The sequence below is a fragment of the Bidens hawaiensis genome, unplaced genomic scaffold, assembly GCF_021521415.1.
Source record: "Bidens hawaiensis isolate Kalapana, Puna unplaced genomic scaffold, B.hawaiensis_p1.1 tig00006359_1, whole genome shotgun sequence".
Lineage (NCBI taxonomy): Eukaryota > Viridiplantae > Streptophyta > Magnoliopsida > Asterales > Asteraceae > Bidens > Bidens hawaiensis.
In genome coordinates this window covers 821,216-893,304 of record NW_027491424.1, presented here as the reverse complement: position 1 = coordinate 893,304, position 72,089 = coordinate 821,216, and the positions used below count along the sequence as shown (strand labels likewise).

Sequence of the window (72,089 nt, the reverse complement as noted above, 5' to 3'; positions counted from 1 at the left end):
TTGTTCTTCAAGAGAAAGGGTAGCGACTTTCTGCTGGTGCAAGTCTACGTGGACGACATTATCTTTGCTGCATCAAAGGTCTCCATGTGTCAGGAGTTTGAGGCCGTCATGAAGAAGAGATTTGAAATGAGTGCTATGGGTGAACTAACCTTCTTTTTAGGATTGCAGGTTGATCAGAGGAAAGACGGGATGTTCATTCATCAGACGAAGTATGTCCATGATGTTCTCAAACGCTTCAAGATGGAGGACAGCACTCCATATGATACTCCAGTCTGCGTCAATCACAAATTGGGTGCTGATTCAGACAACGATGCAGACGTGGACCCAACCCAATATCGGGCTATTATAGGTTCTTTAATGTACTTAACTGCTTCTAGGCCTGATATAATATTTGCTGTTTGTCTTTGTGCACGCTTTCAGGCAAACCCAAAAGAATCTCATTTGAAGGGTGCGAAGAGGATACTGCGGTATCTCAAAGGCAAGCCGAAGCTGGGGTTGTGGTACTCGAGAGGAGGAGACTTGGAGCTAGTCGCTTACACAGATTCTGATTATGGAGGGTGCAATCAGAGTCGGAAGTTTACAACTGGTGGATGTCAGTTTCTTGGTGGCAGACTAGTGTCGTGGCAATGCAAGAAGCAGACCTCAGTCGCAATTTCAACCTGTGAAGCAGAATACATGGCAGCATCCAACTGCTGCTCCCAGGTTCTTTGGATTCAACAACAGTTGCGCGATTATGGTCTGAATTTCTCACTTACTCCTATTTGCATTGATAACACTGCTGCTATCTCAGTAACTAACAATCCCGTGAAGCACAGTAAAACTAAACATATTGACATACGTCATCATTTTATACGGGATTGTGCTGAGAAGAAGCTGATTGAGCTCGAAAAGGTTGACACGTTAGATAATTTCGCTGACTTGTTCACGAAAGCGTTTGACAAAACTAGATTTCAAAACCTTGTTGAGCTAAATGGGATGATCAATCCCGAGTAACCATGTCATATGTTTGTGTTTAAGAAAAAAAAAAAAAAAAAAAAAAAAACGTCACTATCGCTTAGAATTATGTCGGTTGCTTCAGTTTGAAGGACATGTCTTCGGATATGTTTGGTCCTCATTTCTACGTGTAGAATATGAGGATAGCCATTAACCAGATGACTGAAAGTGACCGGGGCGGTTTATGATGAGTTTTTCATTCTTTCGCTGAAAATTAGTCGATCATACTTAGTTAGAAGGACACATACTAGTATGTGGTCGGTCCAGCTAATCCATTGGATCTTCGGGATAGCCGTTAACCTGAAGACTTTGATTTGGTCGGGGCAATAGAAGTTAAATTTTTCTTTTCGGGAGATGAAATTATTTTTCAAGTCTACTACTTCGTAAGAAGTTACTTTACTATGATTAACAGAAAATTGATCCAACCTTGGAAAATGATAGATATACTGATTCTGTGTGCTTAACTAGTGAAGTTATTAGGCCTAAAAGACTTTAGAACAGTCATTGTATGTCATGGTAGCTTTTTACGGTGCGTAAAAGTAGAAGTGATACTAACTAAATCTACTCGATTTTATGTGGAAACTCCTTAAGAGTTGTGCATGTCTTCATACATATCTTTCCGAATGATAGGCAGAAAAGCGATTACCCAGTCATACACGAGCCCGTGAGTGTTCTGATTCCCGTGAAGATAGAGTGTCAACACGCTGCAGTGATCCAGATTCGGGACTTGCAGTTATTTTCTACTTGAAGTTGTGTATATACATGTTAGATTAAAAAAAAATGTGTGTATTCTAGAGTTAATAATGTTAATGATTATCAATCAAGACACAAGAAGGTGTACGGGAAACAGAGTCTAAGATCGAAGAGTAATTACTACTTAATCAGACACTACGGGTCGAGATCAATTCGGGGTGACTTGAGGAAAGCCAAATACGCCTTGAGAATAGATAGGAGGCATCATAATCTCTGAGTTGTTACCCACTTAAGTTTTGAGCTTAATTGAACCTAACTCATATCACAGAAACGATGAAAACCATTTTAAGTAGATTACCTGCTTACAACCTGTTTCTTTATGTCATAATACAGCTGAACACGGATCTGTGTGACAGTCACGAAATTAGTATGATTCCTGTTCGGATCTTTTCTAAAACATGGTAGTCCCTGTCGAGACTGAAATTTGATCCCGTGTACTTTAATTTTTCAAATTTTTGTTACTTTTGTATTTGTTTGATTTTATACCTGGTTACTTGGTCTTGATCGTATCATTTAACGCTTTAAAGGATGTTTTTAAAACTTTATTGAAAATTGTTAAAAGTGTAGGGGTTTGTTTTGTAAATACAGGCGAACTTGTTGATAACTTCGCCTGGAATAGGCGAAGTTATCGATAACTTCGCCTGTACTAACTTTGACCCTTTATAAAGGAATTTTAAGGTCAAACAGGATCATAATTTCAAAAACCCAGCGAACTTAACTCTCTGTCAACCGGCGAACTTATATTATCGATCTTCTGTGTTTTAACCTTATCTCGATTCAGATCAAATTAAAGGTGTGTAGGGTTAGATTATCATATTATCAATGTTTGTGAGGTTGATCATCGGTCGTTTCGACTCGATTATCGACCTCGTCTTTCGATACCTTAAACACCCGATTTCAAACCTGTTTTTACGTGATAGTAAACTACTTGAACGTCTAAAACTTCATAAAATCATGTATTTCGGAGTCCTCGATCTCCGAAATCATCATCTACACGTCGTTCAAAATCCCTAACTGTTGCCGATTCAAATTCGGCGAAGTTACAGTTTAGGCGAAGTTATCCGTAACTTCGCCTGAGGTTTAACTTCGCCTGATTATTGATTTTGAAACAGTTTATGAGGCGATGTTGTGATTAGGCGAAGTTATCCGTAACTTCGCCTGGACCATTTTACTTAACTATTTTCAGACGAAGTTAAAGTTGAAGGGAAGTTGTTTCCCAACTTCGCCTCACCTTTAACTTCGCCTATACAGAAATGATCACAACTTCGCTCATGGTAACTGGCGAACTTGTGATTCGCTTTGACGTTTATCTAACTTAACATGTTTGTTGCAGATATGGCTGCTGTTTCTGGAGCAGGTGGTGCAGGCGGTGATGACGGAGGTGATCACCAGAGACAGTTCTTCCCGGGTCACAACATGTACATAACATTAGACCCGGAGGCGAGCGGAGTTGATGATTTCCGCGAAATCATCACATTTCTTTTACGCTCGAGGATATTCCACGCCATTACAACAACTCTGCCAATATCCTTACCCAATATTGAGGATTTCTGGCAGACGGTGGAATACGACTGTAGAGTCGAGCCCCCGGTGATGCGCGCAACCGTCAACAATCATATTGTTCAGTTTTCTTCTGAACAAATCCGGGCGGCTTTACGATTTGGGAACGAGACAAGGGATGACCCAACAAAGTTTGTAGCTCCTTTCCGTGATGGAGCGTTTTTGAGAATGGGATACTCTGGTCCCTTGGGGGATACGTAGAGGAGGAAAGGCTTTCTACTTGACCAGTGGCGCTTTCTCATGCATGTTATGATCGTTTGCATGTCAGGGAGAAAGGCGGGCACTGATGGCATGGGCGCGACCATGCAGTTAGCGATGACTGCTCTGACATACAACAAGCGATTCAGCTTTAGTCAGATGGTCTTTTATGAGATTGATCGTCAACGAAGAGCGATGGCGCGTGAGCGATTCATCATGTATCCAAGATTCCTACAAATGATCTTGAATCATGTTGCTCCAACGCTTCCTCAGCGCCGTCCGATCCGATATGTTGAGAGTGTGAATAAACGGATCTTCGCCCAATGTAGATCCTCCAGTGCGAGGAGCAAACCTGAGCTCCGTCCTCGACATACTCCACTCTTTGGGTACTTGATCAACCCGGGGTATGTGCCTGCTCGAGGGGACGAGTTTAGGGACCCGGCACCACAACAGGCAGGAGCACCTCAAGCTATACCTGCTGCTCCTGTTGTGTCACCGGAGGAGAACGTGGACCTTGATGCAGAATTTGGTGGTCAAGGCTTCTTTGATATGGATCGGGTGGATCCAGAGGAGAACGTTGAGGTTCCGGTTGAACGTACTTCGACTGTGAATGTTACTAGGGCAGCTACAACGGTGGCTGGCTCAGATTCTGACGATGAAGTGGCAGAGGCTAGAAGGATTATGGTGACTAGAGAAAGACTACATGGGAAAAGAAAGAGAACAGATGATGATAGCGAGTCTGATTATGAGGAAGAGGTACAACAGTTAATCCGGAGGTCAAGAAGGGAACGGATAGGTGCAGGATCAGGAGCCGGTGAGAGCTCTAGGGTGGTACGTATCACTCCACCAGCACTATCCGGTATGACAATGGTTCCCTCATCACTACAGGTTACAAAGCCAAGCGCTACGGGTGTTCCCGTGGTGGCTACCTCGTCTACTTTTGGCCTCCCACCCACTACTTTCCAACTTTCGACTCCTGAGATCGTTTCATTGCCGCCTCCGACCGTTACTCCATCGGAGGTCGTGGCATAATTTATAGAGTCGACTGTTGTGGCCACTGCAGGGCTATCGGTGACGATACCACCTGCGGTTACGTCTATCTCTACTTCTGAGGTCCCGGTGACATCGGAAATCCCTCCTCAGTACACTCAAGATATATCGCATATGAGGTTCGATTTCAATGCAACCCTATCAAACTCAGAACGAATAGCAGCACTGGAACGGGTCGTGGCAGAGCAGTCAAGGATTAATCTTATCCAGACCCAGGCTATTCAGCGCCTAGTTACAAAGAATCAGATGCAGTCGTCCCTCCTGGTTCAACATGGAAAAATCATAGATGCTTTCAAGGAGTTCTTGGCATCTCAGGGGGAGACGAGCTGTAAAGGCGACGAGTTGAGGACCAAGAGACGAAATGATAGAGACGATGATCCCAATGCATCGAAAGATGCAGGTGGTGAGTTGCCAAGAACTGATCAAGCTCTTGGAACTTCCACAACTCAGTGGGAGTCGACATCTGCAGCTGGTGGTGATGATGTGGTGGTGGTTGACGTAGAAGAGATGGATGATGTTTTGGTTGGTGATGATGATGATGTACTACCGAGTGATGTGATAGAGAAAATTGGTGAAGAGATTGTGATTGATACAGAGATAGAAGAGGGAGAGATAGTAGAGGAGAATGTGGAGCATGAGATACCGCAAGTCGAGAACGTAGATATGAGTCAACAGATTGGGAATGATGAGTCTGAATGGGAAGAGCAGCCTAGGTGGAAGGAAGGCTATGCTCAGTGGTTTGTCAAAACGAAGAAACCGGCGGTCCCTACAATGTTTAAGAAGAGTTACAACATTAAAGGCTATGCTGAAGCGAAGAAAGGGATTATCTGCTGGATATATGATGAGCAGTTGAGGCTCTTCGTGATTAAAAGGTATGACGGTGTTCAGTACTTTAGAAGGATGTTAAGATCGTTGAATACACTGCCAGAATGTGAAGTGAAAGACTTAGCCAGATTGGGATTGATAAACAGAAGTGACGATAATATGGCTAGAGTCATTGGGAAAATTGTGTGGAAAGAAAGTATAAAAGAGAAGAAATTTGAGCTGTTGAAGCCACAAAAGGGAAAGCTTGTTGAAGACAAGGATAGAGGTTTGAGAGCTGATGGAAAGCCTTGGATGATCATGAAGTATAAACCGATCCGGTGTTTGAAAGAAGTACCGATGAAGCTAATGCCCAAGGATGTGCTTAAAGACCTGAAGTGGTGGTTTGTAGATTGTGAGACAGCTGAGGCAGTGATGGAAGACGAAGATGAACAAGAGGTTCTTAGAGTGTACGATCCGATGCACTTGGTAAACTTATCGCAAGCTGATTTGCAGGTGTTGAATGACAAGAAGATATTTTATATTCCTGCTTGGAAAGACGAAGCGAGGAAATATCAAAGAGTTGTCTCGGTTTGTGTTCGAGAAGGAGTGCATGCTTGAGGATAGAAGATTGAAGATTACAAGACACGTGTTAGAAGCTAAAGAGATGAAGCTACTGCCAAGGGGGAGTCTGTTGGTGCATGATATCAGTAGTTCAGTGTCGAGTGTCTGTAATCGTGTTAGTTAGATTTGAATTTTGTATGTAAGCGAAGTTACTGACAAGTTCGCTTATATGGGCGAACTTGTTAGTCAAGCGAAGTTAGAGACAACTTCGCCTGAACATACCAGGCGAAGTTGTCGTGTCTATATAAGCATTTGTATACGGCTTATTAAACAACATAGTTAATAGATTAACAGTTTGTGTATTCGAGTTAGAGAGTTTTGTATCCGGTGATCATTGTATCACGTGTTTACGGTTGGAATACAACGTGTGTTTGGTTATCGTATCGTGTGTTAGCTCGTATTGTTTTCTATACTCGTAACGTCTTACGTAGGGATTCCGCACCTACATAGTACGCGATATCTCGTGTAGATCCGGCTGGGAACCTACAATTGTTAGAACTTTGGTACTTCATACATGCTTTTGTATTTCAGGTCATTGCTCATTAAAGATGCTAAATTAGAGACCTGTGCGAGCATGGAATGATATCTTGGGAAGACCGAAGCATGATTTGATGTCTTGGGAAGTGTTACAAGGATTCGGGAAGAGTATGGATGAGAAATCATAAGCCGATGATAAAACTGAACAAGATGGGTTGACAAAATGCGACCTTGAAGTAAAACGAGCATATCCTGAGCTAGAAAATGAGTTACGGGAGCCATAATATATGAATTTTGGGTTTCTCAACGAGAGGAATCTGAAAATGAGGTTTTCTTAGGTCGCGATACGCAATGGGAAGGTCATATTGCCATCGCGTATCGCGATGGACATAAAAGACGGGAAAATTAGGTTTTAAGCATGTTATTCATGAAAAAGAACCCTAACTCCGTTTTGACGACCAAGAGGCGATTCCAGCAGCTACAAGAGGCTATTTTCACCACCATAGCTTGTGCCAAGACCCTACATATGATTCATATCATCCGTATTGAAGATCCAATGATGTTAAGGCTCGGCTAATCTCCTAGAATCACACCTGGGATGTATAGTTTGTAATCTTTACAGTTTTTCTCATGTGACTAAGAATATTATTGTATTATTATTGATGATTGATATATGATTATTGATGTTTAGTATTTCTGAGTGTTCGGTCGGTTTAGGTTTATGTTAGTCTGAACGATCTGTTACCAGTTGCTAGATAATTGATCATATGACTGTTTGGTTAGATTGAATACAATAAAATATACAGTTACCCTTAACTGAGTCACACTGGCAAGGACTGTTTGATAACCAGTGTCGTGTGTAAAGTGATTGTTGATGTCTAAGGTTTTGTCAGATTGATCAGTCTTTAGTTAATCGTTAATAATTAATCTGTTAGGTTGCATGAGATAGTTGTAGGTTGCTTACTTGAATTCCCGGGTGTGATTTGTTTGTTAATTTCTTGAACTCGTTTACTTGCGTGTTACTTAGTTCTCTAAATTCACTTTAATTGCTTGTATGATCAGCACTAAAACCAGTTACTTCATAATAGTAAATATGTACACGAATTACATTGACCACATACTCATGGTGGATACGATACCTTACTTATCCTATCTAGGTAGTTTAAATAGGTTTTTGATTGACTCAAACGACGGTCATCAAGCAAGAAAGTTGAATGGAGGCCAGTGAGGAAAGTCAAGCAACATGAATCTTCCTCAAACCTTGAGGAGGAGGTCATAAGGCTACAATGCATTATGAGAGACCAAGTGGAAAGCAACATCCAAACTAAAGCTCGCGTAATCGAGCTGATCAATAAAGTCAAACTACTTCGGTTTGAAAACTTCCAAGTTGTGGATGGCCACCACAAAGATGTGGCTTCCAAGCTCAACTTTCTCAACCGGGAAATCGCAAAGCTCGAAAAAAAGCTTTCCGATCTCTTGGAAGTTAAGCGAGCCCCACCACACATTCAAGATCTGTTCGGGAATGGTGGTCGTTGAAGTCCCGACTTTGTTTTATGTAGTTGCTCCCGCTAGTGTTATGTGTTAAGGTCTAGGATTGTTGTTGTACTTTTCATTTTACTATGTTTAACCATGTTTTATGTTTTAATGAAATTTAGGACTTTTAATTACTGTCTTAATCATAACCTACAAAGAAAAAAAGTTAACAAACGAACCAGCTTGAAAAATAAAATAAAGAAATTGTCTGCATAATGCATCACGGTACCGTGCTTCCAAAAGCACGGGCCGTGTATTTATGTTCAGTACAGTTACAAATTTTTAATCATTAAAACAACTTTTCTAACCATTTTACCCTAAAACCAACTTCGTCCCTGTACAAGAACCGCCGACCACTCCCTCATTTCACTGATTTCTGCATTAAATCATCGATATCAAATCAAAGGTATGTTAATTTAACGATTATATTGTTAAAATTCATCTTTCTAGGTTTAGTTTAACCCTAAAATCTCTCAAACTGATTGAATCGGGTCTAAACCCGAACAATATATGGGTTATTCTACTAGTTTAGGATGATGGATAATTAATAGTTGTTTGTTAAAGATTGGTTGAAAGGAACCATTCAGGTTTGGATCTTGAGTTGAATATCCAAAACAACAATAAACCCAAATGGTGTAACCGATTACAAACGAGGGTTCGAATATAGATAAAGTCGAAATTAGAATTAAAAACACGAATCGTGCCTTGAACAAACACGACTCGTGGTCACCCTGTGGTCACAAAAAGTCAAAATTGGTATAAACTGACAAATAGTAACAGCACGGGCTGTGCTTCTAAAGGCACGGTACCGTGCCCTACTCTCTGTTCCACTAACTGAATAATTTTTTACAATTTTTGACTAATTTGGATACAAATTGCAGATGGCCGACTCTGATGATGATGTTCATGCATTTTGTGGTATTTCCCTAACGTGATGCAATGAATAGACGGTCCAACACAAGATTAACATACCTCAACCGTCGATATCCAGAGGCAAACTTCTATGCATGCAAAGCCACATTGAAACAAATCAACCTATGGAACCAGTACAAGGCCATTGTGAAACGACCGTGGAGACGGATCCTTGGTCAAATAGGAGAGGCTATAACCGAACTTACAAAAGAAATTTTGGCTTCTTTCCAAATAAAAACCAAGAACCCGGATATGTGGGATGAAGACTCATTGAATTCAGATGCGGGGGTATATGGCACACAACTTCTTTCACTCAACTCAGTATCGATCTGGGAATATACACAGAAGAGGAAACAGACCAAGAAATCTGGTTTAGGGCAGGAGCAACATTTGCAGACGAAGACGGTGACGATGATGCTGAAGCTTGAAACACACGTTTAGAGGCATCATCATCATCATCATCATTAAGAAGGAAGATTCATCAACATTTAGTTAGATTGTTCTAGTTTAATCATGTGTTTGTTACTATCATCCATTCTAATGTTCATAATAATGCTCATTATGAGCTAAACTCCATTTACCATCTAATATCTATGAAGAAGCTTTGTTTTACTTGATAATTATATAAAACATGCGGGTTAGTCTAGTAAAGGACATGGTTATCTTACAATTATCTTTTGATGAGAAATGTTTCACCATCTTAAATCAACAATTCAAAGTTGGTGATTGTAAATTCTATTGGCAATCATTCATGATCGATTCATGTTCTTGAAAGATAGAAATACTTTGATAACTTATCGAAACATGAATCCTTATATTGTATTTAGAAATATTGATAACTTATAGAAATATTTCATTATTAGAAATATTTGTGTCCGCGGATCGACACTTGGTTCTTACCAATACTATTCTACATATATGATAGGTACACTTGCTTATTTTGTGTGTGTTTAGTCTTCGTAGAAATCACTTTTATAAATTTAAAACACGATCTTGTGAAAAAACTAAATATTCAATCCGTTATAATTATACTACCACACGCAACACACATCATCCTTCATGGAGAAAAGCAAGGACCCAAGAATTTGAAGCTTTGAAAAACAATCAAACATGGACTCTAGTTCCACCTACATCTGCCCCAAATCTTGTTGGAAGCAAATGGGTATTCCGAACAAAATATAATCCCGACGGGTCAATTGAGCATCTCAAAGCGCGCCTTGTCGCCAAGGGGTTCCATCAAAGGCCAGGCATCGAATTTGCCGAAACCTTTAGTCCCGTTTTCAAACCCGCAACTCTTCGTTTAATTCTATCTCTTGTCGTCTCGCATCATTGGAGCCTTTGCCAACTTGATGTTAACAATGCCTTTCTCCAAGGCACCTTAACAGAAGATGTCTATATGGCACAACCTCCCGGATTCATAGATCCATCTTTTCCATCCCATGTTTGTAAACTGAACAAAGCCATTTATGGATTACGACAAGCATCACGTGCTTGGTATGAAGAACTCAATACATGCCTTCATTCCAACCACTTTAAACCCACAATATCATATCCATCCTTGTTTATCCAAACAAATGGTTCTTCTTCAATTTTTATCCTTGTCTATGTCGATGACATCATTATCACCGGCCCCTCTACTCAAATCATTGATGATTTTATCTCAAATCTATCCACCAAATTCTCTCTAAAAGATCTTGGCAGTTTATCTTACTTTCTTGGAATCGAAGTCTTGCCTCACCCTCAAGGTCTTTTTCTATCTCAAACTAAATACATAAACGATGTCCTCAAATGTGCCAATATGAGTGAATGTAAACCAAATGCCACACCGATTACGTGTTCCGAAACCATCACATTGCATGGAGGAACGCGCCTCTCCACACCCACAGAGTATAGAGCACTTGTTGGTGCGTTACAATACTTATCTTTAACACGACCGGACGTTTCCTTCATGTTAATAAACTTTTACAATTCATGCATGCACCAACTTCAACACATTTGAGTGCTCTCAAACGGTTATTGAGATACCTACATGGTTCAATTCACAAAGGTCTCTTATTAAAAAGGACCTCACCATTACAACTTCATGGCTTTACCGATGCTGATTGGCCAGGTGATAAAGATAACTACCGAAGTACTAAAGGTTATATTGTCTATCTCGCCTGGAATCCTATTGCATGGAGCTCCAAACGACAAAGTACACTAGCACGGTCATCAACCGAAGCTGAATTTCGTGTCGTGGCCTCAATTACTACCGAAATCATGTGGATCAAATCTCTCCTCAAAGAACTCGGTTTTCAATCCACAACAACCCCAACCATCTTTTGTGACAACTTAAGTGCAACACAATACTCCGCAAACCCAGTTTTTCACTCTCGTATGAAGCATCTTGCACTTGATTTTTACTTCTTCGTGAAAAAGTACATGACCGCTCCATAAGGGTTACTCATATATCAGGAAACAATCAAATAGCATATGCTCTCACAAAACCACTATCAAGAACACGCTTTCATCTTCTCATATCCAAAATTGGACTTGCAACAAGACCGTCCATCTTGAGAGAGCATATTAAGAAAAGTGCATAAATCAAGATCTACATTCAAACCATTTTGAATTAGTCTCTACCATAACTTTGGAATATGCATATTTGTAAACTGCATTTATTATGATTGCATAGTTGTAGCCTTAGATCAAGCATTCTCCATTTATTTCCCTCTGTATATATATGTCAATATACAGTAGAACAAGGTATCTTTTACCAAACTATTATCTAATTCAATAGTTTTCACTAGTTGGATCCTTGAACTGAACGGGTTGATCTCACCACACTGTCATGCCTTCGGGTGAGTGTTCACGGGCGTTGGCCTTAGGTAAGGGTTTTTCCCGGATCGAAAGACGAGTGTATCCTGATGTGGTGAATTTAGCCAGTAGCTCATTTGAAGAATTAATTGGCCATTAAAAAAATAGAAAAAAGAAAAAAAAAACTATAGTTTTCTTGGAAAACGTAGGTTCGCATCATTGTAAATGAGTCTATTGACGACCCAATTAGAGCCTGTGGTCTTGTGTTATCATGTAAAAAATATTTTGTTTTTTAATGACGACGATAATTTAGTAATTTAAATATTATGCACCAAAAGTCAGTCATCTAGCTATGTATAGATCGAGGACAGCTGTAAATAACCGATTGTTTTGAAGAATTACCACGATTGTTACTTGGAGAATACGTGACCTGTTAACCAATAAATGAAGGACATCTAGCCAGGTTGTTATAACCGTGCTCATGGCCAGGGATTAACCCGTCCTATCACTGATCAACACGTGTCCAGGTTGTTATACCCTTGCACATGCAACGTATAGCTTAACCTGTCATAAGAAGGCACGTGTCCAGACGGTTACGGGAAGACTTCTAGAATAGGACAGTTGGCCCAATCATATTCTCACATCCTTCGGCTATAAATACACTCTCCATCTGCATGAGGTATTCATTCACTCTCAACTATCTATTCTCAATACTCAAGTACTTTCTCTCTATTAAAACTGTACTTATTCTCACGCCGGATGGTGGTTATGGAAAGACCACCCTCTTGTCCTTCCCGTAACGAGCTCACGGTGTCTGTTTTGCAGGTTCCGGTCACTGGACTTTGGAAAGTTGCACTCATATCGTGTTAGTCGTTATTGTATCCTACCCTGTGGACTCATTGGATTCAGGACCCGTTAAGGCGAGTGGATCCGTGTTTCTTCAACATGCTAAGCATAACTACGTTGTATCAAGTTTCGATGTGTTAGATGTGATGAAGTATGTGATTAACCATGATTTTATCTCATGACCGATTTTATTAACTTAATATCTTTTTAAATTATTAAATTAATTATACCGTTTTTTAAAATTCAGCCTAACCGATCCAACATGACCTACCAATGAACCGGTCTAGTGTTCGATTACTAACTTATTCTAGTTATTTTGTTAATGTTTATTTTCAAATATTACTATCAATTTTTCTACGGAACTATTAAATTAGTTTTTTACCTAATTGTTTCTTGATTTGCTACAAATCATGATACGGATTTTACTAAAAAATTAAATATTTGATCTCACGAATTAGCTACGAAGTTTGCTACGGATATCACCAAATTAGTTTTGAAATTTTATTTTCTTGATTTTGCTAAGGATTTTGCGACGAATTTTATTTAAATACATTTTAATTTTTTTTTTCTCAAGTTTGCTACGGGCTTTGCTACAGCTTTTACTAAACATTTGTATAAGAATTTCTCAATATATATTTTCATAATTTTGCTACGGATTTTACTACCGATTTTATGAAATCATATTTATTATATTTATTTTTTCTTCTTTGCTATGGATTTTGCTACTAACTTTTTTTTGCAACGGAACATGCGTAGCTAATCCATGTCCATAGCTAATCCATAGCTACTTTATAGCAAAATTGCAACAGATTGTTTTCGTAGCAAAAAATCCGTAGCTAATACTTGTTTGTGTAATAGTGTTTAGTAAATTAAACATTACGCACCAAAAGTCAGTCATCTAGCTATGTATAGATCAAATTCATTCAATTACAGGCCCGGTTTTAGGGCTGTGCAAACCGTGCATAGGCACGAGGCCCATGGAGCCATTGGAGCCATTGGAGCTCTGTTCTTTTTGCTTTGTGGTTGTGTTGGGGAGAAGAAAAAAGCAGATAAAGGATTAGGTTTTGGTTGCTTTTTGTTATAGGCCCCTATTATATCTAATATATTAAAATAAGTTACCAAAAGTAAAAAAGTTATCTTCATATTAATATTATATTTACTGTTTTTCTGCAGCACTTTTTAAGAAAGTATATATTCAAGTTAAAGTACACTAATATTTTTGAAAGTTTTAAAATAATATAATTTTATAAATATTTTTTTAAATGACTGACTAGGTAACGCCGACTATTCCGTACGCGACCCCCATTGGCTAAACCGCTTAAGGTAAACATAAAACTTAAAAAATTAGAATTAATTGTATTCGTATTGTGATTTTTTGATATATAATTGACGAGTTTATATTTTAAGGAGGAGGCCCAAAATTTTTCTTCACATGAGACCTATATTTTTATTATCATTCTCGGAGACTGCCCTGTTCAATTATTTAGTTGTTTGCACTCCACAAACTAAAGCCTCATTAGATGGAAACAGTTAAATATTCCAACATTCATTGGTTGACCGAGTCAGATCTGATTCCATTTCTGTTGCCTTAAACCCTGTCCACTAGAAATTAAGAGCTGACTTTGACTTTTGCTACACCTCATTGAACATGAAACTGCCAGGAGAACCGGTTTATCCTATTCCTCAGCATGTGGCCTTTGTTTCCGTTCAAATTACTAGCTAGTACTAATAACCCAAATACTATGATACTCTATATTTTTACCGCAGAACAAAATAAATCAATCATTCATTCATTTTTACAATCTTAAATTTTTTTAATAAATAAAGTAACATAAATGCAATGTTAATTCGTATCTCTTTAAATTAAAGAATATTATGAACAAATTTCATTTATGTATATAACATATGCATCTGTTGTTGGTCATGTGTAGGTTTAATTAGCTACACAAAAATATAGTGGTACGCGTAAGAGTACATACCTACGTTTCGGTTGTTATACTTCTCACACACTAAACTTTACTTTTTTTATGCTTTTTCGTACACACGCGACGCACACATTATGATATATGTTACTTTCTTTTAACCAGGGATGGCTTGTGGGACAGCGAAAACAAGTTAGGGCTTTAGGCCTACGCATAATTAAGGCCCCAAGTCTAAAAAAACATTATATATAGATATATTATAATAGGTAAATTAAACTCAAAGTAATGTATTAGTGTACTGGTAGGCTTGGTTGACTGGTTGTTACTAAAGTGTAAGTTATTAGTTCAAAACTTGTAATAAGCAAAATTTATTATACTAATAGTTGTCATGAAAAGGCCCCAAAATCGTGTTTCGATTTAGGCCTCCACATTCGTTGAGCCGGCCCTGTTTTTAACGTAAGAGACGTGGTTATAAATATTAATCGAAAGTTTATTTGCATTACATAGTCAACTTCTAGATAAGAACTGAAGAATTTCTAAGAGGAAATATTATTCTGACCAATTCATTAGCTACTTGCACAACTACTACTTCTATCTAATTATCTCTATACACTCTCTTTCCATTTCCAGCCAAAAAGCCCACAAACACATTGAGAGAGATGGATCAAGGGTACAAGCATTTCAGTCACTTACACAATCTGCTCTTCCACCAAATGCCAGAAGGCGTTGAAGTCTCGTGCTCGTGTTGCAATTCTTCTGGTACTGGGATCACATATGTTTGCTGGCAATGCAACTTCTTCGTGCACGAGCAATGCTTCAAAGCAGCTCGGTCCTTAAAACACCCGTCACACCCTCCACATCCCCTCACTTTGGTTCCTTACCCGACTTACCCTTCTAATTCCTTTTACTGCAATTCCTGTCAAATCATCGGAACAGGCTTCTCCTATTCCTGTGCTGACTGCGAATTCGACCTTCATGTCCACTGCGCTTATTCCATTTCCGGAGCTACAAGTTGGAACGGATTACAGAATTCTAACATGGCTTCTGTTCCATTCACCCATGCACATAATATTCCTTACACGCATCCGTATTCCATTCCGGATCATGGTCACCAGAATTCAATTCCTACTGCTCAATATCCATCCATGACTCATAATATCCCTTCTGCTTCCATTCCCACGAGTTCTCACAATCATATTCCAATGAGTTTTCCGCACCCGAATGCTCAAAATGGACCGAAAGATGAATCAATCATCCATTTCAGCCATCCACACAATCTATCTGTAGTAAACTTAAAAGCAAATGATGTTGTTTGCTCAGGATGTGAAGATACTCTAGTTGGCAAAGGCTATTCATGTTCTCAACCGAATTGTAACTTTCATCTTCATGAATCATGTTTTGGTTTGAAAAAACAAATCCAACACAAGTCACACCCCGAACACCCTCTAATCCTACTCCCATTCTCACCTTACAACAATGCAAACCACGAGTTTACTTGTAACGCATGTTTTGGCAACGGTAAAGGGTTCACCTATCACTGTTCTATTTGTAAATTTGATCTACACATCCAATGTGTAAACTTGCCTGAAACAATGAAACGTCCTGATCATGAGCATGTTCTTAAGTTGTTTTACTCGTGTCCGGTGAAAGGTACTGAAGACTTTACGGTTTCATGTGATGTTTGTGATGGAGCTATCCAAAAGGACCGTTGGGTGTACTACTGTGAATCATGTAATGATTTTGACGTGCATTTGGGTTGTGTGGACCGTGAAAAGCGTGAAAGGGATAGCGTAATGGATACTCAACTGCAGCTCCAGAGGCTTCAGCTGGAAATGCAAATGAATCAACAGCTTGCGCAGATGATTGCCGGTATGGGTGCAAGCATCGCTAGCTTGGCACCTTGAGATTCCTGTAATTGAGGTCTTTTTGTATTCTCGTGACTATATTTCGGTTATTGTTATTATCAATTTGTGGTTTGGAATGTTACTACATGTCTTTGTAATTGTCTTTGAACGGTGGTGTATATATGTTCACTTTTAGATTAAAGTATTTTGATACAAGCGATACGATGCTTCATGAAAGAGTGTGCCAATCGTTAATCAATTAAAAGGGCTGATGGTTATTCGGTTACCTTAAGCTGAAACTCTGTTAAAACTCGTAAACACTAATGACAGCACTAAATCAAAATCACTCAATATTAAAAAATGGACTTGTAAAACACAAATTTAGCAAGTTAATCTATTGTAAGCTGGAACTAAGGAGCTAATAAACAAAATGGTAACAACTATGCTAAAACTTATTTTTATAAAAAGTTAAGAATTAATCTTGAGTTAATCCGCAACTTGTTAACAAGTTGCAATTTAATATGTTTACTTCATCAATATATTGATAAGTCATAAGTCGTCGGCCACCAAGGAATTATTCATTACATTACAAACTACAAAGTCAACTTTCTCGACATGAAGAATCCTACCAAGAAATAGTTGGCAATCTGTGACCAATTCCATCTATTAATTATCATCATATACCACTCTCTTTCCAATTCCACCCACAAGCACATTCAAAGATGGATCAAGGGTACAAGCATTTCAGCCACTTGCACAACCTCATCATGCACCAGATGCCCGAAGGCGTCGAAGTCCAGTGCTCCGGTTGCCATTCTACCGCAACCGAAACCGTCTACGTTTGCTGGCAATGCAACTTCTTCCTACACGATCAATGCTACCGAGCCACTCGGTCCCTTAAACACCCGTCCCACCCTCGTCATCCCCTCACTTTGGTTCCTTACCCGACTTACCATTCCAATTCCTTTTACTGCAATTCCTGTCAGATCATTGGAACCGGATTCTCCTATTCATGCGCTGACTGTGAATTCGACCTTCATGTCCAATGCGCGTATTCTATTTCTCGAGCTACTAGTTTTAAGAATTCCCATCTGTTTCAAGAACTAGTCCCACAAGCATGGAATTCTGGTCATGAAAGTCTTCCAATTCCGTTCGCTGGTGCCCAGTACAATGATTATATGCACCCAAATTCCGCTTCCAGTCATGATCCAGCATCTGTTTCCATTCCACATAGTAATCAGAATTCAACTACTACTGCCCATGATCCATTTAAGCCTTATAATCTAGCTTCTGTTTCTATTCCGACTAATTATCCACAGAATACGATTCCATTCAGTCATGATCCTTTAATGCCTCAAGGTTGCCCGCCTGATTCCATTCCAACGGGTTCCCAGAATCGGATTTCTAGTTTCCAATATCCAAATTCCATGGCTCAAACGGGACCTTCGGCTTCTATTCCCAGTAATTATCCGCCAAATAAGATTCCTAGCAGTCAAGATCCTTCACTGCATCAAGATCGGCCGTCTGATTCCATTCCAACGAGTTCTCAAAATCGGTTTTCTAGTATCCAGAATCCATCCATCTCGGAAACTGGACCTTCTGTTTCTATTCCCACTAGTTATCCACATAATCCGATTCCTAGCAATCAAGATCCTTCACTGCATCAAGACCGGCCATCTGATTCCATTCCAACGAGTTCTCACGATCGGATTTCTAGTTTCCAGTATCATTCAACATCTCAAACTGGACCTTCTGTTTCTATTCCCGCTAGTTATCCACAGAATCCAATTCCTAACAATCAAGACCGGCCTTCTGATTCCGTTCCAACGAGTTCTCATGATCGGATTTCTAGTTTCCAGCATCCTTCCTTAGCTCAAACTGGACCTTCCGCTTCTATTACCACTAATCATCCGCAGAATCCAACCCCTAGCAATCAGAATCCTACGCCGCCTCAAGACGGCCCTTCTGATTCCAATCCAACGGGCTCTCAGAATCGGTTTTCTAGTGTCCAGTATCCTTCCATCTCTCAAACCAGACCTTCTGTTTTGATTCCCACTAACCATCCACAGATGCCAATTCCTTCAGCACCTCAAGATGTACCTTCCGTTTCCGTTCCAACAAGTTCCCACAATTCTAGTGCTCAATGTCATTCCGTGCCACAAACCGGACCTTCTGTTTCCATTCCCATTAATCAATCAGATTCAACCGCTAACTCTCATGATCATTCAATGCCTCAAAATGAATTCAAAGATAAAGAAATAACACATTTCAGCCACCCCCACAAGTTGTCTAAAGTCACTTTACAAGAAGACGAAGAAAACGAGGTTATTTGTTCAGGATGTGAAGAAACCATAGTCGGAGATGGCTATTCATGCATTGAACCCGATTGTGACTTCCATCTTCATGAATCTTGTTTTCACTTGAAACAAGAGATCCATCACAAATCACACCTGGAACACCCTCTAACCCTCCTCCCAATAGCGCTTTACAATAAAAACGGTGAATTTACTTGCGGTGCTTGTTTCAGCGACGGTACAGGTTTTACCTACCACTGTTCCATTTGTAAATTTGATCTGCACGTCCCGTGTGTAAGCTTACCCGAAACAGTGAAGCGGCCCGATCACAAGCATCCGCTTAAGTTGTTTTACTCGTGTCCGGTGAAAGACGAAGACTACACGTTCTACTGTGATGTTTGTCATGATGAGGCTCAAAAGGACCGATGGGTGTATTACTGTGAACCCTGTGATTACGGCACGCATTTGGGATGTGTGGATTGTGAAGAGTGTGAAAGAGATAGTATTCTTGACACACAAGCTCAGCTTCAAAGGCTGCAGTTGCAAATGGAAATGGCTCGGCAGAATGCGCAGTTTATGGCTAGTATGGGTTCGAGCCTCGCTAGCTTGGCTGGCTAGCTTAGCCTGTGAAAGTGGTGTTTTTTGTTTTATTTTCATGGTTGTTAAGAGTGGCTTTGGTGTATGTTGTGTGTTCTTGTCTTGGTGCATTGTATTGTATTGTCATTGAAACTGTGATTTGGATACTTAACAAAAAAGAGTAACTATAATAGCATGAGCTATAAATTGTAGCTTAATTTTTTGAGACAATTAATCAAACATGCAAAGTTTCTTTTATTACAACTAAATTTTCTAGCAGGACATTTATTAAACAACTTATAGGCATTCACACAAGATATAATATTCCGCTTAAATTGCAATTAAACAACTGTGACTAAAAACAGAGATACTGAGTAGAAGAGCTTACTGGAAGTGTACACTTATATAGGGACAATAATTTGAATGCAGCAATTTATATTTCAACCGAACAGGCGTCCGGTGATTAATGGTTTGATTCAGCGTCATCGATTTCAACCGAACAAGGCAAATTCAAGACCTGCTGGAATTTCAACTGAACAGGGCAATTTCAAATGACAAGCCCTACGATTTTTGTTGGAACCAAACCGAACAGACGATTTGAACTCTGTCTTTGTTTTGGACTGGGTTGTTGAGTAGTGTAACATTTAGTAGTTCAAAAAAAATCATATAGGATTTTGGGTTGGTTTTAAATTCGGATCGATTTAGAGAAAGTCAAAACTACAATGGTATAGAAACCGATTTGTGGAGGAAAACCAAACAAAATAAGATAAACCGAACTGGGACCAGCTTCAACGTATTATATAATTAGGTTTTCTCAAACTGGTTTTCCAACCGGTTTCAACTTTTATGTATCAAAACCAATTTCAAACTAACAGATCGGATCTGAAGGTTAGTGAAGCACCCCGCCACAACCAACATGGCCACTATTGCCACCATTGCCATCTCTACCCATCGTCATCGTCTTTCTGCCACCACCACTTGAAAACTAGAAATGAGATCCGAAATGAATGAAATGTGACATATTTTAAGTATAACATTGTTTCAATATAAAAAAGGAAGGGAGGGGGGATTAAACACTAAAACTACACATTTTCAAATAAACAGTTTGTCATCAAATAGAAATCACCACTCTGTTTATATTTTTAATAAAACACATCACAGATAAAGTACAAAGACAAAACACAATCCAAGTCCAGAATTATTTTTCAAAACCAGCATTCAATAAAAACACGTAAAATACACCATATGAATCTCACAAATATCACATATAAACCCGGGTCGGTCGCATGCTTAACACACAAAAGAAGCCTCAGCATGGTTATCATCACAATAAAGCCCCGGGTTTTGAGTAAACCCTTGTTTCTTCAACAATCTCCTCGCCTCAGTCACGAGCTTATAATTACTAACATCATCACCCGATTCAAGGATCGTTTGAATGGCGTTACTAAGTGCCCCATAAGCCTGATCTGGTTTGCCACCTGGCGTGGCATCAGCCGAGGTCTCGTGTGTCTGACACCCGCTAATCAAAATCCCATTTTCAGGCAAATCCCGTTTCTTTGACCCTGCATATGCATCTTCCTTCCTCCCAACTCCTGCTTCCATTGCAGGCTTTGCGTATTCTGAATCATTTTCGAGTTTTTGCTTTAGAAATTCCTGAGCTAAACTCCCAACCATCCCAAAAAAACCACCACCACCACCATTGCCGCCAGCATCACCGCCTTGCAGCTTGTTTAACAGAACATTCATGAACTTTTTCACTTTGGGACTTGAATCTTCACCAAACATATCAAACAATGTAGGTCTTACTTTCCCAACATCTATATGATCTTTACCAGTTTGTTGTTTAAGTATGTCAATGAGGGTTGAAAGAGGTAATGATTTGTTTTTAACATGAAGACCTCCTTCATATTCTTTTTCTTCTATTTCTTCTTCTTCTTCGCGATGTTTATTATGGCGTAATCCAGAAGGAAGATGAATGCCACGCGACTCTAATGCGTTTTCAGCAGTTTTGTGTAGGAATTTTCTGAATCCAAAACTAGATCCGCTTTCTTTTTCCTCTTCTTCTTCGTTGGTGTCAGTTTTGCAGCTCTCGCCGATTTGTTCTTTGGCTTCATCGATTAGGCCACCACTGTGGCATGAATCTGATACAATGGTGATTCTGCAGCCATGAGGAACTTGATCAACAAGTTCTCTGAAATCATCATCTGTAATCATCATATGAATGAAAAATTCATTAACAAGAAAGTCAATAAATGCACATGTTCATGATCTTAGATGCAAATTATTGGGCTGTAAATGAACCGAACCGAACAAGGCTTTGTCCATGTTCGTTTGTTAAGCTTTTATCGGACAAACGAACGGTTGGCAAACACCTAACCACACAAAATTTCTTGTCCGTGTTTGTTCATTAAGAAAATGAACTTGTTCATAAACGGTTCACGAACAGATACAAATAAGCACAAATGAACACAAACAATCTTTTTTTTTATTTCTCTAACCAAGAATGTTCAGTGTCAACGGTTCAGGTCCAGATACCAAGTTTGTGTTGGTGTTTTCTTTTAACATTCATATTCATATGTTAATTTACATATAAAGCAATCACATGATACTCATATATTATTTTGTTTTATAGTTAATAATTTTGCTAAAATCTTATATGATAAGATTAGAAAAGTCATTAAAAAGCATTAAAAACCTTTAATGAACAAACATCAACAAGCAAACATTAACGAACACATTATCGAGCACAAGTAAACGAACTTGGCCCCTGTTCCTATTCGTTCATTTAGTTAATCAAACAAAACTCTCTGTTCGTGTTCTTTCATTTATTAAACAAATGAACATAAACAAACCTCCCGCCAAGGCGCCAAACATTCAGTTCGATTGCAATCCTAGATGCAAACACAAATGACAATAAGAATCATTGCAAAATCCTAACTGAGGAACAAATCATCATAATTCAACTCCCTCTACCAGAACAGATTATGACTATAACTAAATTACGCAGATGCTAGTAAAACTAAGCAGATCCAATAAATCTACAGTAATCAAGTGTTTCAGATCGCAAAATTCACGGTCAAAACAACCCGATCGCCTCAGATCCGGCAGTTCATCCACTACAAAAACAACCTAAACAACATGTCAGTCTCACAAACCTAACACCTAATCCAAATAACACATTCAATTATCACCAAACCACTTACAACAACTTCAGTCACTAACCTAACAATTCACCAAACTCCTAAATCCAGTAATCAATTATTCAAATAAACTAAAACGAAAGTTCAACTATCCCACACAAGGCTCGTGATCGAGCTCCAAAACTTAACGAACTTTATTTGAAGCTCAAGCTCGATAAGGCTCGGCTCGCTTCGAGTCTTTCATCGATCAGATCTCTAATCGCCCAAGAGCATTTACACGCGTAACAAAATTCTACATATGTTTGCTAAATTATGCAGATCGGATAATGCTAGTATAATAACCTATAGCATATTAACAGCACGATAGCGTCAGATCCGGCAGTCCATCCGCTGCAAAAACGATCTGAACAACATTCAGTCTCATAAACCTAACGCCTAATCCACATACCGCATTCTAGCATCACCGATCCAGTTACAATAACTTAAATCGCGATGATCCGTTCACAATTCAACAGAACTTGAAGTCAAACAGTTAGATCACAAACAGAACTCCTAATTCCTAAATCAACTAAAACCAAAGCTCAAGAACTATCCGTACCGTTAATAAGGTTAAAATCACAGGGCACGATACACTCATCATAACCAGTCTCGGCGGGAAGCCTGGTACCGTGTCCACTATAATGCACAAACAGAAAGTCACCAGCCTCAGCAGAAGTCACCAGATCGGATAAAGCCTTGCGGATATTCTTGCCGGTAGGTTTGGTGTAGGAGTCGTCGGTGTCGATTAAGATATTAATATCCTCGTCTGAGAACCCGTAGCGGTCGACTAGACAGCGGTGCATACGCTTGACGCAGCCGCGGAGCTCCGATTAATACGGCTTTCTTACCCATTTAGAACTTGAATTATTGCAGTGAGGATTGTTTGATTGGGTTTTGATATGTTATGATGATTGATGACAAGTCACCACGACGCTTTTCACTTGGTGTTTCTCCAATTATTTCAAATATGTTATGATGTTTAACACAAACCAAACTAAATCTGGATAATGGGTAAGCGAGCAATAAGCTGCGCCGCTATTCCCTTTTGGATCGCAAAGCTTATTCTACTAAATATAAATCTTTGGTTCCTCAGGCTCTGCGAGTCACTGTGGACCACCTTCTGCACCCCTTCCAAGAAGCGAACCGCCTCGGGAGCTAGAGATCCAAATGTGTCAAAGGCAAATGGAATGAACACGTGCTGATTCTCCAAACACGCTGCCTCATGCTTAGCAACCTTCCTAGATTCCGCCCTCAAACCGTCTGTCTCGGAACGAAACCACTGTCTCTCAGCCCCACCAATGGTGACACCCCAATGAGGTCGACACATGCATGCTTACCCCCTGCCCATCCAAACACAAGAACGTCCCCAGGACGCAGTGTAGATCTTCCCTCTCTCGGATCAGTCAGAAAGTTAACAAGTGCCTCTTTTTTGGCTGAGATCCCGGCACGCCTAAGCACATCCCATAGGACATGTCTAACCCAGTCGTGACGATACTTGAACCCCGGCAATTCCTTACAGTGGAGGGCATGCTCACCAAATTTATCCAAGCAGACTTTTTACAAATGGGGCATGATTCGTCTGGAGGGAAAATAGGAATCATGACCCGATATTTAAGGATGGCCCTGTATTCAACTGTCGACATCCGTTGCCCGAGACCTTCAATTGTAACATCCCAAAATTTTTCAAAATATATGATGAAAAATATAAATAAGAAAATAGGAATATCTTACTTTGAATAAATATAAGAAGGTGGGTTTATTCTCCATTCTTGGAGGAAGAAAATGAAAACATTCCACCTTAATATAAATAAGAAAGTGAATTCTTGTACCACGTCGCTAGATTACAAAACTTGTAAGCTCTTTATAAGAAAGACATCTCATATGATAAATATTCTAGTATGACAAGACACACTCGGTGATCCTAGAAAAGGGTGCGAAGCACTGACGAGCATGGGCTCAGGCGAAGTGCGATTGGCGTTTTGATGGCACACTTTTCACTTCGTACGCTTGAGAGCCGCCATAGTGTCTTTGTGGATAAAAATAAAATATTAAAATATTTTTAGACGGGTAAGTGACGGGTGAAATGACTCATTAATTGTAACATCCGGTTTCAAGACTATAAATAAAATACAAAATTTATATTTTAAAACGACCAACTAACGAGTAGAATAGTTACTAGAATATGAAGCGTCTAACCAAGTGATCATTCGGAAATCTCAATTAATAAATAAATAAAATGACGTAAATTTGTAAGTGCTCGTGTGCATGTGCATCCAAAATTCTAACGTATTGAAAAGAAAATAGTTAAATAATAATAATAATATAGAAACAATTACACGTGTATGTGGTAGACTATATTCTCATCCACAAAACTAATATGTAATAATTGTAGTGCACCTTGCTGTATACGAAAAGTATGAGAATTATCCACAACATAAATTTAAATCTTATTAATAAAGTTGTGACCGACTCTTTTTCCCTTATATAAGAAAGTTAGTTAAGTTCAAATAACAAAGATTCCTTTCAGCCTTCTCGCATAGAAATGGGGCTAAAGGACAATACCTGATATATTTATTGGTATAATACCTTGAGTAGCTACAACGACACCTTGTCCGATTGATCGAGACTTCAGTACACGAATCCAAAGCTCGGCCTGAACAAGGTGAGACTTTGTGCCATCGTGTAAAGTTTTCGATCTCGTGATTATCATTAAAGCTTTTCGGTTTATACTAATACATGTATGTACTACACTAGGTGCTTAATACCAGGAAGCTCATAAACAGTAAACTTACAATGTGAGACATTCGAGTTTTTGTACCACTCACATTTGCGTGAGACAACTATTTTTCTGACACTGTCATGATGATTTCAAAACCTATAAAACTCATGGCATATGGTCTAAATGTTTTTAATTATATTTTAAAAGTATTTTAAATACATTACAGTGATTAAGTCTCTGTAGACTTACGGGATGGTTACTACTGGTATTGTGGGGTTTTGTATACAAGGCTTGCCTACTGGGCTATTACACGTTACTTATTGGACAAGTGTTAGCCAATAAGTAATATGACCACAGTCATAGATACGGTCGAGTGACAAGTACCTTCGGTAATTTGTAAGCAGGCAGATGTAAAAACATCTTAATGCTGTAATTGTATATGTGCCATTATAAATGAATGTACTCACCAGTATTTTCCGTTGATCAAATATTTTAAAACATGTTTCAGGTGAGATGATAAAGATAAAGGGATGGTGCCTGCGTGCCTTCCAGCTTAAATAAGTGGCTTATCACCAGAATAAAGAAACATGTTTTTTCTTTGTAAACTAGGGTTTGTCCCTATAAACCATTTGTAAGGATATAAATGAGTTTTATCCAACCAGATGAAATGAAAATCATGGTGTTTTACACTCTGATAATTTTTCCTAACTACGGTCCTGATGAATTTTTCCGCTGTTAAATAATAAACACCGATACCACCACTCGCGTTCACGGCTCCCCTCCCGGGGTATGGGTTCGGGGGCTGTGACATCAATGGGCAAAATAGTCAAAAAAATCTTGGGCATGAGCCCCACTGAGACAAGCAAAAACTGCCTTTTGTCTCGGAGTCATATCGAATCGCTCCTCCAAATCATGTACGTGTTTACCATAAAGAGCACTCGCCAAGGTTTGTTGAAGTTTCTTGGGGGCGGTCTCCTTATCAGTAAAACCGCCTAGATCAAGGTCCGGGAGAGTTTTTCCAATATTACAAAGTGCAAGGGAGTAGTCAGTATCTACCCCCATAACCCCAGCGCTTCGCAAGATGTGGTCCTGCAATTTCCACGACTGGGCCCTGGAAGCGACAAAGGCATATGCAGAGACATCCTCAGCCGAGAAAATTCCTAAGCCTCCGCAACGCATAGGGAAGGAAGCCAACCTCCACTGGAGGTCCCCAAAATTCGGTCCTCCACACACAACAATATCTTCAATTGCCCCTCGCATGCCCGCATCAAATATGGCCACAGCCTCTTTGACATGTTCAGGTTGACAGGTCCGGAGCCCAAACACTAACTTAGCAACCCCCATGCACGAACGCAACAAAAGGAGTTCACTTTGGGGGTCCCTAAGGTCCGGCAGGCGTTTCATAAGTTCAACCGCCCTCAAAGCTCTTTTATTTTCCAACGACCGAATAAACCTTGCATCACGACTAACCGCTCCCCCCAGGAGTTTAACTCCCCTCACAGGCCTGCTAATCTCCCTAGGGAATAAACCCGACACATTCGAATCATTGCATGATGGCCAAAAAATCTCCGTTTTCTGAATATTAAGCCTAAACCCTAGAGACACCTCCTCTGAACGAATAATTCCCAACACCCTAGCAACCTCCTCAGCCTTACCAATGATAGCAAATAAAGGGGAGTTATTTGCTATCATAATAATATAGTGAAAGAAATATATATATACTAAATAAAGGGGTATTGTCGATGTATGCATATCATTAATTATCAACGTGGCCACTTGATCTCAAATATAATAATTAGGGGTGTAAATGAGTAGAGCGGATCGCAAGTTACTCTTACTCGAGCTCAAAGCAAATTGAGCGTTTTTTAGATTGAACGAAGTCTGAGCTCGAGCGCACACCTTGTATGAGAAGCTCATTGAGCGGTCTAGCATTAGCGAGCCTTGTATGTTTTAAGTTTTATGTCTTGTAGGCTCTATACATTAGTACTACATTACAGGCAAGCTTTGACTCGTTTAAGGTACTACACGAGCTTGTGCTTGTTTAAAGTTTGTTTTTTCAAATTATATTAAAATAATTAAAAACGTATATAAATTAATTAATAAATAAATAATAGATGAGTCGAGTCCGAGCTTGAAAAAACAATTGGCGAGTCAAGCCCAAACCCTCATAAGTCTAAATGAACCGAGCTCAGGCTTACTCGAGCTCTAGCTCTCGGCTCGCATGTTTACACACTTAAATTAATAATATGGTTTCCCCAAGGGGAAAATTATATAATACTAAGACGAATTTTAGATTTTATAGTAAAACTTTAGGTCCTTTATGAACATGTAAAACTGTATCATAGTATAGTAATTATCATATATTGTGACGTGGAGTGGAAACGAAAAATAACAACCTAGAGAAATAATTCCCTAACAAAGTTTGATCAAATTCTGAATGAAATAAACGATTACAAACGGGCCCTTATAGGAGGGGGTTATTACTTAAGACAAATTTGCCAAAAAAAAATTTGAAAATACAAATCAACTATTGAATGCTAAAATTAAAAGTAAACATAAAATATGTAAATTGCATTAATCAATGAAAAAAACATGCAAGGCTAAGGAAATGTTTGAAGATAGCGAACATTGGGAAACAAGTCTTTAGGCTAAGGGGGTATATACCTCTCAACATTATTCTCTTTATTCGTTACGTCAACTCTCCCTCATCATTTAATACCACCCTTCAACCAAGGAAATACATCACTCTTCATCATTTTTAACTATTCTTCGTTTTTATATTTTATTAATTTATATAATATTCAAAATACAGGGTAAAGTTAAAATATAAAGAGAGACAAAAATAAGAAGTGTGAAAAGGATTTGTGACCATATACAAAAAGAACTCTTAAAAATAAATTCAAAAAAAATAATAAAAAAATCATAACTCAAATATAAATAAAAAATGAAAAAAAAATTAAAAACTAAAATGTTTCCTCCATAATTCTCGTTAAAAAAATACAAAAATACAAAAATTTGACGAAAAGATACAATGGTGACATCAAATACACAATGACGAAAATGAACAAAATACACAATTATAACTAAAAAAAGATAATAGATCACAAAATATAATACAATGTCGAACAAAATATAACACAATGTTGAGTAATATAACACAATATAAAGAAAAAACACAATCAATGACGAAAATAAACACAAAACACAATGATAAACAAAAAGACACAACGACTTTTTTCAGTTACCATTGTGTTTTTTTGTTTTATTTTTTTGAGAACAAGAAAGACGGTGAAAACATTTTTTGTGTTTTTATTTTTTCGTTTTTTAATTAAATTTTTAGTTATGATTTCTTTACTTATTTTTTTAAAAAAATTTTAGGGGTTTTTTTGTATGCCTAGAAATCATTCTCAATCTTTCTTATTTTTATTCTCTTTTGTAGAATAAGTTGACCCTCAAAATACATCACTCTCCACCAGTGGGCCCCACATGAAAGCTTTACTGACACGAGTGACCACCCTCAGTGGGCTCAGGTCACGCATGACCAAAAATAGGGGGGTGTTTGCGTGAGGCCGGTGAGGAATGGGTGGCCATGTAGCTGCCACCTAGGACCAGTAAGGGTTGTCCACTGATGTATACCCCTTAACCTTAGTAGCGAAATTAGAACTTCACTTGGTGGAATTTGGGTTTGGTAGTTGAGCCAGCCAACCCACCTATGGCGTTCATCACAAGGTCCGGCTTTTGAGTTAGCCCCTCATCATACTAATACGGAGTAGTATTTAGGAAGATATTACTTTAAGTAAACAAAACTAATTTTACTCAAAAGAAACTCAGAAAAGTTATAAAACTATGTTACATGGAAAGATAAAAGTTATTAAACAGTTTCAATCTTGTTTACAAACATCAAGTTGAAAAACTTGAAGTGTCACTAACTAAAATAATGCGTTTGGATTTTTTAACTGTTTGAACTTCTTCCATTCTAATAAAAAGTTTGCCTAAAGGATGGTTATGAAAGAAATTTTGGTAATCTGATTTTCATGTCTAATTATAAATTATAATGCTATGGCACATAAAAAGTTAGTGTTAAGGATGATTATGAGACACATGAGGAGCTGATTTGAGTGTTAGCAAGCACTTATATGAATTAACTTGATAGGAAAAATATAGACATAAAGAGCCCAAACTTGAAAGTAAAATGCATAACTTGGGCTACGAGTGGAGTTACAGGACCTATTACCAATTGACGTAATGGTCTCGACAACCTGACCATGTGCCAAACCACCGCCCAACTGTTAAGCCCAATTCCACCATTTGGCTTCTACTTCCACCAAGTAATACTTTTCCAACGTTTAAACCTTTCCAAATTTCGCGTAATAAGTTTTCTAGATGTCTTACCTAACTTAAGTTCTTATTTAATATCCTATTTCAGTTTTCCATCAATGTTTCATTAAACATATTAGAAATATCAACTCAAAAACTAATTATTTTCAAGTTGTGTTTCGGGGTGTACTAGGAATTACCATCACTAATTAGCTTGAATAATCGCCTTCTTAGTGGACTAAGAAAATCTAAATGTTCAACAATTCTAGTAAAAGAAATATTACTGGTCCAACAAAATCAAGAATCTGATGACCCAAAATGTCAATAAGGTAGACCTTTTTTGTACAATCAACAAAACTCATCAGCTAGAACAAGCAACTACCCTAACCGCCTCAAACACCATCCACCACCGCTTGCCACCACCAACAACTCCAGGAAAGGTGGAGCAACCATTATTATTTGCCAAAAAGATATAGAATTTTAACTCTGATATGCAAAATCAGACAGACTTGTTGCAGTGTTTTTCAAGCCATTCCGTTGTAACACTCTTCGGCCTTTCTAGTGGCAACCCAATGGCACTGCCCCATATGAGCTGTCAAAACCATAACTCATTAGCACAATAAGAATATAAGATTTTCAAATGAATCACAAGTAAAAAGTATCGATGCTTTAATGCAAACCTGAGAGCAGATTCCAATGGCCCGATATACACCAAATTAAGAGAACCGTGTAATATCTAACAGTAATAAAAAAGCATACTTATGAATGAGTTGTTTCGGCTTAAAAGTAGAGAATTATTAGAAGTTTTGCATACCTTGCTCCAGTTAAACCATAATAATTAAGCAACACCCCACTGTGAGCATCAACATTCGGCCAAGGGTTTTTCACCTGCAAGCACAGAACTACATATTCAATTTATATGTTTAACAGAATAATATCTATGTCATATGTACGACTTTTAAATTTGGTGGTGGCGGTTTAAAGATGAGAAGGACGGGTTATGGCGGAAGGTTATTTGGTCTCTCCACCATTCTTCCAGGTCATGGCAATCTATCCCGACTCCAGTCTCGTTTACGGGTCCATGGAAACATATAGTTGGTATTTCACAAAAATTAATAGAATCAGGTGTGGATTTATGGCGGGCGATAAAACATAATGTTAGGAGCGGGGTTGATACGTTGTTTTGGTTAGATTATTGGATTGGTAGAGAACCTTTGTTTATTTGTTTTCCGCTCCTTTTTTTCTATCGAGGGATTGAAGTTGTGCTCGGTGGTGGATCGGTTGGTGATGGTAGATGGGAGGAACTCAGACAGTTGTTAGTTCTTTGCCATTCAGTTGTCTTGAATCCGGGAGAAGATATATTGACATGGTCTGTTGATGAAGATGAGGCGTTTTCAGTTAAAAGTTTAAGAATAGCTTGGCGGCGGCTGGTGGTTCGGCCCCCGACTACTCGTTCGCGTGGAACAATTGGGTTCCAAAAAAGGTTAATGTAGTAGCGTGGCGTGCAGAGTTGGAGAGGCTGCCAACTTTTGTATCTTTAGCGGCCAAAAATTTGGCGGTTACATCTAACTTTTGTCCTTTCTGCGGTGAAGTCGAGGAAACCGCTGAACATCTTTTGTCTCCTGTAGACTTGCGCAAGAGCTTTGGTAAGTCATCACTCAATGGTGCAAGCTTCCGGTGTTCTTTGCGTTCGGGTTCCGAGATATAGTTGAGATGCATAAATTCTCTATATTTCCAAAGAAGAAGGCAAAAGCTCTCCATGCTGTTGTATTGGTTACGGTTTGGAGGTTGTGGAAGGCCCGTAACGCTCGGGTGCATGAAGGGAGTCAAGTTCGGTTAGATATATTGGTATAGGACATACAAGTTTTGGGTTATCTTTGGGTGAAGAGTAGAGCAAGATTGGCTCATTTGAGTTGGGAGAATTGGAAGAATTTTAGTTTTTGATCTGCACTTGGTTATGGATGGTTGTTTTTGTTTGGTAGGTCATGTTTGTATTTCTTAGTCTAGTCTCTTACTAGACAGTTGCTCTGATTCTTTAATATATTTGTTTACCTTTCAATAAAAAAAAGACATTGTCGGTACAAGTCGTAGGTCCTACTATATGTGTTAAAAAACATTCAATCATACTTTTTTGGTAATGACAAAATTTAAAGGTTTTTTTTTTTGACAATGACTTTTTGATCAAATAAACTAAAATACAAAAGAGTTAATGGTCATTTTCGTCCCTGTAGTTTGCTACTTTCGTCACTTCGGTCCAAAATTTTTAATTTTGTCAATTTAGTCCTCATAGTTTTAAATATTAGCCAATTACGTCCTATCCGTCTAACGGCATCCAGCTATGCCGTTAGTTTAAGAGTATTTTTGTCTTTCTCCTTTTAATTATGAGCTAATGGTCATTTTAGTCCCTGTGGTTTGATATCTTTGCCAATTCAGTCCAAAGTTTGAAAATTTGTCAATTTGATGTTCAGTTTAATTCATTTTTTTTTCTTTTTATGTTTTTTGATTATAACCCTGAAGAGCATAATTCAAGCCCAAAACCATCGAGTAACCTCAAATACTAGTATGCATTTACTCTGTTGACAACAGTAATCATACCCCCCCCCTTATATTTAGTTTTTAGACATTTCCTAAAATCTTCTCCATGATGGAATTCAATGGTAAAGTGATTAAGGTAATTCCCTGAAACCGAATTATACAGAAAAAACTAAAAATTGTTTTGTTGATTAATGTATAATAGTTGATTACGACCCAGATTTCGTTATGATATGTTAATCTCTAAACCCTAAATATTATGCATTCATCAAAGAAATGATTTTTATTTTTTTCCGTACAATTCGGTTTCACGGAATTGCTTTGACCACTTTACCATTGAATTCCACCATGGGGGAGAGTTTAGGAACCGTCTAGAAACTAAATACGAGAGGAGGGGGCATGATTGCTGTTGTCAACAGAGTAAATGCAGACTTGTTTTGGGCTTGGATAACGCTCTCTAGGGTTATAGAAAAAAAACTGACTTAAATTGACAAAATTTCAAACTTTGGACGAATTGGCAAAAGTATCAAACCACAGGGACGAAAATGACCAATAACTCAAAATAAAAAGGCAAAAGACAAAAATACCCTTAAACTAACGGCACAGCTGGATGCCGTTAGACGGATAGGACGTAATTGGCTAATATTTAAAACTATGAGGGCTAAATTGACAAAAATACAAATTTTAGACTGAAGTGGCAAAAGTAGCAAACCACAGGAACGTAAATGACCATTAACACAAAACAAAATAAAGTTGTATGTGTGTGGTCATGATAAAAGTTGTATCTTTTTTTCTTTCCTTACCACCTAAATCACTACAACTAATCAGGTGGACCCGAATAATTTATATCTTGATATTTTTAATGATAATAATGCTAGGTGGCATATCAATTACATTATTAACAGGCAACTTTAACTAAACTACTTGTACATAAATCATTAACAGTGGTTAAGAACTTAAGATGAAGAAATGCAAATATATTATTTTTCTTTGTTGAGGAATCAAAATTAACGAGCAAGCAAAATATATTCATGAAAAATGTAAATAAGAATCAACAAATAGCGGTTACCTTTCCGAGTTCCGTTAGTATTGGAGACCACATCATATAGCTTTGAAACTGAAGAAACACTAATCGACCCCGGCAGACTACGGATAATCTGGGGGTTAAATAGATGTTTCCCACGAGGGTTAGGTCCGGCAAATATGGTTATTCTTCTGATGACCTGAAAACAGACACCGTGAGCTCGTCACTGAGAAGGGGGGGGGGTACCTCCTTGTGACCACCCTCCGGCGTGAGAATCAGACTAGATTGCTCTTGAATATAAGTGTATATTAAGAGAAATAGCTAGAGAGAAGATGATGATACCGTTCCAAGGTGTTGGAGTATTTATAGCCGAAGGTAGGTGTCCAAGAAGGTACAGCCGGCTGTATAATATTCCTTTTCTACCAACTGTGGGCTACGCACGTGCCGTGCTGGTGGTTGGTGGGTAGGCAGCGGCTGATAGTGACATGGCCGGCTGTGTACTATTCCTTTTCCACCAACTGCAGGCTATGTACATGCCACGACAAGGGTTGGTGAGTAGGCAGCGGCTGATAGTGACATTAAGTACTAGAGCGTGCTGCTCGTCGTACTGTTGTCAGTGAGCTGTCGCAGCTTTGGTCAGATCTTTTGTCCATACCTTGGTAGGTATAGTACAAAAGATCCTCCAGTAGCGTACGGACTGGCTCATTTGGGCGGGAGTTTTCCCGGCTTTGGGCGGGAGTATTCCCGGCTTGCTCATTCCTTCTTCAGGTGACATTACTGAATTATTTGAGAGTTAGTGCCTTGTGCGTGTAGCCTTGCTGTGCGGGTAGCCTTCCCTGATGGCTAGTATCCGTAGCTGCGGGAACAGGCGGAGTACGTCACTATTGGGAGGCTTTTCCTGCGGGAACAGCTTGCGTACTGCGCGTAAGGACGTCGCGTCTCTGAGCATGGTTGGTCATGCGGATCCAGTTGGTCTTTGCGCAGACGTCCCTCTTTAAGGTGAGTCTTGCGAGTTCAACTGCGCAGACGTCTCTCTTCGAGGTGAGTCTTGCGAGTTCAACTGCGCAGACGTCTCTCTTCGAGGTGAGTCTTGCGGGTCCAACTGCGCAGACGTCCTTGTTTAAGGTGAGTCTTGCGGGTCCAACCGCGCAGACGTCCCTGTTTAAGGTGAGTCTTGCGGGTCCAACCGCGCAGACGTCCCTGTTCAAGGTGAGTCTTGCGGGTCCAACTGGGCTCTGCTGGGACCTACCTCTTCAAGCCCCCCCAGTCCAATGTTCTTCTCATGAATTGTTAATAAGTGAGGTGAACTTTTGGACTTAAGCAAGGGGTTTTGAAAAGGGTTTAGTTTTAAGGTTTTCCATGGGGATTCTTCCCGCGGAAGTCCTAATGTCACGTGCAGAAATTCCCGACTTTTCTGCTTGATCTTTGGGTATGATGCGGGTAGGTCTGTAACCTTCTCGCAAGTCAGGAGCGTTGAGTTCCACTTGTGTAGATTCTCCATGAGGTTTTGGTAGTTTTAAACATAGTGATCAATTATGTTAAACAACCAATTCCATCTTGGAGCTTCAAACAATCTAGTTCTCAACGTTCCCGCTATGCGGGGATGTTATTTCTGTTTCCGCAAGCATGGCCCAGAAGATCCTTCTTGGTTTCAATTCCCTGCGAGTGCTAAGTATGTGAAGAGTTTTGCCTTGACACTGTACCTGCACTCGTCTTATAGTTACTTTACTTCCAAGGTATTATTGGCTTCAATTCCCTGCAGGTGCTAAGTATGTGAAGGGTTTTGCCTTGACACTGTACCCGCACCTGTCTTATAGTTACTTGGTTGCCAAGGTATTCTTGGCTTCAATTCCCTGCAGGTGCTAAGTATGTGAAGGGTTTTGCCTTGACACTGTACCCGCACCTGTCTTATAGTTACTTGGTTGCCAAGGTAAGGGGGTATAGTCCCGCTTACTTTTGAATCTTTTTGAATTTTTTTGAAATTCGAAAAGTTGGTGAAAGGATAAGAACAGTCAAACCGTTGAAGGGACGTCAGCGTGGTCTGACGGTTTCTTCTGACAGTTTCAGGAGGTGCATGAAGTTATGGTGACGTGACAGTATATGGTCATTCCAGACGCTTTTTCAGGCGCGTGGGCGCGAGTTTTCGGGCGCGTGGGCGCGAAGTTTACGGCGCGCGTCCTGTCAACAGCTGTTGCCAGCTTGCTTTTTCCACGTGTCATAGTTTCATTGCACCTGCGCTTTTCCGTCTCTCCCGCATTAAATTCATCGCATTCATTGCGATGAGTATATAAAGGGAGGAGAGGATGCATCTCAACTCACAGTTTCACTTCATCTTCTAAGCGATTTCCGGCGAATACTCTAACTTTCGTCGAGCATTCTCCTGAAATCGTTCTTTCCATCCTTCGAAACATGTCTTCCATTCGTGATCCTGAGGCTATTGCCGAGGAGTCCGACGTGTACATCGAGAACCCGACGTCTGACAAGGACGATAAGAGTACTGCTGGGGAGTGCCAGTGTGCTCTTTCCGTCGACGTTTATCAGTACATTGTCAGGAAGTTCATGCTCGAGCCCTTCGAGCCTGAGTTTCCTGAGCCTCACCAGACGGTGTACGATGCCCCCAAGGGCAAGATAGGGGTGTATGCTGCATTCTTCATCTATGGGAATCTCAGGTTCCCATTGACGAAGTTTGTGTACCGTGTTTTGGAGAGACACGGTGTACACCTAACGGAGGTGCACCAGATGGCGATCGCAAAGGTTCGCCATTTTGAATGGGTGTGCCATATTCTGGGCGTTGAGCCCCGCGTCGACCGCCTGATGACCTTCTACTCTTGGAGGTGCATCCAGGGCTGGTATACCTTGGTCAATCGGATCAAGGGTTTGAAGATCTGCGCTACCGAGCGCAGTCTTCGTTCTTGGAAGCAGGAGTTTTTCTATGTCTCTGCTCGCGTCGTCCCCATTGCGATGACGTTTAAGAACGGGAGGGCGCTCCCTAGCCTTCACGCCTCCAATTACCAAGAGGCGGAATGGTTCGCCAAGATCTCCCAGATCCAGACTCCGGTTTACCGCTTTGCGGAGTCTGGGATGGTGATGCTTGGGATGAGCCGGGTATGGAAGGATGCTGGGGCAGAGGCGCCACAGATTCCCATCGTCTTCGAATACGGTTTGAACTCTATCCCTTACGGTATGCTTCATATCTTTTTGCTGATTTAGGGTTTTTCTTCTAACTGCTTTTCTGTTTATTTTCAGAGGGGAACAATTTGCAGTCGCTTCTGCAACCGCGTGAGAGCGGTGGTCCCGCTCGGCTGGGTACTCGTGCTCTCGACGAGAACGAGTTGCCCATCTTGGAGCAAACGGCGGATAGGTTCGTGGAGGTCTACCCGCTGGGCCACGAGATTTTGAGCGCCACGCGGCCAGGTAAGGGTTTCTTTAACCCCAGTCCTCTCCATGCTCAAACCTCTGCTGGAATTCCTCTAATTTTGTCATCTTCTGATGAGGAATCCGCAGACGGTCCTTTCTTCGTGAGGAAGAAGAAGGCAGCTGGCGCGAAGGGTAAGGCGAAGGTTGTCTCCACCGCCGATCAGGGGAACCGGTCTGACTCGGAGACCGAAAGTGAGGAGGTGGCGGGGAACCCTGGTGGTGGTGAGACAACTGTCCCGGAGGTTGAGACAGCACGGCACTTGCGTAGCCCACAGTTGGTAGAAAAGGAATATTATACAGCCGGCTGTACCTTCTTGGACACCTACCTTAGGCTATAAATACTCCAACACCTTGGAACGGTATGATCATCTTCTCTCTAGTCATTTCTCTTAATATACAGTTATATTCAAGAGCAATCTAGTCTGATTCTCACGCCGGAGGGTGGTCACAAGGAGGTACCCCCCCCCCCCTTCTCAGTAACGAGCTCACGGTGTCTGTTTTGCAGGTCATCAGAAGAACAACCATCTTTGCCGGACCTAACCCTCGTGGAAAACATCTATTTAACCCCCAGATTATCCGTAGTCTGCAGGGGTCACTTAGTATTTCTCCAGAAACCTAAGAAAATAATAGGGAAGAAAAATGAAATTAAGTCAACAATATATAATGTTGTTTTCATAATCATATTAATATGTTAATTACTTCTATAGTTAAAATAATAGGGAAGAAAAATGAAATTAAGTCACCTGATTAGCCAAAGCATGGAGCGGTCCAGCTAAACCATTTAATGCTGCAGCAAACGAGAGGTATGAATCAGATATTGCACTAGCAACCTGAAGTAACCATTAATCTCAGTCATATTAAACATATATAATATACTATAAGTTTACAAGATGACCGGTATGAGCACTGACATTTCCTCCTTCGTGGCACCTGCAACAGAATATATATTATTCAAAAATACAAAACCACATTGTATTCATAAATCATAACCCGTGTGTAAAAATTTACAATACCTATGAATAGTGACATAAAGCCTCATAAGCTCTTGCATTTCATGACTATCAAATCCAAGCATGTGAGCAAAATTCCCACCATAATCTAACGAGTCATTTGCAGATACAATTTCTCCATTTTTATAAATCCTACTATAAATATACGCAGCAACAGCTGGCACTTGAGCAATCAATGAAAGTGAGTCTTCAAAATTCAAATGTCAGCTCCCACTTGTTCTGAGGATAAAGCGTCCACTTGTTCTTTAAAGGGCACCTTTTATGAATGAAGTCAACAAAGAATGAACAAATACAATTTAAAGTCAACAATATAAGTTTACCTACCCTATCAAAAGAAGCCAAAGAAGGCCCTCAGGTAACGGCTCTCCGCCAGGCTGTACAGCTGGAAGTACCTTCTGCCTTTTGGCATTCGGGTATAGAGAGACCACGAAAACGATTCCCTGAATAATGAAAGCAAAAAGTATCAGTTTCAGTATAAATTGAAGACAATAAGATTCAAGTCTAAACCTTTATTGTATTGATTAATAAGTTGTTGTTATGATTACTTGATTACAAATAACCCTTATTTATAACCATACAATTACTTGTTAGACAAGAATAGGAGGAAAACTAACTCAATAACCCCCTAGGTTTGTAAGTACGACAACTAGGTCCCCGCACTTACGCAAGATTACACTAACAATCACCCCCCTAATCTTGTGACACCGATGAAGCTTCGCATCTCGTTAAACTTCAACCGTGGCAACGCTTTTGTAAGGATGTCTGCTCTTTATAAATCTCCACTGACATGCTCCACCTTGATTTGTTCTCTCTCGATGCACTCCCGAATGAAATGGTAACGTGTGTTGATGTGCTTGCTTCTCCCGTGAAAAACCGGGTTTTTCATCAAGGGAATAGCCGATGAATTATCCACCTTCAACATCACGATTTTCTCCTTTTCTCCGGTCATCTCTGACAACAAACCCCGAAGCCATAAGGCTTGACATGCAGCCGATGTAGCTGCCATAAATTCAGCCTCACATGATGATAACGTCACCGTTCTTTGTTTCTGAGAAACCCATGATATCGGTGATGTACCATAGTAGAAAATCAAACCTGAGGTGCTCCGACCATCATCCATATCCACCGCATGACTACTATCACTATACCCGTGCAACATATTGTTTCCGCCTCTCGAGTAAGTAATACCAAAATCTAGTGAACCTCTTAGATATCAGAGAATATATTTAACCGCTTGAGCATGAGCTTGAGTTGGTGATTGCATGAACCGACTTGCATAACCAACCGAGTAGCTCAAATCGGGTCTCGTATGAGTTAAATACCGCAAGCTTCCGATTATCTTTCTATAACCAGTCAGATCTACCTTCGGATTTTCATCTTCATTTGATAACTTTAAGCCCGGTTCTATAGGAAATTGAGTCGAGTTGCACTCCTAAAGACTTGCTTCTTTTAGGATCTTCGTTGCATAACCGCTTTGCTTTAACGTTATCCCACGATCACTTTGCTTGACTTCGATCCCGAGATAGTAATGCAACAACCCGAGGTCACTCATCTCGAACCTTGACTCCATTTGTCTTTTGAAATTTGCAATTTCTTGCACACTTGTGCCTGTGACTATCAAATCATCAACGTAAACTCCAACGAGTAGTAGCCTTTGACCGGAACACCGTTTGTAAACCGCTTGTTCTTGTTTACATCAAGTTAAACCGAGTTCTTTTAACGACCCGTCTAGTTTAGTATTCCACGCCCTTGGAGCTTGGCGTAGACCGTATAACACTTTAGCCAACTTGTACACTTTTCTTTCTTCACCTTTCTTAACGAACCCATTAGGTTGAAACACGTACACCTCTTCTTTCAAATCACCATGAAGAAACGCGGATTTTACATCCAAGTGATGAACTTCCCAACCTCGGTTTGCTGCTAACGCGAGTAAAAGTCGAACGGTTTCGATTCTCGCCACTGGTGCGAACACCTCTTCGAAATCGATCCCATATTTCTGAACATACCCTTTAGCTACGAGTCGGGCCTTGTACTTGGTTATTTTCCCGGCTTCATCTCTTTTGATTTTAGACCCACTTTAAACCTATCGGTTTTACTCTAGGTGGTGCTTCGACTAACCGCCATGTCTTATTTCTTTCAGTCGAATCGATCTCCGCTTCCATTGCCTTTTTCCAATGTTTTTCGTTATTCGCTTCACGAAAATTTACCGGTTCATCATTGAATAATAATAGGAGATTTACCTCGTCGGTTGTTGGGTCTTGCTCGGCGGGTGTCGGTATACCTTCAACCAGAAAGTCACTAAATTTTTTTGGTAAAACCGTCTTTCGAGTAGTTCGACGCGGCTGAATAACTTGTAACGGTTCTTTGTTTAGGCCTGTGTTGGGCCTAGCCGGGCTTACAGGTGGGCTGCCACTTTCTGAACTTGATGACTCACTTCCGTTTCTGAGACGAACCAACTCACCGGTATCATGTCGGTCTACGGACCCGGTGTCAAACCCGGATGTCACTTGCTCCGGTTCGGGTTCAATGTCGCACATGACAATAAACTCGGTCCATTCATGACCCTTTTGGCCCTCTTGTTTGTCAAGATCAGCCCACGCGTACCTTTTACACTCCTCAAACTTGACATCTCATGTAACGTGTACTCGCCTTTTGATCGGATCAAACATACGGTAGGCTTTTGTTCCAGGTTGAGTACCTAAGTGAATCATCACAACACTTCAGTCGTCTAATTTCTTTTGACCGGTACCAAGAACTTTTACATACCCCGTGCATTCGAACACTTTAACGTGTGAAAGGTTCGGTTTTCTTCCTTTAAAACGCTCGTACGGAGTCGAGTCCTCCAACGATTTTGTTGGTGACCGGTTTAGTAAATAAACCGAGTGATGAACCACTTCTCCCCATAGATCTTGTGGTAGTGAAATCGCCTTTAACAAACTTCGAGTCGTACCAAGTATGGTTCGGTTTCTTCTTTCAACCACCCCATTTTGATGTGGGGTGTACGGGGCCGTAAACTGATGTGCCACACCTATACTTGATAAGTAATCTTCCAACACATGGGATGTAAACTCACCCCCATTGTCGGTGCGTATGGTTTTGAGTTTCTTGCCCGTTTCGTTTTCCACCTTTTTCACGAAATCTATGAGTAAGCCCGCAACTTGGTCTTTCGTCTTTATCGTGAAAACGCACATATAGCGGGTGTAGTCGTCAACAACAAGTAAAAAGTATCGGTTGCTACCATGTGTCTCGGGAGTAATCGCGCCACAAACATCGGCATAAACGAGCTCGAGCGGTTCCTTTGCATGATAATTAGATTCTTTCGGGATATCCGATCTTGTTTGTTTGCCTAGCATACATGCATCACAAATTTGCATCGGGTGTTCGATTCTTGGCACTCCATCCGCGAGTTTCGAGAGACCCCGAAGGGCATCGAAATTCAAATGCCCCAATCGAGCATGCCATATCCATGCAACATTATGCAAATTAACTTGTAAGCAAACCGGAGAAACAACCTTTAAATTTATTTTATAAACCCGGTTAAAGGAACGCGGTACCTTGATTAGAAGTCTTCCATCTTGTTCAAATATCCATAAGATACCGTCTTGGATCGCGATCTTGCATCCTCCTTCATTTAATTGCCCGAGACTTATAATATTATTTTTGAGAGATGGAATAAAATAAACGTCACTCAAGGCTCGTTGTTATCCCCTTTGACCTTCAACTACTATCGTGCCCCGACCTTCGATTTCAACACACGAACCATCACCGAAACTTACTTTACCGGTCTTGTTACGATCGATGTTGGAAAACCATTCCGGATTTCCCGTCATGTTGTTACTCGCCCCGTTATCAAGAATCCATGTGTTTTTATCACATGGGGTTGAAGCATATTGCTTTGGATCAACCCGGCCTTCTTTTAGAAAAACGACATCTTCCTTACTCCGAGCTACCGTCATCATGTTTAGAACCGGTCCGCCATCTTGAGCGAGGTTACTTTGATCGTTCGTCTCCTTGTTTCGGTTAGGACATGACGTGGCAAAGTGCCCTAGTTCATCACACCGATAACATTTAATCTTTGACCGATCTTTCTTAACTCGGGGTTCTTTCTTTTCCCGATCCACAACCTTACCCTTTCCCTTGTTCTTTTGACTTGATTCGGTTCCCATCTTGCCTTTCCCATGACGCCTTTCTTGATTGCTTTTAGCTTTCCATTCTTCATATGTATATAGGAGTTGTTCTTGCTTACCGGAAACAGGTTTGTCTTCATCTCCAGATCGTTCCTCGAATACTTTTAGGCGTCCAAGGGCTTCATGGAATGTCATGGTCTTTATATCGGCAAACTGTTCAATAGTAGCAACAATCGCTGTATACCTCTTTCTTGGAACAGACTTCAAAAGCTTTCTCACAAGGGTCTTCTCTTCAAATGGTTCTCCAAGATTGCTTGCTTTGGAAGCTATTTGGCTAATCTTGGTCGAGAAGTCATCAATCGTATCCGTTTCTTTCATCTTGAGTACATCGAACTCATGTTGAAGAGACTCGATCCGTGCTTCTCGAACCCTATCAACCCCAACGAAACGAGTCTTAAGTGCATCCCATATCTCTTTAGCGGTGGAAAGGTGAGCCACTTGCATCACCAAAGCCTTCGGCATGCCTTAATAAAGATACACAATCGCCAACCCATCTATCTTCGGGTCAACCACCGATCCTGTTCTTGGTTCGATAGCCTCCAACAACCCTTGAACCTTGAAGATGGCCTTGATTTTTACCGTCCAAATCGTATAATTGGTGGACGAAAGAATTGGAAACTGAATCGAGAGGGAACTCGGTTCTTTGGGAAAACCGACTTGATTGCTTGATCCTCCGACTTGATTATTTGATTGATCACCCATCTTTTCTTGTTCGTTGGTACTTCAAACCAAATCTTGATTCAATTTCTTGAACCAAAATTTTGATCTCTCTTGTTATGAAAGAAAACTTTAATTATCTCAATTATCTTTCCAAACCTTTTTTGAAAGATTCACAAGGAACCAAAATCAAAATACTTATCTTTCAAAGTTCCCTGTCCACAAAAATCCAAGAAACCTTTTGACTTGACAGAACTTTAATTGCTTTAAACAAAAACCTTTTCCAAGACTTTCGTGACTCTTTCACAAAAACCCAAAACAATTTTCAACGAACTAAAATTGTTACTGCAAAAGAGAAAACACTGATTCTCCAAATCGCTTCGTCGGACCTGAATAACAACTTCTCTTCCAACAGACCTTTCACCGACGTTACACACCTACACACAGGTCGTCGGAAGGGTTTTGTCGCCGTCAAAACAGAACCCACGTTCTTGTTCACCTTCGCCGGAGACCAACGCAAACCTTGACGGAAAATAGATGACCACCGAATCTTTCTTTCCGGTTGCCGCTCTTGATCTTCGATCGATCTTAGAACCCTTGCTGAGATCTTGAAACCAGATTGCCTTCCTCGTCGGACTCGCCTACGATCGGAGATGCCTTGCGTCGCCGGATCTTCTTGATCGGTAATCCTTGCCTCCGGTATTGATCAGTAATCCTTTGCCTCCGGTACAAATTAAACGAATAACTCTTGTTTATATAATCAGAAAATATAACTCAAAAAACTGATTACAAACCCTCAAACCCTAACTCGGTTTGACTATTGATGAACCCTAACTCGGTTGCATCTAGATGAACCCTAACTCGGTTACATCTCGTGTGTGTCTCCAGATGAACCCTAACTCGGTTACATCTCACACAACACATTCTAATGTCTAACCATGACTTGGTTTATATAGACTAACCTAACTTGCTAGCCAATACATTATCTATTATAATTACAATACAATTAGGAAACATAACCATTATGACCTACTTGTCAATATTGGTCCCTCAAGTTCACCGACTTGTGACTTGTAGTCCGAAATTACTTCCAACAATCACCCCTAATTTCTGACTCGAAATAGACGGATTTTTGTCTTCAAACCTGTCTTCTTCGCATGTTAGATTCGAACCATGATCTTGATCTTCTTGGTTTTCACAACCATCTTGGTCTTGATCTCCCAGAACTTTTCTTGATTCATAGATGTGTTCTTCCGGCTCCCCCGAACTTGACTACCTCTGTGACACTGTCCCCGACCATTCACTCGGTCGTATGAAAACGCATAACCACTCCTTTGGCTGCGATTCCGGTCATCTAATCGAGCGAACATCAATCTTCCTTGATCTTCTTTTGTTTCTAAATCAAAACACGAGCACATATTTCAAATCCTTGGTTAAAACATAACTCGTTCAACCCGTATAAAAACAAACTATGAATTAAACCCGCTTGTTCAATCCAAATCAAATATAAATTATGAATTAAGCTCGCCTGTTTAACCGAAACTTGTTAAACCAATAATGAAACAAAATCACACCACCTTGTTTTAATTTTGTTTCTTTTGAATTCTTCTTCGTCAGTACGTAGCACACCAGTTTTATTTAAAAAAAAATCAAAACCTCCTTAACTTTAATAACCAAACAACCAGTCAAAGAAATCCTTTACTTTGATAGATGAGACCTGCTTGATGTTTTTCTTTCTTCGTAAATGACCTGTGCAAAAAAAAGTTTTTTTTTCCTTCCAACACTTTGACTTTTATGACTTATCAGCCAATCACAATGAAAAACTTATTTTCCCTTTGCACAATAATTCCAACAAAAACTAACCAGAATGTAGAATGTTGGGTCTTCTTCATCCAATCAAAATATAAAGACGTAGAAGCAAAAGGCCAATAGCGAAACCCTCCGCCGTCCTTGTTCTTTGTTCCGATCGTGCTATGACAACCCAGACTTGGTTACGGCTAGCCTACAACACTACTCGGAACTTGTTTCCGCGTTTGCTGTCGCACATACAACCTACTCGTTGCACCGCTGTAACTATACCACGCTACTACTCCGATGTATCAGTAACTTGGTTCCGCGATTGATAGCTTCTCTCAAGCCAACGATCGCTGCTAACCGATTATCGATTTCTTGAACTTGGCTCTGATACCAATTGAAGACAATAAGATTCAAGTCTAAACCTTTATTGTATTGATTAATAAGTTGTTGTTATGATTACTTGATTACAAATAACCCCTATTTATAACCATACAATTACTTGTTAGACAAGAATAGGAGGAAAACTAACTCAATAACCCCCTAGGTTTGTAAGTACGACAACTAGGTCCCCGCACTTACGCAAGATTACACTAACATAAATTACCAACTTGTTTTGTTGTGTACTACATTAATGTGCATATAATCAATTATCTATAGATCCTGATGTATAACAACAGATAAATAGATTATATTGACAGGTGGTTAGAATATATACCTCGTTTGGGTGAAGTAAGATGTTTCCAACAGCAGACCTGTCATTCCTCTCATCCCACCAAGCACCTTTTAAATTTGTAAAACACGACATTAGATATCAAGAAATGAAGATGGTAAACATATGTATATACACACACATACTAGAGAATTGTAATGTAACTCAAATAATCAAATGACTGATTTCATTAATCAAAATGCCCTAATTATTTAACATTTCTAGAAGAAAAAAAATGTAATCATTACTTCAAATTTGACAATTACAAACTTTTATCCAGTAATCATTCTGTTGAAAGTAAAAAAAAAATGTCAATGTTCTAAAACGAATAGAGAGGCTAACTAAAATTAAAATGAAAACTTACAGCATGATTTCTTAGCTTATTAAGCACTCCTGTAAAACACCATCTTCAAGGATCAAGTCCACGAGTAAAATATGTTTTTATTGATTTGTAATTTTATAAGTATGTAAAATACAATACAAAAATACTTATGGTAAAAAACTCAAATGGGTTCGTTTTGATTAGTGAAGGTGTGTCGTTCATGTGTGTCGTGTCTTATACAACTTATAAGTTCATTAGCGTATTAAACTAATAATCATTATTAGACACAATGCAATTAAACAAATACTAGAGGTAGTTGTATGTAAATACGAGCTAAGTATATAATTCATCGTTTTATACAAACCCTAATTGCAATTATAAAAAAAACAACATACACAATACACCTTTTTTACACAAAGTTAAGAGATTCAAGTATTCAACTATTATAATTAAAAATATAAAAAAAAATATTGGCTTTTAAAAACAAAAGAAAATGTTTGAAGATAAATATATTTGATTTATTGCTATCTAAACTATAACATACACGCGCCTTGTCTTATCATATATCTTATTATATGGCAACACCCTCATATATGTATGATATATATGCGGCTAGATGTGTCAACTCAGCCGGGTAAACACGGTATTTATATTCATGTTTGTTTGACGAACTGAATTGTTGAATATGAATAACACAAGACGTATGTTTATGTTTGTCACGGCTTGAATTGCGTAACTTGAACAATATCAAAACAATCAAGTTGTAAACGTGTTAAGCGGGTAAACTGAAATAGTGAGTCCACTTAAAGTAGTTAAGTTAAAAGTAAGTTTGGTTGACTTAAAGTAGTTAAGTTAAAAGTAAGTTGGCCTTTGGGGTAGTGACAAGCTAACTCTCTGGGTCTGGACCATGACTAGTGTTATTTTTAATACCAAAATCGGCTTCATGGATGCCACCACCAAATTCTATCTTGCTTCCTAAATATCTAGGGCTCATAATTCAACTCTTACCTGAATTCAGACAGACAGACAGAGCATGCGGCCATATCTATCCCACTGGCATCTCGGCTTCCGAAGACTTACCTCGGTTTGTCTCATTCTAATTACTCAGTAAACTGTTTATATGCTTCTGATTTCATGTTTATTCTTCTTAATTTTCATCTGTTTACACTAATTGTTACGTAGTGGAAGTATTAGTAACGATCGTTATCTTATTCCTATCAATCATTCTCTTTAGGATTTATAATTCAACGATTTTTATGCAGTTTGTTAATTATTAGAATTTGTATGCAGTAATTTGTTTAAGTTTTCAGACGAGAAATCTGGAATTAGGCATGCTCAGTTAGGGTTCCTCGATTAAATCAATCCAACAGTTCAAAATGCTCAGGCTCTGATATAAGCTCGAATCAAACTTGATTTGAAACGACCTCAGCCGAGCTGGCTCATTTTTGTAACCAAGCCGAACTTGACCCAAGCTCAGCTCGTTGGCTCGATCTTAGGCTTGTTTAACTTCAAGATAGAGCTTGAGCCTATTAGAGAACATATCAAGAATCGGTTCCTCCTAGAATATAATTTGAATTTTCTAACTTCCATGTTAATTACTTGTCTTTATTTTGCTTGATCTTGGTTTATTGTTATGCCTCTTAGTCTTTTCTCTAGTATATGTAACCACATATTGTGAATAAAATATTTAAGTTGGTTTGATAAACTTATTAGAGCCTCGCCAAGCTGCCTCGTTTAATGTCGAGCTCGAAACCGATAATTGATTTTCAATTTTTGGAAAATCCAGAACGGAAACCGATAACTGAATTCGGTTTGGTTATTTTGATTAGTATGTCGGTTTTCGTTTCGGTTAATAAATCGGTTGATAACCAATACCATACCCGGGTTAAAATTTTAAAATTAGCATAATGAGTCAACCAACGTCTTGCTTAGAAATACATGAAGTGGAGCTGTGGAGGTATGAAATATGAAATACATTAAAATATGAAATGAAGGTATAAAAGCTAGAATATATGAAAATGGAGGTAAAAGCTAGAAGCCTAGAAATATATGAAAATGTAAATGGTTCGGTTTTGGTCAATTCGGTTATTTGAGGGCACGCAGAAAAAAACTGTAACTGGTTGTCTGTTCGGTTCTGTCGGTTTTCAGTTAACAGTTCGGTTATTGCTCATTCCCAGGCCAAAGGTTCAGATGATCTGCCATATGCACCTATAAAGCATGATATATTACATTAGGAGATACATAAACAGTTTTATATGATCTTTACCTTGTTGACAACTTGCTATGATAGAAATGCTATAGATCATTTTTCAAGAAAGTACAATTGACTCTTTTATGTGTGATAAAACAGGTCAAATCCAAGCTGAAATCGCACTTCCAGTTTGGAGTTTATCATAGCCAGCTTCTGACTAGTGCTCATGCAGAAGATTCATGGTCAAAGAGGTATGCAACGATGCCCGAAAAGATCCAAGAAGACGCAGTAAAAGACGATCCCAGTTCCAGTATGTTGATTGACTCGTTTGGAAGATTGCACACTTATCTAAGAATATCATTAACCGAACGCTGCAATCTACGTTGCCAATACTGTATGCCAGCAGAAGGCGTGGAGCTGACACCTGGTCCGTTAGTTATGTCAAAAAATGAAATTATACGTATAGCTAGTTTATTTGTAAGTTCTGGAGTCAATAAAATCCGGTTGACTGGCGGAGAACCGAGTATTAGGAAGGATATTGAAGAGATATGTTCACAACTTTCTAACTTAAAAGGACTGAAAACACTAGCGATGACTACAAACGGGCTTGCTTTAGCAAGAAAGCTTCCAAGATTGAAAGATTCTGGGCTTAATTTGCTTAATATCAGTTTAGACACACTTGTCCCTGCAAAGTTTGAATTCATGACTAGGCGTAAAGGTCATGAAAGGGTAATGGAGTCAATTTACACAGCAGTTGACCTAGGATACAACCCTGTTAAGGTAGCTATCTTCTCGTACTTTCTATAGAATAACTTATAACTGTTTTATGCGTGTAATGTTTCTCCTTTTTATTAATCAGGTGAACTGTGTTGTGATGCGTGGATTCAATGATGATGAAATATGTGATTTTGTAGAGTTGACAAAGGATAAACCGATTAACGTACGGTTTATTGAGTTCATGCCATTTGATGGTAATGTGTGGAATGTGAAGAAACTTGTATCCTATGCTGAGATGCTGGACATAGTGGTAAGGTACAACTCTGGAAAATAATCCCACTATTTTTTCTTGTTTCTTTTTCTTATAATATTAGGTCTCTGATTTGTTAATGAAACAGGGTAAACGGTTTACTGGGCTTCAGAGAATTCAAGATCACCCGACCGAGACTGCCAAAAATTTTACAATAGATGGTCATCAGGGCACGGTTTCTTTTATCACATCAATGACAAATCACTTTTGTAGTGGTTGCAACAGATTGAGACTTTTAGCTGCTGGGAACTTAAAAGTATGCTTGTTTGGTCCGTCAGAGGTATATTAGCTTTGATGCAACTTTTTTTCCTTATTTATGAAACTTATTGAAACCCCTTGTGTTAGCTCTTATACAATTTTTTTTTAAACATTTTCAGGTTAGTTTAAGGGATCCTATTCGTAATGGTGCTGATGATAATGAGCTGCAACAAATTATTTCAGCGGCGGTATGTTTTGTTCTCTGTCATACATTGTATTTAAAGAATTGGGCTTTTTACTTAAATAAGACATCTTTTTATTTATGTGACGGGCTTACAATCAATTTATAATGGATGCTGGTGGTTTCAGGTCAAAAGAAAGAAAGCCTCTCATGCTGGAATGTTTGATATTGCCAAGACGCCAAATAGACCAATGATACATATTGGTGGTTGACTTTTCTTCTCTTTTTTGTAAGTTTGTCATTCAAATACTAATATATTTTCCAAAAATATGTTTTTTTAATTATTCATGGAAATTTGCATAGCAAGATAAAGTTAATTCTTAGGCATGAACTAAACGAGGTTGGGCTGTCTTTAGTACTCTTGACTAAGAATGGGCCGATCAACATGTCAAACGAGTAAAACTAAATACAGCTTAAATGGAAACAGGTCAAACGATCGGGGGTCAAAAGTCGCTAAAAGTGTATTTTTAATGCATAAAACTTTGTAACTCATATCATTTTAAAAAATAGTTATTGAAGTGGTATAATTTTTGTAATTATATTTGACACACTAATTATTTATAACAATTTGTATTAAAATATGTAATAGATTGACCCAATAGTAACTTTTGCAACTATTGTGTTATTATGATTGTTAATATACAAAAAGATGACTTTTCCAGTATACATGTTGGCTCAGATGACACAAATATCACACACAAACCGAGAATTAGAACAGGAACACTATGATTTTGTGGAACACCACGACATTTTTATTCTAATCAAAACTTCAAACTCACTGAAGAAAACTCGACACACTAGAATAAACCATCATAGACTTCTATTTAAATCACTAAACAAACCAAACCGATAAACCTAACTAATAAACTAAATAATTCAAATTCAGACACCTTTTTCACCCGTGAACTTTAATCAGCATTATTTCCAACAAAACATTGCTAGAAAGGGAAATTCTGCATGCACTTTTTACACTAAAACTTATGATCACGAGTCTAATGAAGATTGATTTCTTGTTTTCAGGTTCTTCAGAGTGCTTCATGTCTCACAGACTTATGTACACACAGTATAAACGCGCACAAATAAACTAAATATAATATGTATTGAGTAATGAATCGGGCAGAGCAGGGCAGGGATAGCCTCGGTATTGTAGTTTTGAAGAAAGATTGTGTATGGATATGCAGTTTCATTGTGTTCACTAATAGTCGTGTGTGTATTGATCTCACTACCTAAAATGTGTGTTTGTGATTTGGGTATTACTTCTTTGTAGTTTATAAGGCAAGCACGATAGCGGGTGCAGCATCATGTTTCTTTTATTACACAAGTAGTCAGTGTGTGTAATGACGCATGGTTGCAATATGTGCTACTGTTCCTGGCTTTGTGCCTGTAACAATTGGCCTTGCTGCTTGTCGGATGCATTTCTATTGACTCACCCGAATGATTATGAAAGTTGCAATATGTTAATACATACCTAGCCGCATTTCCATCTTCCTCGTCTCTGGATGCATTTCCTTTTTATTTATTTCAGTCTTTAGGAAAGATTAGGAAATGAAAAATAGTCTGAATCCTCTCTAAAATTCTAATCTGGCTTCGGTTTTTTTTCTTTCTGTTTTTTGGCAATGATTAACCATTTGAACCACAAAATATGATTAGAAGTCGGAAAATAACACTTCGTTTCTTCTCTAAGGTCGAAGTCATAATGCCACATGACAACACTTTTAACCATATAACATATTTAGAAATTAGTTTAGATCTGAGATAGCAACAACTTTGATCCAACCATTGCATTAATTGCACCTAGAGGTGCACAAATCGGTTAACCGGTTTTTTTTGGAGGGCATTAACCGGTTATACCGGTTTTTCGGTTAGGTTAGTAACCGGTTTTGACCTGCTGGAGAAGCGGTTTTGACCGGCTAGGCCGGACCGGTTAACCGGTTAATAACCGGTTTTTTACAAAATAATAATTAAGAAAATCGGTTAACCGGTTTTGAAATCAAATATATAAACCGGTTACTAACCGGCGGTTAGGATCGGTTAGTAACCGGTTAGGGTTGGACCGGTTACAAAATCGGTTAGAAACCGGTTAGAAACCGGTTAATCGGTTTATGTGTGCACCTCTAATTGCACCACTATGCATGATCAACGCCCTAACCAGTAACATTAAGATTTAGTTTAGATGGTGACCACTTTTGGTCATATTTCTCTTTATCGAAAGATAGAAGAAGCCATACAAGGGATACCTTGTCTCATATACATGTCAAATCTGCCATCAAAGTTTATCATGAAAAGATATGAATAACTGAAGATCTTCTATTCCTATGTATTTGAGTATGTTATCTATTATGTTGCTAGTACAAAACCTAAGGCCCTGTTTGGTTGGATGGAATTCAAGGGATTTCAATGGAATTGGAATTTAAATTTCATTCCTTAGTGTGTTTGGTTGGATAAGAAAAAGATTTGAAATTGGAATTAATTCAAACCAAATCACCCACTTGATGGAATTCAGATTCCCCCACTCATTTTAATTCTTGTAACTTTATTGATTGTTAAAATCTGAATTATTTTAATGATAAATGTCACTTCTACTCTACTTTACACCAACAAGTTGAAACTACTCACTTGTCCAGGTTTGAACCTACGACCTCCACTCTAAGAGGCATGTGTCTCTACCAAGTGAACTAGCCTTGATTGCATTTAGATCTGAATGATTTAAGAAATTAGAGTTCGAGTTTTAGCTTGTAAATCTGCTCAAATATATTTATCTTCGAAGACTTGACAAGCCTGGAAGTAGTAATGTTACCTAGAGGTGCACACAGAAACTGGTTAACTGGTTTGTACCCGATTTCATAACCGGTTGCTAATCGGTCCAATCCTAACCAATTACTAACTGATCCTAACCGCCGGTTAGTAACCGGTTTATATTATTCATTTCAGAACCGCTTAACCGAGTTTTTTTATTATTATTTTATTAAAAATCGGGTTTTTCCAGTTATTAACCGGTTAACCGGTCCGTTCTAACCGTTCAAAACCAATTCTCTAAACGGTCAAAACCGGTTACTACCATACCCGAAAAACCGGTTTAACCGGTTAATTCCCGCAAAAAAAAAACCAGTTAGCATATTAACCGATTAATGGTTAACCGATTTGTGCACTTTTAACCGATTAATGGTTAACCGGTTAACCGATTAGACTGTGAAGTGTTTTGTGGTAACACGTGCATAAGTTGGTAACCTAGTCTAATCATTTTTTGATCCATACATAAAACTACCCTTATTTTTTAACTATTTATTACCACAAAACACTTCAGAGTCTAACTTTAGTCAATTTAAAACTTGATTAAACGCTTAATGCGCTTATTTTAGTTCTTACGGACATCTTAAATACTAGGGTATAGCCCGCGTGACACGCGAGTGGAATAACATGTCACTAAACATAATCAACTTAAACATCAATTTAAACAAACATATATTTCTTTAACTATTAAAACTTGATAGATTTACATTGTCACTAAACACATCACCATACCAACCAAAAATTAATAGATTTACATTGTCTTAATATTAAAACTTTCAAATTACAAGAAGTTAATTAGAGCATAACAACCATTACACATCAACAAAATAACTCATAATGTTCTTTGCTATTAAACCATCATAACATCTTAAAAACTTCAACCAAAAGAAAATCACTTTTCCTAATACACCTGAAAATTGTTACAACACAATAGCAGATTATATAAAATATAAACCGCACAAAACAACATGTATAATAATTAGTAACATATAAACATTACTAGAGTATATTTAGAATGTGTTATTATATAATAAATTTAACATTTTAATATTTAAGGTTAATCAAAATCGTTTAATATTTAATAATAATACGTTGCTTAATTTAGGAATGAAATAATAATAACAATAATAAAAAAACATAATAGTTTCATTAACTATCGTTATTATAGTCAAACCTTTAAATATATTTGAATTTCAATTTTTTGTAAAAATGTCAATTATTATTATTATTATTATTATTATTATTATTCAATTATAAAATTCTGGAATAATAACGTATTAATTTAATGTAGATTAATATTTTTAGAAACTTCTATAATGGATTATATTTGGAAAACAATATTATATTTTTTTGTTTAATTTTAAAAATCACTATTATGATTTAGTAAATTTACTAAATTTATAATTCAGTAAATATTAATAAAAATTTAGAAACTTTATAATTATATACGGTTATATAATTTAATTAATATTATATAAAAACATAAATTATTTCCTTAATTATAGTTAATTTAGTCAAACCTTTAAATATAGTCAGTAATAATTTGAATTTGAATTTCAAATTACAGTCAAAAGGTCAACTAATAATAGAATCAGTTATGTACATTAATATCTTTATTTAATACGTATTTTAATTTTAAAAATCAATATTATATTTAGTTAGTAAATTTAGTATATTTATAACTAGTAAATGTTAATAAAAAATTAATAATTTTATAATTAATATTTCAGGAATATTAAATTAAAGATTAAAGATCATAACCCAATAAAACATTATAGATGTAATTAAATAGTAACCGTAACATATGTGTAAATCAAAGCAATTTAAAAGTCAACATTGAATTGCAATTTTGGCAACGATTTTTTATTTTAGAAATCTGTTGGCAATAGTAAAGTCAATATTATTGCAATTTTGGTATAGATTTATGTTTAAACACAGGTTGTTAAAATTTCATGTCTTGCACCATCTTTATTTTGTTAGAATTTTGAATTTAAAATAAGTAAATATGCTAATTAAATTGTATTAAAACCATTAATCTAATTTATTGAGTTTGACTATCCTTATTAGTTATTTAAACAAATAAGGATAGTCAAACTCAATAAATTGTATTAATGAGATACTTAAATGGATAATTTAAATGTGTCTTACCAGAAAAACAAAATAATAAACGTGATTTTTATTTAGAACCTAGAAGAACAACATGTAAAACAAAAAAACATGAAAGAAAAATATAAAACTTCAAATAAATATAAAACAACCATTGTTATAGGTATAACACATAACCGGAAAAACTTACCGGAAAAACGTAAATACGTCCACATATTAGCTTCATCGCCGTTTTTGATTTACAACCTAAACTGATTTTAATAAAATCAATTAACAATGAAAGTAAAGATAAAAAGGTTAGAGGAAACAATAATCGGAATAAAATATAAAGTTGCCGGAAATACATGTATCAACAATCGAAAGTTTATTATAAAATATAAACTTGCCGGAAAACGATTAATACAAATCTAGATCTAGATTAGCCGGAATATATGAGAGGAAAGAAAAATATAAAACTTCAAATAAATATAAAACAACCATTTTTAAGTATAACACATAACCAGAAAAACTAAACGGAAAACTTAACGGAAAAACGTAAATATGTCAACATATTAGCTTCATCACCGTTTTTTATTACAACCTAAACCGATTTTAATAAAATCAGTTAAGAATGAAAATAAAGATAAGAAGATTAGAGGAAACAATAACCGGAAGAAAATATAATGTTGCCGGATATACATATATCAACAATCGGATGCTTATTATAAAATATAAACTTACCGGAAAACGATTAATACAAATCTGGATCTAGAGTAGCTGGAATATATGGAGGGTGAAAGAAGATCCGGCTAATAGAAAAAGAGAGAAAAATATGTTTATGGTGAAAAATTATGAATAGGTAATGTTTAAATATAGGGTGATTTGATGAAGATGACACGTGGCAGCATAATAAACAATCTGACAATGGAAAGTTGCTGACTGGATGCTTATGTGGACAGCCTAGAATAATGTCATGTGGACAAAGTGTATTGCTTTAATAGTATTTAAAGATATCATTTTACCTATCTTGGTGCATTAATTCTAACACGAGAATAAATATATAAATTGGACAGAATAGAGAAGATGTTTTGTGATCGAGATCATTTGAGTTTGATTGAATAATCACAACTGGTTTATTTTCTTAAATGAAATCTTTATCTTTGTTCAGAAATTGCAAAATAACATTATAAAAATAGTCATGTTAAATGATTATATCAGTTATCAACAATATAAAAGGGATTGTGTAATTAATTCAAGAATATTAACTAACTCAATAATAGTTGAACGTTTTTAACAATGACAAGATCATAAGTAATGAAGAAAATGGCCATCTTTTATAATTGAGCAAATGAAGCCCAACTATGTAAAGAGGCTCTTTGAAAGTGGGCCCGGGGCTCTTTCCTCATGACTAGGGGTGGTAATCTTGACTCAAACCCTTTTAAATGAGTCAGTTTGAGTTGTTTTAAAAGTTAAATGAGTTGGTTTGGGTAAAAGATTTTAAATAAATGGGTCAAAATTAGTCATTTGAAATTTCATCCTTTTATTTTCGGGTCAAAATGGGTCGACAAGTTCAAAGAAATGGGTCGATATGGGTTAGTGTTCTAAGGAAATGTGACAGGTTTCGGATCGGAACGAGTTTTCGTACAAGACAGGTTTCGGCATGAAACGGGTTCGGTTCAGGTTTCAAGTCAACACGAGTTTTCACCCGTGACGTGTTGGATTTTGGTTTCTTTTGTTTCTTTCTGGTCGATTCCGGACTCGTTTTTGTTCGTTTTTTCAGTTTTGTTTTTGTTCGGTTTGAATTCTTTTAGTTTCGTTTTGATTGATTTTTTCGATTTTGATTGATGTGGTCCGGTTTTGGCTTTTTGTTTCATTTTCGTCGATTCTTTCGGTTTCGGTTCAATTTTAGATGTTTTTTTTATGGAACGAGGATAACGTATGAAACAATTTTGTTGGGTCCCACAAAGTATCTTGCAGTATTACGAGAAAAGAATAATGTATAATAAAACTAAATCAAATTTTAGAAAAAAAAAAACTAATAAAATGTTAATCTCGATTAAAATGATACATTATTAGAGAAAAGCAAATTATATTTACAATAAAAAAAATAATAAAAAACAAAATACTATTGTATTATTTCTAGTTAGACAACAGAATATGGCGTTTAATGTAGCTTTTAAAAAAACATTTAATTAGTTTTAAAAACACGCATGTTTTAAAATGTTCAATAGTTGAAAAAAGTTTCTTAAAAAAACATTTAGCATTAAAAACATGTTTTAAAAGTAACGTGTAATAATTGAAAAAAGTTTCAATTTCCATTTACAAAACAAAAAATAACTTGCGAGTCAACTACAACCTCATATGGTGTGTTTCTATTCTTATTAAAGCATGGACATGCACGCCTTTAAATATACTCAACATCAATCAAGTGTTGGCTTTTGCAACTTTAATATAAACCAACATCGGTCAACTATTGCCTTTCAATAACAATTCGAGATTGAGCGATTAATGTTGTTATTATTATTATTATTATTATCATCATCGATTTCGATTAACCAAGAAAAGAGTTCTCTTACCGTTAAGAGAATCATAATGACTTTCTGTTTTATTTTCTTCTCTTTGAACAACGACAAATATTCTTAATAATAAAAAGAACTAGCCGTGGATGCTAGGATCATGAGTACTTAGTACTAAGTACTTACAACAATAATAACACCAATAAGTCGTTTAGGCTTTGTGATGTAGTGATGTACATATTAAGATTACACTAAAGGGACCAATCTAGGTTTTGTGTTTGTACTATGTTTTTAATCCATAGGAGCCTTTGTTTCTTTGATTGAATGGCCAACTTTGTTATTGAAAATGATTTTATTTTTTTGGAATAGCTTCTTGAGTGGTATATACACTTTAGAAAATGCGGAAAGTTTACATCCTACGCCAAGTTTGTGATCGTTATCATGAATTTGCACCAATGTTGAATGTGGTCCCACATTGATTTTACAAAGTTAAACGAGATTAGAAGATTATTAGTATATTCTTTCTCATAATTAATGACTTTTATGTATATGGAATTTACATATGTTCTGATATGTTACATCATATTATACAAATAATATATAAAACTTGAAGTTGTAGACAAATCATATATTGTTTGCTTTTGATCAAGTGGAAATCATTTCTTATTATTTTAAGATATGAAATAATTCAAAAGTACATGTGGTGAAAGATTAGTTAAGTGTTTAATATTTAAACAAACCAATTAAAATGTAGAATATAAAATTACTAACAACTTGACCAAAAAGAATGAAAAGGAAGTGCCAAAGTGGCCGACGGAAGTTACAATGGTTACCGGGTAACAATTTAAAAACTTAAAACAATTTTTATTATACAATTAATTAGTTTAATTCATATATTTTTTTTCTATATAATACATAACGCGATTTTGAAGTATAAGATATGCAATAGAATGAGTTATAGAGGTGTTTGGAACATTATTAAGAGGATGGTTTGAATGTCGAATATGCCATCACGATAACGTTAGAGTGCATTGGTTGGGATCTTATTCCCAATAGAACAAGTGAAGGTTAAATTAACAAGGATGAACCCCGGCCCTCAAGCCTCTAAAACAAAAGATTAGAATTGTAACGTGTGAAATAGGGTTGTTCACATGATAAACTTGAGTTAACCTAGGTTAACTGAGTTGGCTCGGCCATGGGTCAAATATTAACATGAGCTAAGGTTGTGCTCGTTTATAAACCAAGCCAACTCAGATCAGCTTGTTTTGGCTAGGGTTCAAGTACTAAGTAACTTGTTTTCTCTTTTCAGTTTGGGTTCAAGCTTACTTGGGTGATATACCCAAGTTCTATAATTCAAATTATAGAGAGAAGAATAGAAGAGGACATAGGATAGGTAAATCACAAATAGAATAAGGGGAGGAGAGTGAGCAAAAACAGGAAGCAGAGTTGGGCAATTTATTGTACCTACGACCTTGCCTGCAACGTAGAAAGGATCTATCAGCTTTCGCATCACTACTTTTTGTGTTTAAATTAGACAGAATAACAGAAATTGTCCTTTATCTTTGTACTAAATTTCAGTAGTTGTCCTTTATCTTTAAAAGTAACTTTGAAAGCGTTAGTGGCTAAGCATCCCAATTTGCCCCCGCCGGTTATGCCTGCTTCATTGCTTTATGAGCCTCCTCTTGTTGTTGATGAGGATTGTGTGCTTGGATGCATTAAATCCTTCCCTAAAGGGACGTCATGCGGACGAGATGGATTGAGGGCACAACATATTTTGGATGCATTTTGTGGAAAGGGGTTGCCGATCGCTGTTGGGTTACTAAAGGCTACTACTGCGATGGTTAATTTATGTTTGGGGAGAGATGCCCAAGGGTTTTGGCAAAGTTCATTGCGTCGGCACCTCTCACACCGTTGCTCAAACCGGACAATGGGATTAGACCCATTGCCGTAGGTGCCATTTGGAGAAGATTGATCTCTAAGGTGGCTATGAGGGGTGTTGGGAAAGACATTACTAAATACCTGTGCGACTTTCAGTTTGGGATGGGAGTCCCTAGTGGTGCAGAGGCCGTTCTTCATAGCGCGAACAGGTTTTTAAGTAAGTTTCATTCTGATGGGTCATTGGCTATGCTTACTATTGATTTTTATAATGCCTTCAACTTGGTGGATAGGACTGCCCTTCTGAATGAGGTTGGGGCCCGATGCCCATCTATTTCCTTATGGGTGAACTTTTTATATGGGCAACCGGCCAGGCTATATGTGGGGGATGACCACATTTGGTCCACCACTGGGGTTCAGCAGGGGGGACCCTTTGGGACCTCTTCTTTTCGCCTTAGTTCTGCACCCACTTATTCATCTAGTCCAGAGTTCCTGTAAGCTTCTATTTCATGCTTGGTACCTAGATGATGGTACAGTTATTGGGGACTCTAAAGAGGTTGCAAAGCTTTAGATATTATCAGGTCGGAGGGTCCCCGCCTGGGCCTTGAACTTAATATTAAGAAAACCGAAGTATTTTGGCCATCGTGCAATGGGGTTAAGGTGCATGAGGGGGTGTTTCCCTGTGAGATTGGAAGACCGGTGCTAGGTGTGAAACTCCTCGGGGGAGCCGTTAGCCGGGATGCCGGGTTCATCAGTGAACTTCCTATGAAAAGGGCTTCGCGAGCTGTGGAGTTGATGAGCTATCTCCCGCATTTGCGGGACCCTCAATGCGAGCTCCTTTTGCTCCGCTCATGTATGGGAGTTGGAAAGTTGTTTGGTCTCAGAACATGCCAACCTGTGTATGTAGGGGAAGCAGTTTCTGTGTTTGACAATGGCCTTCGGGGGGCGATTGAGGACATCGTGGTTTGTGGTGGTCCCTTCTTTGGATATTTTCAATGGAGGTTGGCATCACTTCCGACTCGTTTTGGAGGTTTGGGTTTATGTTCAGCTTCAGACGTTTCTACTTATGCGTTTGTGGCCTCGAGGGCGCAATTTTGGGAATTGCAAGACCACATTCTTCGAGGTTGTGGTATTGATGGGTTTGACTCCGATTATGGGAGTGCGATAGATCAGTTGCACATTTCACTTCCCGATTTTGACATTAGCGGTTTCTCTAATAAAGACAAAGCCCCCCCTAAAGCCCAACATGCTTTGGCGAGTGCCCTTTATAGTGGAATCATCAAGCGTTTGGAAATGAAGTTTGATTTATCCCCTCGTCACTAAGCGGTGTTTGAGTGTCTTCGGGCTCAAGATTTCTTAAATGTTCTCCCTATTGAAGGATTGGGCCAACATATGTCGGCTTTGGAGTACCGGGCCATCCTGAAGTATCGATTAACGATCCCTTTGTTTCCGGTAGATGAGCCGTGCCCGGTTTGCCGTAAGGTTTGTTTGGATTCTTTTGGCGAGCATGCGGTTCACTGCAAAGAGTTGCCTGGGTTTAAGTACATGCATGATTTGGTGAGGGATGTTCTATGCGATGTTTTTAAACGAGCCGGAATTTCGGCTAAAAAGGAAGCCCCCGTAAACTTTCTTACGGATCCTCAAGAAGGAAGATCTACATTACGACCGGCCGATATACTTGTTTTTGGGTGGGTATGGGAAAACACGCTTGTGTCGACCTCACAGGAGTGTCCCCTCTTGTTGGGATTAGGGACACTGGATTTGTAGCAGGCCAGGCAGCATTGAAGGCGGCATCAGGCAAGGTTGCTAAACACGAGAGAGCTTGTTTGGAGAATCAACATGTGTTTATCCCCTTCGCCTTTGACACTTTTGGTTTCTTAGCTCCGGATGCCGTGGACCTTTTGAATAGGGTTCAGAAAGTTGTGTATAGTAACGTATCAGCCCATAAGAATCAAAACTTTGTTTTTAGTCGGATTGTGTTTGGTATCCAAAAGGGGGGTTGCGGCGCAGCTTGTTGCCCGCTTACCTGCCACTTCATTGTAAATCGTTTGGATGTTTCTATGGAATGTTGATTTGTAAGAAAAAAATATATATTAAAAAGTAACATAATTTGTACTTTATGTTTCAAAATGTTACACCGTTTGTCCTTTAGCACTAACCCAGTTAGATTTTCTCGTTAACTTTTGTCATGTGTAAAACACATAAGGGTAAATTAGTCATTTTACCTATTAGTTTAAAAAACATTTATAAAAAACAATTAAAATTAACAAGATTGATTAATCTCTCTCACTCTCTCATTTTTTCTTCTTTCAAGATTCACCCATCTCTCTCTCTCTCTCTCCCTCTCTCTATTTCTTCACCTGTTACCACCAACCTCCTACAACCACCGTCATCTCCGACGACCACCATCATCTCCGGCAACCACGTATGTTCGATTCGTGTGTGTGACTGGGGTTTGGCAGATCTAGGGTTTGCGTGAAGTGGCAACCATAGACGAGGAAGACAATAACACCCACGACTTTCCCCTGCTTCTCAATCAGATCTAGGGAGGGTTTGTTTTGTTGCTATATGACGATTCAAAACAAATGAATTATGAGATGAAATTGGGGGGATTTAAGTACAATTTAGCCATGGCACCATCAGTGGTGATTTTGCAATTGAGGGATTTAGTGCTAAAACCCTTGCAAGCGCCATCTATGGTGAAATTTATAATGTATGTCCAGTGGCGTGGTGGTGTTGGTGGTTGAGGTTGGTTGGTGGCAGGTGGTGTGGTGGTCATGGGTGACAGAGAGGGAGAGAGAGAGAGATATGATACGTCAGCAGCATCTGGAGCCTCCGGTGCCGGAGGAGGTACATCTGACGCCAGTGGAGGCGACGGCGGAGATCCGGTAGACTGTACGACGGCCGGAGGAGGAAGCAGGGGAAGTGGCGATGGGTGAGAGTAAGAGTCGTCGGAGGTGCGGTGACGGTGACAGCGAGGTTCCGGTGGGACGTGAAGATGGGTTAGAATGAGAAGAGTAAAATTATTATAATATTTTGTTTGTTAATCTTAATTACTTTTTTTAAAATGTTTTTTAAACCAATAGGTAAAATGACCAATTTATCCTCACGTGCCTTGCACATGACCAAAGTTAACGAGGAAAACTAACTAGGTTAGGGACAAAGGACAAACGGTGTAACATTTTGAAACGTAAAGTACAAATTATGTTACTTTTAAAGATAAAGGACAACCACTGAAATTTGGTACAAAGATAAAGAATAATTTCTGTAATTCTGTCTTTAAGTTATAGATATAACAATTCAGTATTTTAATAAGACAACATTCGAGCTAATTATGAGTTAAACTGAATCGACTCAAGGCTAGCTCAGGCTTGACTCGTTTACAAACCAAGCAAATTCGAGCAACCCTTTTTCTGAGCAAGGTCTGAATCACAAGTTTTATAGGCAACCCCAATACGAAACATTACATTACAAAAACACGAGTATAGCTGACAGTTTAAATCAGTCGTTAGTTTCAGTGAAGGTGGTTAGCACCAAAAATATGATTGTGACTAAACCGTTGGAAGTATGGTAACATATTAATTACCAATAATTCACCGACTAAATGAATAACGAGAAATCACCACCAACTTTTGTACCATCGTTCAAATATCTTTTCCAACATATGTTACTAACGGTCAAGATAACGACGGCTGTTAATACTAGTTAGACTAGTTAGTTGTCAACTTGTCATAAGAACTTAACCAAATTTAATTTGTCTACAAAGATAATACAGAAAAGATAAACATTTTTTTGTACCATCAAACAAAATTTGAATACATTTAAATTGTTGTACGTATCATAATTTGTTAATTTTGTGTACTTGTTTTTCTTTCCCGTGAACAATATTAATGTAAGAAAACTATATATGAAACGAATTTAATATTTAACTCAATTCAAACAATTCAACGTGTAATTACATGTCATTGTAACAATTTATTAAATTGGAAAGGAAATTTTAAATTTCACTTCCTTAATCAAAAGAATGAAATTAATCAAATGAATCTATGAATTCATTCATCTTAATAAGGCCTAAAGTAAGAATCATCCATCCTCGTACCACCACTACTACTTTTCCTTGGCCTCTCTAACCCGCAATCTTCTGAGGAAGACGATGGCGGAGACCCAGCCTCCGTCATCGTCTTCCTTCGTGGGGTCATCCTTACAGGCTCCGCCATATTAGTCCCAATCAAGTGTGGGAAATTCAACAAAGCGCGAGACCCACGTATCTTATACGCGGCTTGATCATAAGCCACCGCGGCATCCTCCGGGGTCTCATACGTCCCGAGCCATACCCTCGCCCCGCGCTTCGCGGGATCTCTTATCTCCGCCGCGTATTTCCCCCACGGTCGCCGCCTCACGCCCCGGAACTTTCTAAACTCTTGTGGCGCGTGAGTCTCACGAACCGTAGCAACCTCTTGGTTTCCAACTTCTTCTACCTTTTCAAGCTTCACCACCGGCTGCTTGAACTCACCGGAAACCACCGAGTCGGATAATCCACCGTTGGTTGCCGGAAAAAGGTCGGAGATTTGGGAGTCGTAGAGAAGATGGCTTTGGATTGAATCTAGGAAAGTGAGATCAGATTCCGACATGAATGAATTATGGTCTTGAAACATGTTTTGTGTGTTGCTAAGGTTTTTAATTCAGTTGTGATTATGTTAATGAAATAACTGGTATGTGGAGATTGTTTGGATTTAAGATGGTGTGTATTTATTTATATAAGGTGAATATTATGAAAATTGTTTATGTAAGGTGCCATGAAAGTTCGTTGAGCCATGCAACTATTTAAGTGCAAATTGCATGTTTTTAAAACGTGGTGGTTCTCAAAGTAATTTTAAATATTATTATTATACCTACCGAAGTGGCTTAACTTTAAATTATTAAATAGTTTGTTTTATATATTCCTATGTTCTGGACAAATTCTCTAGTAACTACTAGTAGACTCATCTGTACCCGAACAAACTCCCCGGCCGTATGAATATTTTTATGAGACGAGATTGAAGTGGAGGTAGGGATGGCAGTCAAACTCGATTTTGATGACATAATTGGGACAAGTATTACCCGTTCTATTAGGGTTTGGAATTGGATTTGAAATTTTTAACGGGTTTGAGACGGGTCTGGGATTTCTAATATACCCGTCCATGTGACTCACGTACATGATAATATGGACCTATTGCCCGATTATATGCCTAAAATACCCGACATATTATTTAATTATATATAATAAAATAAAAACATATCATTTGTTTTAAATGTAAAAAAAAATGTTTTGAATGTTCACAGTGTTGAATTTGGACACGCATATTACCCTAAGCAAATAATCAAGACATGGTAATTGGTAATACGTGTATAATTAACCTACATAAAGCATAGTATTTGGTTTGGTTTTATCATTATAATCAATCTATAAAAATAAACTAACGGGTATACCCGAAACCCGTGGCCATGCGCAAAACCCGATGGGTAATTACTCGATAAATACCCAACGGCTTTGGGATGAGGTCTTTTAATCGGGTATGGGTCTGGGAATACCTAGACCCATCCCAGACCTGACTCATTATCTTCCTACATGGAGGGTGCAAATAATAATTATAATTGAAACCTAAGGCCTACGACTGTCATTTTTTACCGCAACTTGAAACCCAACCCGAATAACTATTAACCCAAACTCGAAAGTACATGTGGAACTCGAGTACAACCCGAACTAATACGAGTCGAGTACCAAGTACTTTTTAATGGTATCGGGTAAACCCGAATAATCCGTTTTGACTAAGTATTCTACTCAGTTATTATATCTCATGCCTTAGCCATTTTAATGAATATCACTACGTATCAAATTCCTTTTTTAAGTCGCCAATTACGTTCCGATTCCAACACCATCTATTTATTACTATTCGAACATTCATTAATTCCATAAATTAGATATGACTACTTATTCAATCAATCGATCGTTTTTTCGGGCTTAGTTTATAGTTTTTTTGTGTCAAATACTCGAAAACCGAATAACCCGTATTCATAAAACAAACTCAAATAACCTGAAACCGAATAACCCCATGGGAGATTAGGGTTGGGCATGAGTACTCGAAAAAAAATTCTCAAACCCGAAAGCACAACCGAATAATACCCCTATTGAAACACATATGATCTGTATCAGACTAGAAGGTATTATGAATGTAGTGGAGAATGCGATTGTGATTGTTGATGCGTAGTTCTTGAGGATCACGAATATACAAAATTAACAACTTAAACAATATAAGAGATTTTTGATCCTTTGAAAGCTAAGTATTGTAGAGCACCAACAAAAATGTGATAGACAGAGATGTTTTTAATATGGCCAACTTTAAAGTCGGAATTAAAATGAATAGCACTTGGTTCCGTTTTTACACAGTTTAACTAAATCTAACGTGCGTACTGCTAATTTTGAGATACAAAATAAATTAAACTCTCGTTGTGTTATTTATCTAAACGAGGGAAACAAATTATTGTGTTGCAAATGGTTAACGAGCTGTAAATATTTTAAACAAGTTATAAACACGTTGACGAGTTTTGATAGTTGACGGATCATGTAACACTGGTTGACAAGTCAACATGTTTAGTTAATTAAATGGGTTAAATATGTCAACACTAACACACCATGTTTAACCAATTGAGTTAAATAGGTCGTAATGCCAAGCACAACAACATGTTTATTAATTAAACATGTTAGATATGACAACCTAAAATTTGATTATTCTTGTGTTGTATCTGTGTTATTTTTTTGGTTATATGGTGGTCGTGAATAGACATACGAATCTTGCTATAGAAGAAAAATAGACAAGATCTACGAGCCTTTAATACCATGAATATATTAGTATGTTGGTGTGCCCGTTATAGACTTATAGTATTATATACTAGTACATATAAACAGAAAATATAGCCATAAATTTCAAGGACATGTGAGATTAACAATTTAACATGTTAACCTAGACACCAAAAATACCTATCTATCTATATACTTCTACACGTTATTGTATATAGAAAACTGTTTTTTTAACAACGCTTGAAAGTACCGCTAACATTAAAGTTATGAGATGGGATGCCAACCATCAATAATAATGATTTTGACACTCCATACTGACTCACCATGGAACACCACCAATGAAGAAACTCAACACTGTGGGAAAACCCCATAAAGTCAAGTTCCGAATCTAAAATCTCAAAAATCCCAAGTCTTAACCATCACTCTATTTCATTGAACCAAAATGACAAGTGTTACCGTATAGAAATGTTAAATGTCACAATATTTTTTCTGCTATTTTTTAATAAGTACTGTTTGAAAATTCTTTTCTGGAATTGTGGGCGATCTGTTATAATCGAAAACATACGTCTGAGTCGGTGACTGACCATTGTTTTCCTTCACATGTTTGCGTAAAAGCATGGACATGATGAAATAATTGTCAAAAAGTCTTTTTTTTCGAAATGTACTTGTCAAAGTTTTTAACCAATCGAAAACTTTTTACTATTTTATTATAACATTTATTCAAATATTATTTATCCTTGTATATCGTACCATCATGCGTTCTTTTCTGATAATTTAACTTACGATGAATAATAATAATAATAATAATAATAATGGAGTATCATTTTAAATAAAAATGAGTTTTCTTAAATAAAATGTTTAATCGTGTGTACATTGTAGTCAAGTCAATACAATTACATCACATGGACTAAAAACTAACCCCTAAACCGAGTAATAGAAAAAAATTACTTAGTACTTAGTCAAATCTACTTGACTAAATTCAACTCTTGTTTGCAATTTTGAAAAACTGGTATTACTGCACGAAATGGTTTTGAAGATGTCACAATCTTTGTACGCTATAAGTTATAAATCAATGTGAATTGGTTAACAGATACAATGTCTAGTCCTTGTCAGAAGTACGTTTGATATCGAAGTGTGTTTCTACACATGTGTTTTGCTTTGTATATCAATGTTATGTAAATATGTAATAATATCACATTTAGCGATTTAACGTCAACTAATGTTCCACGGGTTATTATCAAAAAGTTACACCGAAAACTAACTTTAATTTTAAATATGGGTGGATGTACTATGTGAACAAAATTGCCACAAAAGAAAGTTATAAAACACTGTATTTTTATTTGGCGTTCGAGTTGCCTACGATATCTCGAAAACTAGCGCAATATATTTTTAGATGATAACATGGTAAATCCAATATAAAGATATGTGAGATTTTTTTAGTTTGTTTTTGATTTTTAACATTAGTGGAATTAAGATATTGCTTATGTCAAATGTTACTCCTATATCATTACATCAATATATAGTGATCATTATTGTATGTGTTTATTGATTTACATTGATAGTGAACTTTTATTTTATTTCGGGTGTGACTTAATAATATAGAAATTCCCAAACCAATAAAACCATTCAAAAACCAAAATAAGGTATGGTTAAAAGGATTTTGGATCTGTCAATGTTTTATAACATAAATTAAAGATAGTGTCAATGTTTTAGAACCCTTTAAACACCTAAAATCTTTTAAATGCTCCCCTATTTTTTGTTCATACCATTCCCCTTTCTCCACGACCATCGCCCACTATCACTAACACCAGTGGCGGAGCCACACTCACATCACCGGGTTTGGCTGACCCAATCATTTTTTGATTTTACATGTAACCTATAGTGTTGAATTAATGAGCGAACTCATTCTTTTTCGGCGAGCGAACCCATTATCGTTTTAAAAAAGTATATCTGAACCCATTGATTATAAAAAGTTTAGTTAATAAATAAATAAAAACATCAACCATCCACTCAGCAACCGATCAACTTTTTTCTTAGCTGTCCGCCTGAAGGTTTCAACCATCGCCAACAACCAATAATTGTTGGTCTATCGTTTGAGAAGTGTTTTTCTTCAATCAAGCATGTGAAGTAGGATTTGCATAATCATTTGGGTGACAATTATATGAATGATGCTTGTGTTTGTTGTATTGAGAATGAGTTGTTTTTCAAAGTCGCGATTGAAGATATTTTTCAAAACATGAAAACACGCACGTAAGGAAAAACTATAATATGCAATGCCTTTATATTTAATGACATTGTATTTTATTGAATGTTAACGATATATTTTTGTTATGACAGTGATATTGCATTTTATTTAGCTAACCGAATGATCAACCCAACCCGACCCAACCTATTCGGGCGCAAAAACTTGACACCGGAAAAAAAATTCAAGCATTGAAAATTTCGAACCCATAGAAAAAAGTCCTGGCTCCGCCACTAACTAACACCACCACTCGCCAGAGCCGGCCCGTAGGGGTGGCGGGGTGGTCGACAGCCACAGGCCCGACACCGTGTTAGGCCCGAATTTTTTTTTTTTAAATTATATTTATTTTTATTCAAAACAATATGTATATTTAATGTTTAAACTTAATTACACTCAACAAAAAGTTTATGGGTTCAAGTCTCATTTGAGACATTTTTAATCATATTTTTATACAAAAAATTTTTACACAACTTAAATTATAACTTAGTAAACCTATATAAAAAATTAATTGTTTAAACCAACAAAATGCTCCTTTTTAATTAAGGCCTAAAAAAATTCCGCCTTCGACCCAAAATCATTTTTGCTTTCTCGGAGTCGGGCCTGCCACCCGCCACACCGTCACTCCCACCAGCCGTCATACACCACCACGATTGACACTACCACCACCACCCCCGGTTGCCACTACCATTGCGCCGACACCCCCACCATCCCCTACTAGCCACAACCACTTGCACCACCACCAAAACCACCATCACCACACCGCATTTGTATTCTATTTTTTTGTCTTTACCTTGCCATCAAACAAAACAAAATAATGATTCATTTAATTTTCATATTATAATTAAACTATACAATAATATTAATAGTAATAATTCATTTCATTCTCTCGTAACAAACGTACACTTACAAATTCAAATAATTTTAAATGAGAGTTCTCACATTATTTTAAAAAGTAGTTTTTTTTCTTTTAAAAAGTCGTTTTGTACTAAGAATGATGTTGGACTGGCGGCCATAACAACTCCACGTTACAAAAAGAATTAAAAAGAAAAACAGTACATGTCGAGTGTAATTACTTTAATGCCCTTGAATGTCTATACTGCGTTCAATGCATCTCGTATGAAGGAGGGCACGACGGTCATTTAAAAAGGGACCTTTAAGACTTTTAATAAATAAATATTTTTACAGCCATCGGATCAGATTTCAACGGCCAAACATACATGGGCGTGTACGTAATTATTTATGAAAAGTTGACAAGTTAGAAGTCAAAGGTCAAATAGATACAACGCACGTGTAGGTTCTTCAGTTAATATAATCCAAATTACGGAGGCTTCTTAGAACATTATGTAATTACTAATTTGTCCTTTGTGCCTTATGTGATTTGAGTGTGATAAAACTTTAATGCAACACGATTTTTGTACTTTATTCAATCTTTTTATAGATACCTATACTAGTATTAACTATTAGGCTCCCGTGTTGCAGGGAAAGTGTAAAACCATGAAAAAGCAAAATATGTGGTTCAATGGTAGAGCACTTACTTTACAAGTGAGAGATAGGAGATTCAAACTTCACTATCACCAATTTATATGGGAGATATGAGGGATGACTCTTGCTTGCCAGAGTTCGAGTCCTGATTTCACCCGGTTTTACCGGCTCCTCGCTGTCGTGCCGTTTGGCGAGCGTAGGAGTCAGGTTTTATCCGGGGAATCCCTCAATAGGTGGACTGTTAGGGGCTCCGTCCGTCTGGACTAGTGGCCGGCTCGGGCTACCTTTAACCAATGGGGGCTGTGTACGGAGTACCCGGCGTTACTTAGTTGGTTGTTCCAAAAAAAAAATGAAAAAGTAAAGTAAAAGCGTTTTATCAAACATATCTGTTGATGGGACGTTGAATTCGCACTTTATGATGGGACTGTCAAAGCAAACAAAAAGTTGAGTTAAAAACATTCTACCACCCGGCCAGTTTTGGTGTGTTAGCAAATAAAAATTAGACCTATAAATAAAACATAGAAAAGAATAACTAAGTCGACTAATTATGACCAAAACGTTAACGGGGAAAATAGACGTAAATATGTTGAATCATGCACGCATATTGCAGCGTTTTAACTCACAAAATTTGGACCGAAATATTAAAGAAAAGTTTATAAAAGATGAAAGTATTGGACAAAAATTAAAAGTGTGCAGGGGTTGAAAATGAAAAACAATTCTAACAAGATTGTAAAAGATGAAAAATACATAAATTAAAAGATATGAAAAATATAGAGTTCAAAGTAACAAAACGATTAAAGAAAAAAAAAACTCTTATACACAATGTATAAACTTGTATGCACGCTAGTGGTAGGTGGCTTAGGTTCTTCAATGGATACTCAAGTTCGATCCTTATTTGTGGCATTTTGGGTGGATATTGACAAGAAAACAATTTGAACTAGTCCTTGCAAGGTTGCCAGTTCGAATTCCGAGCTCACATGGGTTTTAGTCCCACCGTGTGTTATGCTAGAGAGTTTTGCTCTTGTGGTGATACAACGACTGACAAGTGGTAGCCGGCGGTATGGTTTTCTGGAGAAATGTCTAAGCCAAACTCTAAAACCAACATGAACTCGATTAAGACAACATAGTCTGGTTAGAGTGGAACAACGAAACTCTCCTAATCTAACATACAAAAAAGTTACCGTCATATAAAAAAGTTTTGACAATAGTCAAGATTTAATTAATAAAATGTTTTATGGATGTTTAAGATGACTATTGACTAACATTTTTTTATTATTATAACCATTTCACACGGACATGTACGGTGTACCACATGTCGTATTCAAACTTGGATAATGTTCCTTTGGTATTTTATTATTATCAAATGTGAATTGAAGGTCCATTGGTTATTGTACTTTAAAGCAATTTCCTTATTAATTAATCAAAAGTTTTACATGGTTTGTGGTAGGGGTGTTCACGGTCCGGTTTAACCGGTTTTTAGATTAAATCGCAAACCAAACCGTTAGTACGGTTTTTTATTATTAAAAACCGAAACCGAACCGTTAAAATCTAAAATCAAACCAAACCGAACCGTTACTGACGGTTTGGTTCGGTTTGGTTTCACGGTTTAGACTTATATATAAAAAAGTAAACCAAGTACCTATCCAAAAAAGAACATGAGCTAACAGAAAAAACAGTTTACAATAATTCTTGTAACTTAACAGTTTGACAGGAAAATAAAATGCTTAAGCCTCAAAAAAAACATAACCAACACAAACCAATTTCAAATATATTCAAAACCCATTCAGTTCAGTAAATTTTAATGGATTTCACCAATTAACCTTGGAGGGTTATTGGGTTCATATAAATGGGATAGTCACTTAACCATTTTACTTAAAGATAAATTAGTCTTAATCAATTTTATTTAAGTGTTATATACAATACTAGTAAAATCTATTTTAAAAACAAATAACTGAATCCATCGGTCCGGTCCGGTTTTATACGGCCGGTTTTTGGTGTAAACCATAAACCAAACCGTTTACTACGGTTTGAAAATTTTGAAACCGACCGACCGGAAGCTAAGAAAAAAACCCGATCATGAAACTAAACCGATGACCGGTTTGGGCGGTTTCACAGTTTTAAACCAAACCGTGAACACCCCTAGTTTGTGGTGATACAATGAAGGCATGAATCTACGTATTTAGAACTCCACATCAATAATGCACTTTGTTGGTACAAGCCCATTGAATTAGGGAAAATTCTGTACATAGAGAAAGATTTTGAAAATAGTTCAAAAAGTTTTGGATTCCTAAAATAGTCCTCCAAAATCCATTTCCTACGTGAGATTGGGATTCGTGACATGAGTTTTGGTTGTCCTATCACACACTGACACGTGTCATTTCACAGATAAAGTTTCATAGAAATTTGACTTGGCCGATAGTTTTTAAGTCAAAATAGTTTTCTGAAAAACCATTGTTTTGGAATGAAATTTGTCCGTCACGTGAGGTTTCAAAGTCATCGTTATCCGCGTTTTTTTTGAAATTCATCTCCTCGGACGCATTCCAAATGAATTTCGTCTACTACGTGAAATTTCAAAAAAGATGGAAAAAAACGATACTTTTTCAGTGAACTTAGTTTTGTTAGATGATTTTCCAAAAAATTTAAAAAAACGATAATTTTCCAACGAATTTAATCTCCTTAGATGATTTTTATAAAAATTTTAAAAATATGGCAAGTGTTAAGAATGTGGTGGGTGGTGGTGGATGATGGCGGTGCGTGGTGGTGGTGGATGATGGCGGTGGGCAGTGGTAGTGGTGGTGGTGGGCGGTGGGCGGTGGTGGTGATGGTGGTGGATGATGGCGGTGGTGGTTGATGATGGCGGTGGGCGGATAAATTTACTTTTTCTAATATATATTCTTTTTATGCAAAAACAGATAAGTTTTATCAAAAAACCATCGAATTAAAATACTTTGTAACAAAATCTATCTTTTTTGACAACACGTATTTTTATGCAAAAATAGACGAAATTCATTTGAAATGCGTACGAGGAGATGCATTTCAAAAAAACGCGAAAATCATCTTTTTCGAAACCTCACGTGACGGACAGCTTTCATTCCAAACCTATGGTTTTTCAGAAAACCATTTTGACTTGAAAACTATTGGTCAAGTCAAATTTCTATAAAGCTTTATCTGTGAAATGACACGTGTCAGTGTGTGATAGGACAACCAAAACTCACGTGGGAGATAGATTTGGGAGAACTATTTTGAGAATCCAAAACTTTTTGAACTATTTTCAAAAACTCTCTCTTAAAAAAGACTATGTACAGAATTTTCCCATTGAATTATTGAGTTACCATATATCTGAAGTAACCAAAAATCATCTTTAGATTCTTGCAAGACAGTCTAGTAATTTGGTATATAAAAAATAGATTTTCAGATACATGATTTTTCTTAGGGGTGGCAAATATGCATGACCCATGTTTTTTGTGATCTATACAACAATGGAACACGTCACAAAACGTAAGTCTTGTCATCATATCAGCTGGTGAAAGGTGGTTTCTTATTTTAGTAAAATGA

General features: G+C 37.8%; 4 protein-coding genes and 2 pseudogenes across 5 annotated transcripts; 3 read left to right on the top strand and 3 right to left on the bottom strand.

The window, feature by feature from the left end:
• Window positions 1-15,124: 15,124 nt before the first annotated feature.
• Window positions 15,125-16,440, top strand: LOC143632068 (uncharacterized). Its single transcript, XM_077100659.1, has one exon. The coding sequence runs from the start codon at window positions 15,125-15,127 to the stop codon at window positions 16,367-16,369; it is 1,245 nt and encodes a 414-aa protein (XP_076956774.1). The 3' UTR covers window positions 16,370-16,440.
• A 567-nt stretch (window positions 16,441-17,007) lies between these two features.
• Window positions 17,008-19,221, top strand: LOC143632018 (uncharacterized). The gene has a single exon (XM_077100615.1). The coding sequence runs from the start codon at window positions 17,032-17,034 to the stop codon at window positions 19,219-19,221; it is 2,190 nt and encodes a 729-aa protein (XP_076956730.1). The 5' UTR covers window positions 17,008-17,031.
• A 1,233-nt stretch (window positions 19,222-20,454) lies between these two features.
• Window positions 20,455-23,286, bottom strand: LOC143632043 (metacaspase-4-like; annotated as a pseudogene). Its single transcript, XR_013153475.1, has 2 exons — window positions 22,918-23,286; window positions 20,455-21,383 (listed from the first exon to the last, which is right to left on the bottom strand). The product of XR_013153475.1 is annotated as a metacaspase-4-like (transcript).
• Window positions 23,287-29,824: 6,538 nt separating this feature from the next.
• LOC143632067 (citrate synthase, mitochondrial-like) lies at window positions 29,825-45,994 on the bottom strand (annotated as a pseudogene).
• A 58-nt stretch (window positions 45,995-46,052) lies between these two features.
• LOC143632017 (GTP 3',8-cyclase, mitochondrial-like) lies at window positions 46,053-50,023 on the top strand. Its single transcript, XM_077100614.1, has 7 exons — window positions 46,053-46,133; window positions 47,400-48,020; window positions 48,100-48,267; window positions 48,356-48,547; window positions 48,645-48,713; window positions 48,835-48,943; window positions 49,736-50,023. Exons 1-6 carry the CDS (start codon window positions 46,083-46,085, stop codon window positions 48,916-48,918), a joined length of 1,185 nt encoding a protein of 394 aa, XP_076956729.1. The 5' UTR covers window positions 46,053-46,082; the 3' UTR covers window positions 48,919-48,943; window positions 49,736-50,023.
• Window positions 50,024-62,001: 11,978 nt separating this feature from the next.
• Window positions 62,002-62,675, bottom strand: LOC143632016 (ethylene-responsive transcription factor 2-like). Its single transcript, XM_077100613.1, has one exon. The coding sequence runs from the start codon at window positions 62,625-62,627 to the stop codon at window positions 62,034-62,036; it is 594 nt and encodes a 197-aa protein (XP_076956728.1). The 5' UTR covers window positions 62,628-62,675; the 3' UTR covers window positions 62,002-62,033.
• Between the last annotated feature and the right edge of the window lie 9,414 nt (window positions 62,676-72,089).

What these genes read in the sequence shown, in the direction of transcription:
- LOC143632068 (XM_077100659.1), top strand. Translation starts at nt 15,125, where the DNA reads ATGGATCAAGGGTACAAGCATTTCAGTCACTTACACAATCTGCTCTTC.
- LOC143632018 (XM_077100615.1), top strand. Translation starts at nt 17,032, where the DNA reads ATGGATCAAGGGTACAAGCATTTCAGCCACTTGCACAACCTCATCATG.
- LOC143632017 (XM_077100614.1), top strand. Translation starts at nt 46,083, where the DNA reads ATGCGGCCATATCTATCCCACTGGCATCTCGGCTTCCGAAGACTTACC. An exon ending in TAGGATACAACCCTGTTAAG is followed by an intron (nt 48,021 to 48,099) that starts GTAGCTATCTTC and finishes TTTATTAATCAG; the next exon opens with GTGAACTGTGTTGTGATGCG. An exon ending in CTGAGATGCTGGACATAGTG is followed by an intron (nt 48,268 to 48,355) that starts GTAAGGTACAAC and finishes TTAATGAAACAG; the next exon opens with GGTAAACGGTTTACTGGGCT.
- LOC143632016 (XM_077100613.1), bottom strand. Translation starts at nt 62,627, where the DNA reads ATGTTTCAAGACCATAATTCATTCATGTCGGAATCTGATCTCACTTTC.